Here is a 72,089-nt window from a genome sequence, read left to right as displayed (position 1 = left end):
CAGGAGATTCTAACAAACTTGGACATAAGAGTAATTTCAAATAAAGGAATTAACAAACGTAACTAATAGTACTTTTACTACATAATTGAAAGAGTAAAAGAAAGGTTGCGTCTTTAGTCTCCACATGGTCTTCCAGACTATTCTTCCCTCCACATAACCCTAGCTTTAATCCCAACCGTTCCTTTGATCGATGGTCTTCATTAATCCTTAACTTTCTCTTCTTCGTACGTCTACCAGCAAAACGGCACAAGTGATGCCCCTCTACGATCTGGCTTGTAACATCATGTTCGTAATTTGAATCAACTTTTGACTCAATAACTCAAAAACTCAACTCGTTTGAAATGATTACGGCCTTAAGAGTCCATTTGGATAGTGAGATGAGATAAGATGAATTGAGATGGTTTATGAATAGTAATAAGATTATTAGTTGAAATTAGATGAGATGACCTTTATATCCAAACAGGCCCTAAGAGGTTACCTCTTGTGATTAGAGTTCTACACATTAAGGTTTCGTTTGTTTTCGCAAACGAGATGAGATGAGTTGAAATAAAAATTGAAAATTAAATAAAATATTATTAAAATATTTTTTTTAATATTTTTTTTAAATTTAAAAAAGTTAAATTGTTTATTTTATTTTGTATCAAAATTTAAAAAATTATAATAATTAGACGAAATGAATTAAAAAATTTGATGAAAACAATGGAAGCCTTAAGTGGTTGATACGAAAACGAATCCAATCTGGCCCAGAATCCGCCCTGCAAACTGACTCGACCCGATCCTGACCTGACTCATCCTTTTCAAAAGCACTTGCACCGCCTCCCCCTTCTTCGGAAGTAATCGAAGCTGGCTGCTCGCTTTTCTAAACACGCCGCTTCCTCTCTCGGAAAGTTTCCCCCGGAATCCCTGCGGAACTTTCCTTCCAAACAATCACTCAATGTCTCCTCGCACCTTACATGAATCAGAACAAGAAAATCCGGGGATCTCCGGCAGCGAAGATGACCGCGACGACGAAGACGACGTTTTGGACGAGGACTTACAAGCCCTAAGGCGAGCTTGTATGATCACAGGCATGAACCCTAGAGACCTCCATGATAACATACCCTCCCCCTTCTCCCCCTCTGCCGCCGCCGTAAACCGAGACTACTCCGCTAAATCTGCCGATTCCGAGTCCGATGACGACCTAGAATTGGTCAGAAGCATTCAGAATCGGTTCTCTGTCTCGTCCGATCTATGCGAGCCCCTGTCATTAGAGCCTCTGGCTTCTGTCCCGCAGGACGCGTCGGACGAGGAGGACGATTTCGCGACGCTCCTCGCAATTCAGCGCCGGTTTTCGGGCCACGGTTGTGGTAAGTGCAATATATATGTATATGTCAGTGTACACGCACGTATCTGTGTTTGTATCATGGATACATTTTGTGGTGGACTTCGAGCTGATAATTCCTGATAATGCTGAATAAACTGAGTAGCGCATATCGTAGATGATGTACGGTTGTGGTTTAGTTCGCTGGTGTGCATCAAATTCGATCCCATTTCTTGTTGCAGCTTTTGAATTTCAAATTATCACTTTTTGTGTTATCTATAGATGATTTACATTCTGCCTTTTGAATGGACGTCACAGTTACTCTAACTTGGAGTCGCGTACTGATTACAATGGTGATGTATACAAAACGCTTTGTTGGAAGCATTAGTGCTTTGAATTAAGTGTGGATTAGTTGGGATGCTGTTCCTGAACATCCGGTGCCAATAAAAAAAAATTAAGTGTGGATTTACGTTGCGCACACGAGAATTCCTTATTTAGTAGTTTTGAACATATGTACTCGTGTTAGTGAAGTCATAAGCAATCTTTTTCTGAGCGTTAGCTCAAAATAAGTTTTGTTTTCTTGTTTATGTGTAAGAATGCAGCATTATCTTCTCCTGATTCATGTACATGCGCGTATGACATGTTCTTGCGCTTGATTTGTGAATGCCTATTTTGCAATATTTTTGCGTGGCATGTCTTGCACTGATTGAGATTCATTCCCGTATTCTTTTTCTGTAAGTTTGATCTCATATGTCTCTTTTTTAACACCCTTAAAGAACTCACGTGTTGTTCCTTTTCCAGATACTTTTAAACACGGGATTGGGAGTTTGTTAAAGAAACCTGAGCAGGTTCATGCCTCTAGCCTATCCTTGGAGAAGGAAACAACAGATAATTTGTTTGTTAATAGAACTAATGCCTGTGAAGGATTTACAGATGCTGATGATTTTTGCAACTCCCGTTCATTGGATGACAATGAGGGGGTGCAGCCTTCTGGTCTCATTGAGAGCCATCAATCACGTGCATGTAATTCACCTATGTTGCCACTTAAAAAGTCATGCTTCCCAAAGTCTGCACTCTCGCTTCTCGATGCCATTAAGAAGAATAGATCAAGTCAGAGGTTTCTTCGAAGTAAGTTAATTCAGTTAGAAGCAAGAATTGAGGAAAACAAAAGACTGAAGGAGCGTGTTAAAATCCTTAAAGACTTCCAGGCTTCTTGCAAAAAAAGAACAGGGCGGGCATTATCCCAGAAAAAGGATCCACGTGTCCAGTTAATTTCAGTGAAAAAATCGTGGGCTTCTAAGGATCCAAAGGTTTGTTAGCCAATAAGCACCTTTCCATTTAGCTTTATGGAATGTTTATTCAGTTCCATTTACTGAGATAAATTCCATATATTCTGTTATATACTGTTTAACTGTCTTTACTGGCTTGTAATTTTTTCTACTTGGTGACTATTTGTAAAGTTAAGACTTAGGTGTCATGCCCTAGGTTGAGTATATGAGAGTGGTGAATGAGTTCCCATATTGCCTAAGAGGGAGAAATTCTTACTGCTTACAATGATTCCTCCAATTTCAACTTTAACTAGTCTTTTAGGAGTATAAGGCCCAGTTTGGTTACACAGATGAAACACAAATATGTGAGATGGTTTCGTACGGTCAAACATGTTGTGGTATGATGTATCCAAACGTGTGTTGTTGTGGTATCTCACCCCATCCCATGCGTTCTCACTTTTCTCAATACTATTCATTGAGAAGACCTATCACTGACAATCCAGAAACTGCCCCAAGGCTGAGCTATTCATGGATTCATCCCGCATTGCCCTTCCTCCTCCATTCCATAACGCCGAGAAACCCTTCTCTTCCCTGCCTCCACTTCATGCACACCAGCGCCATGCCCGTACCCTTCCAACGAAATTTCCTCCCTTATTCCGATCTGCCGTCTGCCATTTTCCAACTTTGGAAAACGCTGGCCAAGATCCATCTGAGCGACACACCCATCTGTAGGAACATACACACAGAACCGATTTCTTTTTTTTTCTCTCTCTTTCTACTTCCTTTCTCTACCTTCTTTCCTTACATTTCCTCAGAACTGATTGCAGTTCCACTGGCTTCAATTGAGGCTTCTGTTTCTGGGTTCCTGGGTTTTAATTCTCTGGGCTTGAATTTGGCTTTTCTCTTCATGCTTTTTTTTTTTTTTTTTTTGAAAAACTCTGATTTGTTTCCAGTAAAAGCCTTGAGTTTTGAGCAATTCATTTATTTTTATTGATAATGGATAATTTTGAGAATTATTTTTAATAAAAAAGTTTGAGAAAAAATAAACTTGGAAATTTTCTAAGATATAAATGATAATTGGAATGTTGTATTTTTTATTGTTAATTGAAAATTTTTGGAATTTTAGAATTAAATCAATTTAGGAAAAAATATTTGGGAGTTTTCCAAGCTATAAGCAATAATTATAATGGTGTATTTTATATTGATAATTGATATTTATGGAATTTTAGAATTAAATAAATTTGGGAAAAAATAAACTTGGGAATTTTCCAAGCTATAATCAATAATTAGAATAGTGTATTTTATATTGATAATTGATCATTTTTGGAATTTCTGAATGAAATAAATTTAGGAAAAAATAAACTTGGGAGTTTTCCATTTTAATATGTTTGGGAAATTTCCAATTAATAATTGTTAATGGAAAATATATTCATAAATAATACTCAATCATTACAAACACTTTCTAAAAATTGCTGGGACCCACCACTTTATCAAATCCTGATAAAAAGTTAAAACCATCTCATCTCACCTCTACATCCAAACAAACACACTTTTACAAATCAACTGATCTCATTTTAACTCAAACCATCTCACTGTTATTCACAAATTTATCGTCTCATCTCATCTAACTATCCAAACGAGGCCTAAGTCTAGATGTCGTTTGTACTCTCCTTAGACGTTTCAATTGATATTAGAGCCACTTCATAGTCAGAAGTGTCCAGTTGAGCCAAGCTGTACCACCTTATGAATAGACTGACCTGGATGTCAAAGATTTGAATGGAGAAGATCTCAACACCCCAAGTTAGGCATAGGAAGAATTGTAAATGGGGTCCCACATTACCTGTGAGGTAGATGTTCTTATGGTTTAAAATGGTCCCAAGGAGCTACAATTGCAATCTTAACTAGTCTTTTTGAAGTACTATAAGCAAGTACGACTTGGTCTTTCCTTGGATAATTACATGAGGACTGGGGACGTGAAACTAAATTACTTAAACTAAAATCTAAAAACAAAGCAGCAAATACAACAACTAAACCGACCCAGCTGCTGCCATCTTCTACTTCTCCATTGTGTTTTGGAAGATCCTGACGGTTCAAAGATAAGAGTTTCTCTTTATTCTTCCTTCAGGCAGGTCAATGCTTCTTATTCCCCCTCTAATGCGTATTTGCTTCCAGTTCTGAACACTAAAATAGATATAGTTGAAACTTGTCAGTCTTCCCCCAATAATTTGCAACTTTCTGGAGTCAAGGGGTCCGTATTATCATCTGATGTCGATTGAGGAAAAATTGAAAAGAAGTATGAAAGCCATTAGGAAAATAAGAACAAATTCAAGGAAAGCAACATAAATTTACCATCCGGGTACAACTGGGATAATTTTATCAGTTAGGAAGCAGGAGAGAGAGAGAGAGAGAGGGAGAGAGAGAGAGAGAGAGAGAGAAGGAAGAGTCATGGGGTCTACATTATTACTTGACCATACTACTTGATTGGCCAAAAAAGAAAAGAGTATGTTGGTCTATGATCAATTATTTATGAGGTTGCTCAGAGCAATGCAGAGGATTTTAGCTGTGTTTAAAACCACTTGTCCTTTTTACCTATGAAGACACTTCATTATTCATATGTTGATGTCTCTTCCTTTTTTTTCTGCAGATTGATGATAAACGGCTTTCTGCCATGTATCATGGTCCAGAAGAAAATTCTCATGTTTCTAACTATAGAATGGTGCTTACCAACTTTCCGCTCACCTTAGAACAGAAAAAATGGTCAAAGGCAGAAAGGGAAAATCTTGGAAAGGGGATAAGGCAACAATTCCACCAACTGATGGTGCAAATTTCAGTGGATCGGTTCAGGTATTATATATTGGATTCTGTTTTTAGTGTTCTTTTTTTTTTTTTTTTTTTAATCATGCCTCAAAACATATGGCAGTTAGAATTACTCGTCAGGCCTTGGGCCTCATTCTCACGTTGATACATTCATCTTGTGATATGTTCATCTTCGACATCGGTTTGTCATAGGGTATATCATTACAGTGCTTATAATCCTTTTACTCACTTTTACTGAGAAGCTTCATATATGTTGCCTCTTGTTCTAATTTTTCCTTTCTCTTTTTGACTTTTCATGGTAGGAAGTAGTATCTTTACATGAACTTGCAACTGTTGTTAGTTTATGACTGAAAAGAGATCCTTGAGAACCTTTTGGTTTCTCAAGTTTCAGCCTCTCCAGGAGATGAAGCACTGGATACTTGGAATATTTGACAAGCAGATTATGTCCAACTTCCATTTTTTTACATAATACAACCTATCATTACGGCTTTGGAACAAAGTAAACCTGTGTTTGTCTGGCCTCGTACTTTTTAAATTAGTACCTGTATCTCGTTGGTTGAGGCAATGAAGAATTGGAGTTACATCACCAATGATTTTGTAAACAACTTTTAAGTAGATGTTATCATGTTATTATATTCAAGTATACGATAGGTAAAAAGAATATACAAATTGGAGTTACACGAGTATACGACAGATGCACCTAAAAATTAGAAGAGCTGATGATTCTGTAAATATTCTGTAAACCTGAACATTTTTCTCTTTACCATTTAATCCTGTTTCTTAGTAATACTTTACCTGAAAAGTGTCTATTTGCAGTGGCTCAGACGCATCTTCTGGGGATACTAATGATTTTGATAAGATTCTCATGTCAATTAAAAATCTCGAAGTTACACCAGAGAAGATTAGGGAGTTTCTGCCCAAGGTTAATTGGGAGCAATTAGCTTCCATGTATGTTGTGGGTCGCTCTGGTGCTGAATGTAAAGCAAGGTGTGTACTCTCTTAAGAGTCAAATCAATTATATCTAAAGCTTTATTGTTGTGTTCTCAACAGTCAGATCATCTGGTTACAATTTTGGCAGTTTTTGACTATTGTTTTTCGTGTTTATTGATTTTCTGTGAAGAATATGTATCCAATGAAGCGAGCTTTGCAGACTTCTATGACAATCACCATTACAGACACATATAGCATTGTTGGGTTTGAATAAAACTCCGAGATCATCATAGGTCATATAGGTGGGATCCACTCATATGTTTGCTTTACTCCAAAACAGTGGTGCTAAATGCATCTGTGATGATTGTCATCACAGACGTCTGTGACGCTCTCATTATGAACCACACATTTAGGAATAGATTGCTTTGCTTCCTTCTTTTAGCTAAATATATATATGGAAAATCTATGCAGATGGTTAAATTATGAAGATCCCTTAATCAACAACAATCCATGGACGGCTAAGGAGGATAAGAATCTTTTGTTACTTGTCCAAGAGAAAGGGATCAATAACTGGTTTGATATTGCAGTATCTTTGGGAACAAACAGGACCCCTTTTCACTGTTTGGCACGTTATCAAAGGAGTTTGAATGCTTCCATACTAAAAAGGGAGTGGACTAAGGATGAGGATGCTCAACTACGCTCAGCTGTAGACATTTTTGGTGAGAGGGATTGGCAGTCTGTAGCTTCTACTTTGGAAGGACGGACCGGTAACCAATGCTCTAACAGGTTGTTTTCTATCTTAAATGTTTTTTCTTTATTTTTATTTTCATGAAGCCTTACTTTTTCTGTAGTAAAAGCTTATTTTTCTGATATAGCTTCCCTACTGAAGAAAGAGCAGTGAAATTCTTGCTAGGGGAACTACTAGTTACTGTTTCATATTGTCCTTCTTATATACATGTGTATATATATATATGTTGATTCATATATACTCGCCTTAAGTTCCATATAATGTGCGTCCTTGGTGACCTTAATGATATTTCCTTTCATGGTCTCTCAAGCCTCTTCCTAAAAATGGTCTGCCTTGAATTGAATCAATCAATCTTTTATTATCAAATTTTCCCTTCAACTCATTTATCTGGTTTCCTACTAACCTATGATTATAAACGTTTTTGGGTATACTTATCAAAGATAGATACATACAGACATGCATGCATTTTTTTTATAAGTAAATGATTATATTGATATGAATATAAGTAAATGATTATATTGATATGAATAGGCATCGCCCAAGTACACAAGATGATATACATAAATATGCAAACACACACAGATATATATATATATGCGCTTTTGGTTATATTTGAGAACAGAAATGAAGTTTTTTGTTCTTGTTATGGATGTTTACTGTAAATCAATTGATTCCATTAAGACTTTTGATGACATGCAGGTGGAAAAAATCTCTTCACCCAACTAGGGAAAGAGTGGGGAGGTGGATTGCAGATGAAGACAAACGCCTGAAAGTAGCTGTGATGCTTTTTGGGCCAAAAAATTGGAATAAGATAGCTCAATTTGTGCCTGGTCGAACTCAAGTGCAATGTAGAGAGAGGTACTGTGGAATCATTATAATTCAACCTAGAAGCTATTGCTGTGATGACATCATTAATTCTTTTGATTCTGATGACAGATGGGTCAATAGTTTAGATCCTTCATTGAACTGGGGTGAATGGACTAAAGAGGAGGATTCCAGATTGAAAGCAGCAATTATGGAACATGGATATTGCTGGTCTAAAGTTGCTGCATGTGTGCCTCCACGTACAGATAATCAGTGCCGGAGGTAGGAAGTTTTTGGATATTAATTGATGGACAAATCGCTCTCATTATGTCTGATGTTATGAATCTATTTTTATTCTGTATATAAATTGAGTCTCCTTCAATTGCACGATATCTCTATATAACCAGGAGATGGAAGGTGTTGCTTCCCGATGAAGTGCCTATGCTTCAAGAAGCCAGAAGAATACAGAAAGCTGCTCTTATATCCAACTTTGTAGATCGGGAGTCAGAACGTCCTGCCCTTTATCCAAGTGACTTTCTTCCATTGCCAATTACTTCGATATCAGAACCAGAATATCTAAATCCTTGCAGCATGCCGAAGGGAAGATTAGGGTAGATTATTCAAGCACTTCTAGTTCTTTTCTAATTTTCTTTTACTGCATGCAGTCTGCTGATTTTGATTTGATATGCCTACATGCATAGGGAAACTCCAAGGAAGGACAAGAATGTAGCTTCATCATAAGTTTTTTTGTTTTTTTTTTTGTTTTGTCCAGTTCCTTGCTTGCAACCTTTGAGCTTTTTAGGATTTTTATTTGTTTTGTTGCAGGATCATCTAAACCATTTTAAGTTTGTGTTTTTTTTTTTTCTTTTTGCTATCGATGACTTTGACTTTGCTTTACTCATGCTTGAGTTTTTTTTTTTTTTTTTCATTTGGATGCAGCAATGCTCCGAGGAGGATTAGATCCAAGAAGAGTGAACAACAATCTCAAGCTTGTTCTGCTACTACTCGGAAGAAAACGTATCCTAAATCACATTCAAGGAGCAAGAAATGTACCAAACCAGTTGCAGACAACTTGAGTCCACCGCTACCCGTCCCCCCTGGGATTTCGGAATCAGGGACAATTAATGATGATTGTATAGATCAAAGAGGGGTGTATACTTCCTCTATGCATGGGGGAACTCCAAGATCAAAGGATAAGATTGTAGCTTCATCGTAAGTTTATTTTGTCCCGTTCCTTGCTCTGTTTGCAATAATTGAACCTTTTTAGTATTTTTCTTTGTTTTGTTGGTGGATCACATAAACCTTTTTAAATTTGAGTGTTGTTTTACTTTCCTATCTGTATGACTTTGACTTTGCTTTACTCATGCATGAGATTTTTTGTACATGTGGATGCACAGCAATGCTCCAAGGAGGATTAGATCCAAGAAGGGTGAACCTCATGCTTGTTCTGGTACCACACAGAAAGAAAAGAATCCTAAATCACGTTCAAGGAGAAAGAAATGTACCGAACCCATCGCAGACAATGGTCTGCCGTTACCCCTACCCACTGGAAGTTTGGAATCAGGCACAATTAATGATGGTTGTATAGAGGCTGCTATTGACAAGAGTTATGGAGCAAATGAGTCTGGGAGGAACATATGCTCGACAGATTTGGGGAAAAGCTGGAATTCAACATGGTCTTCTGGAAAGTCAATGTTTGTGAGAAAGAAATATATTGAACCAGTTGCGGACAACTTGAGTCTGCCGTTACCCCTACCCCCTGGAAGTTTGGAATCAGGGACTATTAATGATGTTTGTATAGAGGCTGCTATTGGCAAGAGTTCTGCAGCGAATGAGTCTGGGAGGAACATATGCACTACAGATTTGGGGGAAAACCGGAATTCAACATGGTCTTCGGGAAAGTCTATGTTTTCTGAAATTACTAACAATACTGAACGTCCTCTTGATCATACGTCTTGTGTGGATTTGACACTGTTAACTATATCTAATGGTCAAGTGGTTGATTCACTGGATGGGAATGTTTGTGCAGGGCAGGAGGGGACTTTTAAATTACAACCAGATAGGAAACAATGCATGGATTTGACAGAGGATAGCCACATTTCCTGTTTTCATCCGGTAAGTCTGGATTTCAGGAAGAATGATGGTGAAGGTGTTGGAAGCAGCTTTCTGGATAAGGGAAACAGGGTTCTAAACCTGCTAAAGAGAAGGAAAAGAAGTAACGAACCATCAGGGGAATGCCACAATGTATCTCTGCCTTGCCGACAAGATGGGCCCAAAGTCTCAACTTGTAGAAACATTTCTAAGCAGAATTTAGGGACAGGAGATAGTGACGGCATGACACTTGCTTCCTTTCTTTCCTATAAACCAACGAAGAGAAGGCTCAAAGTTGCCAAAAATGTTCATGAGGCTTGCTCTCCAGGTAGTTTAATAAAGGTTGCCGACTCACATCCCAATGAAGTTGATAAACTTCATGATGGAAACCAAATACTATCTGCTGTACAAGATCTGGAATCTCAGGCATGTTTTCATGCTGGAAATCCTGATAATTTGTTGACTTGCACGTTGCAGTCGGTTAGTGCGGAGGATATGCCTACTGTTGCAGATGGTGACAGTGGACCTGGGAGGCAAGATCTTGTTCAACAGCAGAAGGCGTGTCTCCATGAACCAATGAGCATCGGTCTAGAAGATGATGAAGATGATAGCAATATAACTCTGGCTTGCTTTATGAAAAATAAATGGAAAAGGAGGCGATTCCAATCTGCAAAAACTGCTAAACATCGTGATGGGAATCCATTCATCAAGCAAAAATAGGGATCTCAGATCCTGAAAATCTCACCTTGCTACCTGGGGTTTCATAAGGGCGAGGATATGCGGACTTGGCGGAGCATCAATCTGGAAGGTCATCATAAGGTTAGTAATATGTCATATATAGTGGAAAATATTTTTTCGACAATCGACTTATTTGTGATTCAGGTGGTGGTTGAATAAAAGCAGCTTACAATTGAGCCTTAATTTCTTGTCGAGTTATCACAGTAAGAGGTGCATATTTCGCAATGGGAATTATGCAATTTTGCCGGAGTTACATCTGTACAGCTGAGGTTTTATATTCTTTTGACATTCTTTTCCCAAATGAGAAACCATAAAGTGCATTTTCGTATCTGCTACTAATGGCTGCTTGAGATATTGAAATTTTTCAAAGAGATGGGAATTGTTTGTAATTTTTGGTCATGCGTTTGCAGCTTATAGTATATAGTCATTATTCCTGAGATAAAGTCAATTTGTTAGGTTGTTAGAAGTGAAAGTGTTCTTATATTTTCTTTATTAAAGGGGCTAAATTGTGAACCATTTTCTGTTCGTTTAACCCGAAAACTTGCCCAGGCAATTTAGCCATGAATAATTTTACTTATCATTCTCACACATCACACCTATTTTAATATTTTTTTTCATTTTTCCTAAACAAGTATGTGGTATATGGATGATAAGTAGAACAATTAAATTAGTTTAACAAGAATAAAATAAAATAAAAAATAATTTTAAAATATGTAAAGTGTGTGTTGTGGGATGATGAATAGAAAATAAATGAATACAATATTTAAAAGTGGATCCTTTCCACCGTCAATATGCATAATACATCTTGGTATAGTATTTAATGGTATGCAACCTAAGAGATTAGTCGCAGCCCATTATGTCACTAAGTGCAATTTTGAGATGAGAATTTTTCAAACACTACAATCACTGTATGAGTGTAGATTTTGACAGATGTCATCTACAATTGAAGTGATTTAACATACTGATGAGATATCAGCATTTTTTATTGCAATGATCAAGGAATGGTTTGGATTCAGAGATGAGTTGAGATGAGTTAAAATGGTGTGAATAGTAGAATAAAAGTTGAATTGTCTATTATATTTTGTGTGAGAATTTGGGAATGTTGTTTTGAGATTTGAAAAAATTGAATTGTTTATTATATTTTGTGTGAGAATTTGAGAAAGTTATAATGATAAGATGAGATGAGTTGAAATAAATTGAGGTGATTTTTGAATTTCAAACGAGGCCTTAATGCGCATCGCCCTCCAAAATAAAAGATTTTAGTTGCAGGGAGGTTGCTAGTTGTGTTGCTAGAAGAGTTGTGGAAGCATCAGCAATGACAGGAACTAAGGAGAGGAATTTTGAGGTCCATGTAGTTGGGATCAAACCTTCCGAATTGCGAGTAACTATCGAGGAACTAGAGAATGAGTCTCTAAATGCTGCATCAAATTCAAAAGAAATGCTCCAGTAGTTCGGTGGAGGCAGTGACCAATTAAGTGGAAGAAAGCCTTTTAGAGTTGGAAAAGTGTTGCGACAAATCTCATCTCATCTCATCTTATCTTAACCTTCAAACATCAGTTAAACATAAATATTTTTCAATTTCAAATTTTTTACTTTTTTATCAAATAATTACCTAATCATTATAATTTTCTCAAACTTCCAAACAAAGTATAAAAATAATTCAAATTTTTTAAATCTCAAAACATAAATAATATTTTAATAAAAAGATGGAGTAAAAATTATTCTTCACCATTAACAAAGGACAGTATATATGCATAGGAGGGAGAAAGTTGCTGTCTCACTCGAGTGGGGAGAATATTCCAAATGATTTTCCAAGAAGCAATTCATCTCTATCATGGATTCTCAACTTTCAAACAGGACTTGGGAAATTTTGTAAGAGGATGTTGGATACTTTTGCTTCAAGGTTTTATGTTGTTTTCACATAGATACCATATCATTGAGTCTTGCCTATGATGGTTTTGTTGCTGGAAAGGGGGATTTTTTTTGGATTTCTACTATACTTTCTTGATGGGAGGAGGGGATTTTGGAATATTCCATACCCGGGGAGTTTATGTGATTAGATCCAATACCTTGAGATGAGGGAAGATCTCATCCATTTGTTGGAAAGGTCTTACCTCGTTTGTTTTCACATCTCATCTAATTATTACAATTTTATCAAATTTCTCTACAAATAAAATAAACAATTCAACTTTTCCAAATTACAAAACAAAAATATTATTAAAAAATATATTTTAACAATATTTTATTCAACTTCTAACTTTAATCTTAATTCATTTCATCTCATCTACGAAAACAAACGAGACTAACTAAAAGTTTCCCAAAGTGAGGGATCCAAGGTTTTGACTAAGTATTAATAGATTGACCATTAAAGTTTTGATTAGAATACCTTTCCCGAACCAAGAATGTAATGGTTTAGATTGAACAATCGAAAAACATGAGGAATTGAGATATTTCGATGAGAGGAATGAGTGCCAGATTTTAATGTGTACTTGACTCATTTTCCTACTTGTTTTTGCTAGCAAAGTTATGCTAAGTTGGTCCATTGTCCTTAAACCAAGTCAACTTGAACATTTGGGTTGGAGAATTGACTTCCATGATTTCAGGATTAGGTTATGTTTTCAAACTTTAGAGAGAAACCCTCCCAAGAATTTTTAAATCGATTATTTAATGATTTGCAGGCTGATTTTGGTAGCATGAAGGAAATCATTTGATATGAAGGAACGGTGCTTGCTACTGTTCTGATTAACATGGTTCTTCTAACTTGTGATAGCAATTTGGACTTCCAGCCCTCTAACTTGCTGAAGATTTTTTCCTGCAATTTCTAGTAAATCTCTTTTTTTGACTTTGCTAAATGTAGTTGGAAGTCCAAATATGTCTTGAGCTTTTGCTCAAGCAATCAATCTAGATAACACTTCAGTACACAATATAAAGAGCAATGGTGAAATGTGATCACCTTGTCTAAGGCCATTTTGAGCATAAATGAAACCTCGAGGAGCCCCATTAATAAAAAAAATAGAGAAAAAAGCAGTACAGACACATTCCTTAATCAATTTGATCAAATCATTGTTACTCACCCAAAGCTTTAATTACTAAGAATAGAAAGTCCCACTCAATATAATCAAAAGCTTTTTCTATGTCAAGTTTGATTACTATAAATCCTTTCTTTCTAGATCTTTTCTTGAGATGGTGGGAAATTTCATGAGCTATCATCACTGTATTTTCTTGAACGGTGTGACCAAGGACAAAAGCTATGGGAATAAAAGACTCCATTGCTGATTTACAATTCCTCAATCTAATCTTTTTGTAATAAGAGCACAACCTTGCCTTTTAGTAGTCCATGTGAAAGGACATGTGAAACCTATATCAATTAGGCCATGATTATCCATAAGAGATCTTAAGCCACCAACAGAGCCAAGGACTTGGGAAAGCTTTTTGATAAATTGATTACAGATGTTGCCAAAATTTTTCTTTGAGATACCATGGAGCAAGAGCATAAAGAAAGGTGATTAACCAAGAGTGATGGGGAGGATTAGAATAAACCATAAGAGACATAGAATCGATATTAATACGAACATATTCAACATCAACACCCGAAGGTAATACAAGCTAAAGACTTCCCTTTTCCAGAGGTAGAAAAATGTACATAGTGGTGCAAATCAAGACTATTTACAATAGATAAGGTGCGGGAGTTAGGCACCATGTTTTTCGACAAAAAACATTAGATCTAATTATATTTCGTAATACTGGCCGTTATACTTTTGATTGCCTTGGGTCGGGTAAGGCCCCGACAATTCCACACTAATTTTTTCATGCGGTAGATGGAGATGGAGTAGAGATCACCTCATCAATTTTGTTGGATTTTTCAGATACAGTGGATGAAGATGTTTTATGGTAAGGAACTGAACGGTGTTGCACTCAGGTTTTGTAGCTTTGCCCAAGAAACTGATTGTATTTCAAGGAGCATTGCTGCCAGTATGGTTTCCTCTGTAGGCTGGGCATCCGTGAGGTTCTAAGGATGAAAGGATTGGGCAGCTACTGATGCTAGGGGAGCTAAGGCATACAATTTAATTCCTGCACTGGAAAGTTGATCGTTGCTAGGTGCTATGGAGTTAAATACAGTTGAGTAGAAGTTTTGATCGATGGACTCTTTGCCACGTATGCCAGTGTGTTGGATCGTTGCAGTAGACACTGAGTTCCCGTCTGGTTTTATAGTTGGTTTCAATTTATCTATCTCATCTAAACATTATTCAAACACAACACTTTTTATTTTCAATTTTTCAATTTTTTCATTTAATTATTACATAACGAGAAATTCTATTTACAGTCCTTATTTGAGGACTGCATGTGCAAACATTTCATTAAATGAAAAAAAAAATATCATTTTGACAAGATTATTATTGTAATTTTAAAAAAATTTAAAGATAAAATTGACTACACTTGCAATGCAGTCTTCAAATGAGGATTGTATGTAGCATTACTCTTATATAATCATTATAATTTTTTCAAACTTCCAAACAAAATACAAAATTCAATTCAACTTTTTCGAATTTTAACATAAAATTATATAAAAAAATTATATTCTAACAATATTTTAATTTTATATTATTTTTATTCAATTTTTCTTTCTCATTTTTCAAGATCTTATCAAATATCTTAACTTAAATTGTTTCCCTAATATTCACAAACTATTTCACTTATTTACAGATAGAGAAATGCTTTAGTCACAAATAAATTATACAAAAACAATCTCACAGACAGACGTAACTTTATGTGATTCATCTAATTGTAAAGTTACTTTTATTGTAAAATAAATTTAACAAATCAGATAAAACTACGTCAATTTGTGGTAGGATTGCTTTTCTATAAGGAAAAGTTTTCTTACAAACAAGTTCGTATACCAAATTGTGCCCCGATACTAACATGTGAGACATTTATTTAACGAAACAATACAAATTAAAGACAGAAATGATTTTTATAAGACAGAAGACATTTTCTTTTCTCAAAATTTTTCTTTTTTTGTTTTTCTTTTCAATAAAAAAAACCATGTCAGCATCAATATGCGTTTGATATGCCAAACTGCTTGTACCTAACAAGGCTCTGCATGTAATCCATTTGTAATCTTGTTGTGTAACCAAATGAAGCCTGAATCATTCTCTTATAAAGTGTGCATTCACATCTCCACTAGTCGTGTCAACGGCCTTGACCTTCGGGCATCTACCACTCAGGTCGATATCCAAAACACCCTAACCACCACAGTAGAAGACATCGCCAAGGGCACATATGCAGAAGAAAGTATGAATGTGCTATCAAACCATGCAGCTTAAGGCAAACTTCATTTCCACAATTTTAAATACGAATACAACATCTAACATAAAAACCAAAACAAAAACATCATTAGCCTCAACCCCATGTCAAACATGACCAAATCTTCACCATTGCCAACAAAATCATAAAAGATATTAAAGCTTCTAACATTAAAAAGAGTAACTGGTTTGTTCTTGAAGCCGAAGTTGAATAATTTCTTGAGCTTTACTAGTAACGACCAATTCCCCACACTCTCACAATACCATCTGTATATCCACTGAATAGTGTGCTGCCATCAACACTCCAGTTCAAGCTTGTGCAGTAGATAACCTACCAATTCAATGCAAAAATAAAAAGTAAATTTCAAAGTCTGTTATAAAAATAGGAACATTAACTCTAACTCTCTGAAATTAGATCTAACAAGCAGAAACATAATTTATATCCTTCATAGGAAACTAAAACATCCTCAAGAAAGACAAACCAGCATTGTATTATTAGTCAATTGACCTACAGGATAGATACGCCCTTGCAGCCTAATTTACAGTCATTGCTATAGAATTGTTTCAGCACAACTTACTTTTTCGCATTCATAAGATGGGTTAACCTCTTTCAGTAAATCAAGTTATTCAGTCATACAGACCATTAACGTGCCAGTTCTCAGTTCTCAAATAATATCAGATATCCAGAATATCCTTCCAAACTCTACACACAATCATACAACCTTGATGACATGACATACGAAAACCAACTCTATTGTAGCATTAAAGCAGAATATTATGAAAAAGGAAAAAAGGTCTGGTCTTAAACACATTCAAAAACCATATATACAGTATTCAACAAAACATGGCAACTACAACACAATCTGCAAAAATATGGACGGGCTCCTTTTCAAATTGATTTTTCCAGCTCTAGCATAAATTTGAAATGGGCATAACAAGGAAAAATAATAATACAACTTAATCAACCAGTTTCTTATAAACTTATTATTAACCAGTTAGAAGAATATGAATCACTCACCGAGCACAACAGAGCTAAAAGATACTTGTAATGGTTACTAGTACTAGAAGGGAAAAAGGCTTATCAAGAACCGATGTGGAAACAAAACTTAATCTAGACGCTTCAAGAGGATCTAGACAGGGAAGAGAAGTGATTGCTATACAAGTTCAACCAATTACACTAAACTATATTAGGGGATAACAACTTTAAACGAACAAAAACCACGTTAAATTAAACCACTAGCAGGATGGTCAATGACACAACCATTTTCCTAGTTAATGTTAACATGATAAATTAGTCCATCATGCCACGCAAATGGCTAAATCTCAAAATTTTTTAGAAAAAATTCATCAGAAATGAAACTGCATAGAACTCAATAGATGGAAAAAAATGCGAAGAATATTATAAAAAAAAATAAAAATTGTAAGCAAAACCACAAAGTTAATGGCAAATCTCAATCCCCAGGATATATATTTTAAAAACCATTTTATAACTTAAACAATGGCCTATATCCGATGACAAACACATAGCTATGAATAAAAGATACAAATACAATGCAGTACACACACCCAAATCAACATAACGCACTTAATCAGCAACCAATTCCAATAAAAAAGAACCAAACCCAACAAGCCAAACAAAGGCAAGTTTTTCTCTTTCTGGAGAAGGAAATTTACCTTCTTCTTATTGCTATTAGAAGTGTTGTCATCCGCCTTCTCTGCCTCAGTCTTGAGGTCCACCTTGAGATCCTCAACAATGCTCTTGCTCTCCAAGTCCCAGATCTTGATGCTCTGTTCGGTCGCCGCGCACAGCCAGTACCTATTGGGGCTGAAGCACAGCGCATGGATGATAGACCCAGCGTCAAGCGAGTAGAGCCTCTTCCCCTCGGCCAGGTCCCAAAGCAGGATCACCCCGTCTTTGCCTCCGCTCGCGCACAGAGACCCGTCCGGCGAGACGGCCACCGTGTTGACATACCCGCCGTGACCCGCCAGCGTGTTCCTGAGCTTACAGTTGCTCAAGTTCCAGACCTTCACGGTCCGATCCCACGAAGCCGAGACAATGGTGGGCTGAAGCGTGTTGGGACTGAACCGGACGCAGGAGACCCAATCGGTGTGGGCATCCTGATCCTGAATGGTGTACTTGCACTCACCCAATGTGTTCCAGAGCTTGATCGTGCGGTCGCGGGAGGCGGATACGATCTGACGGTTGTCGATCGAGAAGGCGACGGAGAGTACATCCTTGGTGTGGCCCACAAAGCGACGTGCGGAGACGCCGGCCTGAAGGTCCCAAAGCCGGAGCTCGCCGTCCCATGAACCGGATAGAGCGAACTGGCCGTCGGAGGAGAGCACGACATCCTGGACGAAGTGGGAGTGGCCCGTAAGCCTGCGGCGGGGCACACCGTAGGTCTTCTCATCCTTGGTGAGGTGCCAGACGATGATTGACTTGTCACGGGATGAAGTGACAATCATATCAGAATTGTCAATCGGTGTAGCGATGGCCGTCACCATGTCGGTATGGGCCCTCATGGTACCACGGAGAACAAGTCCTTCCGACATTTTTGCAGCTTCTTGCTCTTCTCAATTCCTCGCTTGTTGCCTCTGCTTCAAAAGGTTTTCGGAGGTGGAGAGCGTGCGTGCGAAGGCAAATGGCCGAACGAAGCGTATTTATATCAGACGATACTGAGGATGCAAAACACCCATTCGACCCTCTAGGGTTTTCTAAACCCTATCCCAAGGCTTGTTTGTAAACTTGTACGGGCCTATTCCCACTCTGGATTTACCTGTCCTTAAATTGTGTTTTTGCTTTTTACGTTTTCTTTTCTAAATTTTCTTAGTGCATTGATCAAACGTGTGAGATGAAAACAAATTTTTTTGCTGTCTATTTTAATTCAATATTTATCATATCCAACATTGCCAGTTGATATAATATAAAGTATTTTCTCCATTAATTGTTAAAATAAAAAAATATTTAAAATAATTAAAAGCCCACATTGATTCCAAAGTTCTAGTAGAAGTATTGGATACTAAAAATTTGGTTAACCCTTTAATCTTAATGATCATAACATTTCATCATACTTTCGAATCCCACGTCCACGCGGCCCACTCTATCTACAATGACTCGATGGCAACTTTTTCTCTTTCAACGGCTTCACCCATCTATCACAACCCAATGACTTGCATCAAACTTATACAAAATATGAAGACGTTTTAATTTAACTTATAGGTGGCCTTCCGTAACTCAAACTTGTGATATGGTCTTTGTTCTTATTATACCAATTGTTAAAGGTCAAAACATTGATCCAAAAATTTTAAAACTGTTGAATACTAGTTTAGTTAAGTTTAACGTTTATGATCATAACAAAAATATATAACATTAATCAATATGATTAGAGATGACTAAGTCACTAATTCATGATGAGAATTCACATTAGGTTTTAATAAAACAATGATTTCTTATTTTGTTAATGACTTACAAATAAAATCATGTGGTTAATAATATTCTTCCCTTGGATGGACTGACTAGGCCATCTAAAATGTAATGTCCTAACCAAAATGGTCTTACGATGATTGAGTATCAATCATTCAACAAGTCACGATAGCAAATACATCATTTATAAAGACGGTTCATTCACAAAAAATTTGCTTTATAAGGCCATTTTACAAAAATAATTGTTTTAATAAAGATTTGTATCTTTTAAAGTTTTTGGCCAAATTCTAAAATTTAAGATTTGTATCATTTAAAGTTTTGGCCAAATTCTAAGATTTAAAATGAGAGAGATAGATAAATAAAAAAAGCTCACTTCATTCTCACACTCTAAGCCTTTACAGTTTGATCAATGCATGTTAACATCGTGTTTCATACGCCTTTAGTACTTAGGTCCAACAACTTGGATCTAGGCCTTCCTACTTGCACAATCAAGCAAACAAAGGGGAATCTATCAGGCTCTATGGGAGTCAAGGAGCCTCTGATGCTTAAGTCAGTTAATCTCCTTAGAGTTTTTGCTAACGAATCAGAGCTTAGAGAGCTTTCTTGAACCTAGGTCGGGATATATATTCGTGGTGGTGTGGTCCTAGGTACCTATCAGCAGTAACGTGTTGGTGCCTCAGACATGGTCTTGGCGGCAGACGATCTCTAGCTTTGTCAAACATGGTGGTGTCACCCGGTACATGGGTCATACTGCTGTCCTCCCAGCTTTTGGTCAGGGAACAGGTAGGCCATGCTGGATCGTGGCCACCCGAACGGGTCCGTGCCCCTTCTTCTTATGGCGTGTTAACTTCGCCTGCCATTAAATGCGGCGTGCCTCTACCCTGACATGTTTTTGGTCATCTGAAGGCGGTAGTGGCTGCTTCTGACATTGGGGGCGGGACTTGTCGGCCATTAATTGTCCGAGGCCTTCACGCTCAGGACTCTCATGCTTTGTGTACATAGCTCCTCCTTGCACCCCATGGGCCTTCGAGGCCATCCCCCAAGCTCAGCCCGTTCCACTCTTCATCTCGGTTCTTCTATCGAGGGTTGGTTTTGCTTGTGGGCTAGGTATTCCAAGGAGGGGCAAGGGGTTCCCTTAGGGAAAGGTCCTTAGGCTGGGTTGGACCTCTTATTGTCCTATCACAAGGCCACCTCGAAAGGGTAGGAAAAATCCCCTTACAATGCCTTCTATATTTTGCACAAAAATCTACCAAAAATTATATACTAATTCACACTATCAAAGAATTGCAATGTACATTATGTATGAAAATTGACACAAAGTGGGTAGTTGACTCACCCTAATTTGCCACCCCTACTTTACATTAGATTAGATTTTTTAGAATTTTTTATTCTAAGTTTTCTACCATTTAGAGATATAGCCATAATATATAAATCTTGCAATATTCAACATTAAATACGGATAACATAATATTAAATTTTAGCGATTGTTTTACCCTTAAGACAAATATCTTGTGCATCTACATGATAATTGTGTGAATTCTATAAATTTAAATTATTGGAAAGTAAAAGCTTGTGAATTGTGGACGATTATTTGACTTTATATTGCAAGGGACCTTAGATTGAAAATCCTCCATAACGGAATTCCTCAATATCGAAACTTTAAAAAATGGTAAAACCCCCATTCGAGGTTCTATCATTGATTAATGCAAGATAATCTCAAAGCCCAGTCTCGTTCGTGCCACCTCCATTGATGAGAACTATGGCGCCCCCAGCCCCAGCTTGGAATTTGACGGAAACTGAAATGCCGGAACATGCAACACCAGGGTTATCTGCCCCTCGTACATGACAGATAAGATGCAATGCAACTAATAATAACTAACAGTATGCAGTATATCCCAGTAGAAAGTCAACTTAAGTCAATTTAGAGGAAACATTAGTCATGATACCAAAAATATAAGATCCCAATACTATTTCATAATTCGTAAGAGACATCATAGTTGTTACGAATTTCTAAAAAACTCCAAAAAACACGGGACCAGGACATTAAACTAAACAGAAAGTCATTTCCCAAAAGTGGAATTCGTCAGAACCAGGGTTCCATCCTCAAGCAAACTTAAGAATATTCCCCTAGACGGTCGTACGTTTATGTCCAAACCCAATTCCGTGACTATTTCCTTAGCCTATACAACATAGTTCTTAGCTTACTCGAGATGTCTTGACACAAGACTCATATCTTACTCAAGTCTTAACGTCTTTTGTGGGTCTAGTGTTGAAAAACAAGCATTGGACTCATTGATCATAGCCACAATCTTTTTGAGTCACTGAGTTGACACCTTAAGCAATTCTAGGGTAGATTGACGACAAGCCTCCACGGTGAACTCATCCTCTATTATTTCACAGATTTCGTCCATACTTAATGGTCTCATGTATATAGCACAACTTCTATCATTTCGAATAGCGAATGATAGTGGGTAAATACAACAGTGAGATTTCGACAAATCTCAATAAGTAAACAAATAACGTGCAACAGATATCATAAGCATATCAAGCAAACTTAACAATGAATGCATGGACAAAAACTTATTCTTATGCACTTGACCTTTTAATAGACATCGTGTAAAATCATGACATATCATAACTTTTGCTTTCGTAAACATTCTTTCTTCATTTTATACTTGTTCATTAACATACTTATGAGCTCATAACCTTTCTTGACTTATAACATACCATTGGATACCTCACGACTCCCATATACACCTTGTGTTCCCCGCTAGTTACCGTATCAATCTTTGGTCACTTTGACCAAGGTGACTATGTCTTGTCTTTCATATACGGCAACTCGCATTTCACCTTTACCATAGGTGCACTCACTAGCTTTAGGTGCGATTCAGATCCAGTGTCCTTTTCTTTTAGAAATCATTAGAGATCTGCCGGCAGTATTTCGTCGACCCAGGGCCTCCCTCCATTTTAAACACTCCTGAGAGGACAAAGGAGATCCACTAAAGCATTCTCTAGTCCCAGCATTTGGGATAGTGATAAAAACTTTACTTTTAAAATGACTTTTTTCCTTTCAAAGGGATTTTCACAATCCAAATGCATGTGACATGACAATAAATCTTACACATGAGATGTTGAAATGCTTCATCATAATCATAAGACATTCATGCATGCAATACATATCGCGTTACGGCTTGAAAATATTAGAACATGCGAACATATTCTAATATTTTCATGAATTCACATGTTCTAATATTTTCATGAACTTAGAATTTTCTAATGTGTTGAGAAAAGTCTTTAATAATGAATCGTCATGAGTGCCAAAACATTTTCTTGTGGTTATGGGTGATGTATTCATGAATTTAGTCCCATACCAAATAGTGAAATGACAAACATTCATGTTCAAACAAACATAGTACAAATCAAAACCCTAGCATGATTTTTCGCTCCATTTTTCATAACATGCACATCTTTCACAAACCATTTTAATCATACTTTTAAAATAATCATATCAAGATATGTTCATAGCACATGGAAGAACAATAATATCATAAATGAACATACAAAAACCGAAACAACCAACAAGTTTACAAGCCATATGCATAAAATATTCAAGTACAAGTCAGAAGTGTACTTACAAAAATTTGAAGTATGTATCTATAGCAAGCAAGCTAAAAAATCACATGTAATACTAGTTAGGATCATTGTTCAAGAAAACCCTAACCCATGTGTTCAACTGTGGTGCTCCTTACACATTTTTCTTTCCAAGAAAAAGACTCCAAGTTTTCGAACCCTTCCCCCTTGAATCCGAAACTCATATTCAACAGAACCCTAGCTTAAAATCACTAGTGTCATGATTCTCTCTTACGTCAAAAACAACCATACTTTAAGGCTTAAAACAAGTAGGGTTACATTTATCTTTCTTTGAAGAAAATCCTAATCTAACCATGTGAGTGTAGGTGTGGATTCATATGGAAAAACCTTTCAAAACACAAACTAACTCCTTCTAGCTCAAGTGTGTGGGTGTTAGAGCATAAGTTCTAGATGAACTATACTTAAACCGAATCTTCACTCTCTTGAAGTCATGCGTGTGTGTGTGTAGAACAAAACAAAAGTTGGCTTCATACCTCCTTTGTTTCTCTTATTGAAAGTATCCTCTCACTTTGCTTATCCTTGAAAGAGTGTTTGAGTGAGAAGAGAATATTGAGGAGAGTGTTTGGTTGGTGAGAAAGTGATGGAAACTTGGAGGAAATAGGTGCTGATCGAAACCCTCAAGAGAAATGCACAAAATCGCCAAAGGTCCTAGGTTTTCGACTCCTTCCCTTTTATAGACACTCAAAAAGTTTCTTGCATGAATCAAGCTCATGCATGGATGCCAAGTGGCGTGTAGCCCTATGACCTCTTCCCATAGCTCATCATTTGATTGTGTTGGAAACCAAAAGCATCCATTTTTACATGTGGCGCCTCCCTCTTCCAAAACCAAACTCACTTCCCCTTTTTGCCCTCCATTTCATGTCTTGGTTCAATATATCTAGTGGCTATAAGGTCTTTTATCAAACTCAAATCCTCCTCAATTTCTTACATGTGTGCACATGAGTGCCATGTGGCATGTGAGGAGTGTGTATGTAAATGCATGGGTTGCCAAACCCTTATCTTCCCTAGGAGATCTTCTTTTCACCATACTTTTGGACAAGCATGTGATTGATCCCTTTTTGCACAAACAATCATGCCCTAGCCGTCCACCTCAAGTGTTCTTACACAAAATATTCTTCTAGAAACCCTAGACATGTAGCCTCCCTCCCAACCTTAATCTTGCTCTTTCCCAAGAAAACTTTTTACCTACCTCTTATGCATGTATGACACATGGCAAAAGGCAACTTCCGTTTGTCCTTGTTGTCGTCCATGGCCTCTTGGCCTTCCCTAGGTTCTACTTTTCTATAACCTAATCATTTCCTTCTAGAATCTCTCTCTCATAGTGACATGTGTCAAAAAGCTTTCTCCCACAAGCAAAGATCTTCATGCATGCATGACACATGGCAAAAAGTGATAAATCTTCTTATAGTAGGCGTGTAAGCCAAACCCTAGCTCCTTCTCACCTCTCTTCCCTTATTTTCATCTAAATTCATCAAGTCTTATACATAGCCTCATTGGATGACAAGTAGCAAACATAATTCTTTAGGTTAGGCGTGAGCCTTAATTTCATTGGGCTTCAAAACCCTGATTTCCTACAAGGGCCAAAACTCCCATGGGCTTATATAAGGAAAAAAAATTATACAAAATCCTAAAAAGTCTTGGTCATCACAAGAACTGTGGAGACCACGCCAGTGCAAGGAGACAAACCACCTTCTAAGGGTAAGTGGAAGGTAGAGAATAGAGTCTTTCCTTGGAAAGGTGAAAGACGAGACAATGTTAACCATGTTAACCTATAGAGTGCAGTTAGTCCAGAGATAGGGCGAGCAACACTATGTAGATGGCCGGGCTAACACGCCTCAGCACAAGGTGAAGCAAGGGATTTGTAACCCAAAATCGGATAAGCAAGAAGAGGCGCCAACTATACAAAGGCGAGAAAGGCTGATGTAGAGGGCGAGTTATGAGCATAAGGCGAGAAACTGTCAAGGACAAGACATATACGAACGTAGGGGCTTTCTAGGATAACACGAAAATGCTCAGAAGGCAACAATGTCATAGGTAGAGGCCCATACTCCACCTGAAAGGTCACATATGGAGTGAGTCTGCGGAAAAAGTATTACGATTCTGTAAGTCATATCATTTGAACCCAGAGGTAATGTCTAGTACCACACAAGAGACCTTTACTCAATGAGGGACTCCGGATTGGGCGCAAGGTAGCCGCAAGAACATGCGTGCTTGTTCCATCAGTTTGTCTCTGTCATCTTGTAGATGGACAGTTAAGACAAAAAGGCTCCAATTCAAGTATGTCTAGAGTTAGAAGTACATCAGAATAACACTTGATGGTCCCACCCTATAAAAGGAATTGGATAAGAGACAAAATCTCACTTTTAAGATCATAAATGTTAAAGTTTCTTTGGAGTCGGAGTCTTTAACGAAAGCAAGTGGCTTAAAAAAGAGCATTGTTAGCAGCAGCGTTAGCACTACCGTAGTATTTTAATATATTGTTTAGGTAGGTTAGCTTCTAAGACTATACTAGGAATGTAGGGTAAACGTTGTATGAATGTCGTAAGATTTAGCTTTGTACATTCCGTAACTTTCCCTTATGGCTTTTGTTTACGCTGTGATTTTGAAATGTTGAGTTTAAATGGTTCAAATTGATAATGTTGTGATTTTAGGTACATGAGTGTTACCATGTGTCAATCATTATGGACAGGCAGAAGAGTCCTTGGGCCATTCCTACAACACATTGCCACGAGTTTCATACAAGTAAGGGTCCTCATGATGATCGGGGTGGAATGCTTTTGTATTAGCATCACTTGATAGACGGGTTGAGAGATTTCTCAACCGTATCAGTGTGGTGTCTTCAAGTCAGTTGATCAAGTAGAAAGTGTCACTGAGTTGATCAAGTATATCTCGGTGTGTGTTGGATGATTTGAAACATGCGAGTTAGCTTGCACGTTTGTCAGGTAGGAGTGAGTCCCTGAGTCGAACGGTGAAATGATTCCATACAAGATTTATATGATAAGATATGATCAAGTTTGTGTACTTTAGAAGAGGGCGGTTTCTTGCCTCGGTGAAATATGTATACTTGAGATTTATATAGAGGGTGATTCACCGCCATGCTTATATACTTGTGTTTTATTGAAATGATGGTTCATCGCCATAACTATGAATGCATGTGTTTTTACCTAAATGGTGATTTCTCGCCAAGCATAAATATATAAGTTCATAGATCTTTTACATGAAATTGTACATTACATGTTCATATGCATTGTCTCTCATTAGTAGTTTTGTCATAGCTATTTAGCCTACTTATGGTTTCGTTTATCGAGATCGTAGATTTTAATCCAAAGGTAGCCCCATGAGAGTTTCTGGAGGAAGAATGATCGACCCCGCCTGAGTGATAGTAACATAGTCATGTTTCCATTAATAGTTGTTTGTATTTTTTGAGATATACTATTTAGTCAAGCGAGAAATCATGTTTGGTCTGTCGTACCTGGAGGTAGGAAATGAACAAATGGTAATGTGTAATATTATTTGGTAATTGAAAGTGACATATGGATATTTGTATTTGGAAAATGCTTGGGATCCTGCTGGAGCTTCCCGTTTCAAATTTTTTTTTTTTAGTTTTTTTTTTTTTTACTTAATGATTAAGAATGTGTTGTTTAATAATATTGTAAATTTTTTTCTTTTTTAAAAAATATTTAAAAGTGTTAAAAAAATAATGTAAAAAAAACTTTAAAAAAAAAAACTTATGTTTTTTCACATCATTTTTTTAACACTTCTAAATATTTTTAAAAAATGAAGAAAATTTACAATATTATTAAACAAAATTTTCTTAATCACTAAGAAAAAAAAACTAAAAAAAAAAGTGGAGCAAGAAGCTCCAGCAGGATCCCTAGCATTGTCCTTTATGTTTTAATAGATGAACCTATTTCCAGTTTTGACCTCTGGTATAAATAACATTTTGTCTTTGACTAAACTTTTACTTATTCTGTTTTGATACACATAGACATGTCTATTCTTCTTACATGTGCACTTCCTTGGAAAAAAATGCACGCCTATTCCCGATCTAAATCCAGGGTATTTTTGATCGACAGGTACCCTTAGCACCACAAATATTCGCCAGGTCTTTTATTGAGAAACGGGGCACCATAACTTGGTATCAAAGCGATTTTACAACTCTGGGTAAATCCATATTATCATGTAGGATAATAACAGAGAAATAGGAATTGATCCTTAGTATCGTAAGCTTGAATTCTTAGTACTGTAGGCTTGATCTGTGATTAGTAAGCAAGAGTTAAGGTAAGAAGTGATAGGCTTAGGATGTGCGGTAGGATTCGAATATGGTACGACTGCGAGTTCCACAAGACAAACGACCTATGGGTAATCGCGAGGGAGATCAATAATGGGATGGGAGAGATAAGTGAATTCGCAAGGGTGCTTAATTGTATCATGCTTGTACTGCATCAGCAACATGAACTCTATCAATGCTAGATGCAACTTCAGCAAGTCAATAACACTAGGGAAGAGCAACAAGGGTGCACATATGAGCAGTTTCTAACCTACCGTTACCTAGGTTCTTCAATAATGATGGACCAATGAACATCGAGAGATGGGTTATGGGTATTGAGAGCACTTTCCAAGTATATGGATGCACAAAACGTCAAAAGGTACTATACTCAAGCTATCTGCTCTAAGGGAAGGCGACAATATGGTGGAATGCCAAGAGGCAACTACTCACCATGGAATTGGGATCCATAGAAATGATTTCTTGGGTAAGGTTCAAGAACGAGTTTGATAACCAATACTTTTCCACCATTATAAGGCAACATAAGTCAAAAGACTCTGCGAATTTGGTCCAGGACAGCACAATGGTAGAGCAATATGCTACTAAATTCATAGAGTTGTGAAAGGTTTGCCTCTCGCCTTATCTCTACGGAGAGTATGTGAATAGAGCGGTTCTAGGATGGACTACATGCGTATAAGGACGCAAGTGGCTCGTTTGGCGATCAAGAAATTCGTTGGCCATTACGATTGGCCAAAAGCAAAGGACGTTCACTAGCGAGGGAAACGACTCAGGTTCCCCTCAGAAGTTTGTGACAAGGGCCGGAGTACTCCAACCAACTACTCTCGAAGTATGTATGGGAGGTAGAACACTGGTGTATGGTTATTGTCATAGGTCTTATAAGGGAGACTGGAGAGTGTCAACAAGCCACAATCTCACGCCATAGATGTGGACGGATGAGACATTTCATTAAGGATTGCCATAAGGCAATGCAAGTGCAGCGAACCAGCCTTAGTGGAGGACAGGGAGACCAACGACAAGCGACACAAGCGACAATGTATTCCTTCACTCCAGAGACTCAAGAGGCAAGTGTCGTCACAGGGTTTGTTAGAGTGTTTCTGTATTGTGCAAGTACCTTATTTGACCCCAAGTCCATCTTAGTCATTCGTAGCCATTACGTTTGCCAGAATAAGCAGTCTTTAGGCATAACCAATGCAGCAGAAGGTTTCCATAACGCTACCAAACGGAGAAGCGGTATTCTATATCAAGACGGTTGTAAATTTTCCCTCAGAAATAGGCAGAGTCATCATGAAGGCAAACCTAATAGTGTCCAACTTATTGGGTTTCGATGTTATTCTGGGTATGAATTAGTTGTTTAGGCATTTTGCATGTATTGACTGCCAACAATGGATGGTAATATTCCAAGTACCTAGAATGGAAACAAACTATTTCGAGGCAATAAGTTAAGATCAATGCCTTGGGCCCATGAATAATAATCATATTGCATGCTAAGAGGGAGTTGGTGAGTAAAGCCGAAACATATTTAATGCATTTGATACTTAAGGAGAAGGATCCTAAAAAGGTGCAAAGAATACCAATAGTGGATGAGTTCCAAAAGTAGTCGGAGAACTGCCAGGATTACTCTCTCATAGGGAAATTGAATTTTTGGTTAAACTAAAACCTAAAATAGTTCCAGTACATAAGGCAACTTATAGGATGGCCTCAACGAATCTAAAAGAACTAAAAGGCCAATTGTAGGAATTATTGACGAAGGGATTTATTAGGCTGAGTCTATCACCTTGGGGAGCGTCAGTACTATTTGTTAGGAAGAAAGATGGGACCCTCGAAATATGCATCGACTACCAAGAGTTGAATAAGGTGACTATAAAGAATAGATATCTCTTACTAAGGATAGATGATTTGTTTGACTAGTTTCAGGGAGTTGTAATATTTTCTAAAATTGATCTTAGGTTCGATTATCTCCAATTAAGGATTAAGGAATGCGAACTGAAAACTGCGTTTTAAATGAGGTATGGTCATTTTTGAGTTTACTGTGATGCATTTTGGGTTAGTTTATGCCCCAGCAGTTGTGATACCCCCAACCTCCACTTAGGATGGAATATAGACTTAGAGTATCGGGACATGTAACACAAGGTTACAGACCCCCGTACATGACAGTTTATATGCAATACAATCTTAATATGCAACTAGTAGTATGCAATAATCCCATCAGAAATAAAAGGTGTAAGTATAAAATACGCCAAAATAACTAAAAACATCCCAACTTCATTAAAAATCATTAAGTTCAAAATACCAACGTAGCATAGACATAGTATAACTAAGTATTAAAGTCAAATCATTCTCTTCATGCGATCTAAAGCATGAACGATTTGGGCTATAAACATCAGGATTAAATCCAGTCTCCTCTCAAGGTCCAGCTCTTCCTCAATTAGCTGGATCCAGTGCTCCATATAGCTCAATCTCCTCAAGACCTGGTACAACTTCTATCTATCATTCCAAGTGGAATGATAGTGGTTCCACAAAAGGTGAAATTTACACGAAATTTCAGTAAGTTGAAAAACCAACTTGCACAAAGATAAAATTAAACATAAAGCATGATAAATATATAATGCATGAGATACAGAGAAATCAGTATGCATGTCTCCCATCCAGATTTCTCAACATTTCAAAAAAATAGAGACAGGTTTTCCTTCAATAAACATTTTTGCCATCATTTTTAAAAACATAACTTCATTATAGACTTTCATCATAAACTTTCATCATTATTAGCAATTCATAATTAACATTATAATGTGTGGTAACGTCACAGTTCCTCATATACACTGTGAGTTCCTGCCGGTGACCGTAGTACAATTCACGTTGAAACTACGTTGTCTATAGACTCAATCTCAATGCATTGGTAAATATAACATAACATCATATCGTGTACACCCACCAGCATAGGTGTCATAACATATTGACTTCACTCCAGCATTCTTTAAAAATAATTCATTCAAAGCCTGTTGACTATTTTTCGTCAACCCAAGGGTTACCACTCCATTCTTAAACACTCTAGAAGTGGACAGAGGAATTCCATTAGGATAATTCCCCATCTTAATCTTTGAGATCGTGAAAAAATTTATTTTCATACTATGCTTGAAAAAATGTTTTTATGACATGTGCATATGTAGCAAGCTTTCATGCAACAATGATATTTATAAATGTAATATGTAAAAATGGTGAAAAATATCACATGTCATGTAAGTATGCACTCAATGTATTATATAACATGATATTTTATGCTCAAAATGGCAATTGATGTATGAATAAAACATTTATCAATAATTCATAAATAATCTATCAAGCTTTAAGTTAGAAGCCAATTTACAAACTTTCTGAGTAATTTGAAAAAATATCATGACTGCTAAAATCAAGTGCCTACTAAGTTAGGATTAATACTTCTATGGATAAGGTTAGAATTAATACTTCTATGGATAAGGTTCATAAACAACGCTTCAAAAATTAGGTATTTACAAAAATACCCCTAAACTTTCAAAAATTGTCATTTAGGCTCTAAATTTTCACTAAATGCAAACGAATTCCAAATTTAACCACACTTCATGGATTTCATATTTTTGGCATTTTAAAACCATCTATGCCCTTGGATTTTCAAAAATCAAAGTGAAACTTGCTCAAACAGTCTCAACTCGTGGCATGCACTCTGGTTGATATCTAAATGTGTTTTCAACTATTGATCCCTATAAATGTATACATATGAGATTTTCTTTAATAAAAAATATCACTAACATCTTTAATGACATAATGAAGGCTAATTCTTGGATAATCAAGTTCATCCCAACACTTAATCATGGCTAAGAAATCCTTAATCACCAATATGTTCAAAACTGATACATGCTTATGATCAAAATAAGATAGATTCAAAACCTACCATAGCATGCTTCTAACTACAATTTAAACCTTCCATAATCATTTTAAGATAATGATAAATCATATCAAATAAAGCTTAAGACATGTCATAGCTAAATTCTCACTTTAAATCATTTAATCATTCAAACCATCTCTTAATTGACCCAGTTTTGAACAAAGCATGATAACCTTCTTAAAACGCAACCAAATTTCGTACCAACACTTGGAAACAAAGCTTGAAATGTAAACTAAGATCAAAAGTAAGAAAAATTACAAATTTCGTGACCTTCCAAGCACTCAAGATAGCCTTACACAAGAAAACTCAAGAACTCACTTGGTTTTACTCTTTTGATCTCTAAGAGGGAGAAGTGCTTTCAAGGCTCAAGAGGAAGCTTGGAGCTGAGGTGTGGAGGATATGAGGAGGTGATTGGGTGAAGTGGGAGTTGCACAAGTCTGAAAATTTTTCAAATTGCTTCCATGGGCTTATGTCACCTTGTGCAGGGGGAATAATGGCCTGAAACCACCATGATTTCCTCTCCACAATAGCTGCAACGGTCCTGTAGAGATGTCCAATTCGTGGGACATCATTTGGGTAGTAGAAAATCCCTCAAACCACCCTTGGAAACCAGTGGATGGAGGTGGTTTTGAGGTGGCAGAAATTCAGTTCGGTTTTGGATAGTTTTGGCAGCAAAACTGAGTCAAAATCCTTCATGATGGTCAGGGGACCTTTTGGGGATTGGGTGGTGAAGGAGGTGGCGTGGGGTGGTGGTGCAAACCATGGCAGAAGGATGGTTCAAAAGCAAACTAGACCTAGGTAGTTTAGTTCTTTGAGTTGGTTAGTGCAACTAAATTCGTCCAATGATTAAAATGGATTTGGGAGGATCTCATGAGGTCTTTAAGGACCATATTACCCTTGAGGAAAAACTACAAAAATGTTGGGCTCAAGGGCAAAACAATCCAAGCATTACAAAGGATAATGCATAAAACTGATTTATGCAAGGTTTGAGTTTGTTATGTGATTTTTTCTTAATAACATGTGGTAGGGGTGCTATCCACCCCCTACGAGGCGGGGCCACCCCTACCACACCCCTGCCTATGCTGGGGCCGGGTACCCCATCCACTTGCTGGGGTGCGGGGGTGGACCCTCATTCCTCTAACTCCCTGCCCCACCCCCTACTGGGCCTTTGACCCAGCTCAATTTTCTAGGCCCTAAATTAGGGGTGCTACTCGCCCTTACGGGGCGGGGCCACCCTTAGCCCACTCCTTCATGGGTGGGGGTGGGGAATCGTTCTCCGTATCCCGCCCCCGCCCATGCAAGGGCTGGATACCCCTTCTGCTTGCCTAGGTGAGGGGGTGGACCCCCATCCATCCGCCCCCTACTGAGCCTTCGGCCCAGCTCAATTTTATGGGCCCTAAATGGCCCAGAATCTACTTTTGGGTCACTTTGGGCCCCTAATTTAACTAAAAAAGTAAATATATTTAATAATTGAAAAAAAAATATTTATATAGATAGAACTATTAACTATATACTAAATTTAAACTATTAACTAATTAAGAAATAACCATCACTAAGGTACTAAGTTATTACAAATTACAATTATACAAATTAAGACTCTAAGAGAACTAATAAACTATTACAATATTACAAATTCCTCCAAAAATATTAAATATTACAAATCTTACTATTAATTATTGTAGCAACATTACACTTAATTATAAATTAACAATTATAACTCATAACTTTTCAATTTGATCAATTTGGGGTGGCGTTGTGGCAGTGAGTTCACTAAGTAGTGAGTTGTATCGACTGCTGTGAGACTGAAAATCAAGATCATAAAAGTTAATAAATTATAAAACCTGAAATATTAATAAGTTAAAAATAAAACAAATTAGAATTATAAAGTTATAAAATGAAACAAAAATTAAAAAAATTAAAATACAAAATATTAAAAGTACTAACCAAGATGAGATTGAGATTGAGATATTGGAATTTGAGATGAAGATGAGGCAGATGAGCATAGATCGGTCATTATGATTCGACATATGTATATTGAGAATATAAAAGCTAAAAAACATACAAGCAAAATAATTAGATACTAAAATATGATATAAAATTATAAATGCAAAAAATAAATAAGGAAAAATTGTGCAAACCATGGCAATAGTGGGTCCGTTACAAAGTCAAACTGTATCGGAGGTAGTCGTAAACACCGTCTCATGTATCACTATAACAATTAAACTTGAAATGAATTTAATGAATTCCAATTAAATGAAAATAAATTAATTAATAAGAAATTAGAAAATAAAATTAAAATAAATATCAGATCCAGGCTTATCACCACCCTCCTCCTCGACGTCGGCCTCCTAATACTCAAGAACATTAGGAACATGAATTGGAGTTCCCTTGATCCAATTCTAAGTGCAAATCAAAGCCTCCATAGTGATAGGAGCTAATGAACTCCGAAATGAATCTAATACACGCCCTCTGATGTTAAAAGCCGACTCTGAGGCTACGATGCTAACAAGGATGGCCAAAAGACTGCGGATTATCTCTCCAAGGATGGGATACTTCACGACATTCACCTTTCACCAACTTAATATATCAAAGTCTCGTGAAAATGGTAGAAGCTCCGCTACTAAGTATCTGTATATCTCTTACTGAGCCTCTATAGAACTCCGATGAAGGGGATCTGCGCAAACCTCTCACCCCAGTCCAATCTACGTCTTTTCCCAACCTCGACTTCTTGAACCGATGGGGGGTAGGTGTAGGTGCCACAATATTACCACCCCGTAGGTCGGTAAACTTATCAAATAATCTACTAAGGATTTCCTGAACCCTTGCTGCAATAAGCTCCGCCCATGCTTGCCTGTACACAAGACCCAATCCAAATACTATGCCATCCACCTTAGACCTCGGGTCAAGGAAAACAGCTACATATAACAAAATATTAGCCCTAGTAAAATCTCCCCAATACTTGTCGTACTTTGACCTCATAACCAATGCCATCTCCCGCAGCCTAATGTGACCCGCGACCATGTCATCTAATTCTTCTTTTACCTTACAAATTTGTTGACATAATTGATGGGAGGTAGGGTACAAAGTTCCAGATATCTTTGTGGTGACCTCATAAAAAGCCTAAAAAACTTTACAAAAATAGATATAATTTTCCAATCATCATCTACAGGTTTTTTCAATCCCCCGTAATCATCAAAATATTTAACATATTGATTGTCTTCATCACCCAATAATACAAATGACAGCTTATATTCTTGGGTCGCCTCCAACATAAAAAATGTTGAGTTCCATCGTGAAGGCATATCAGTACAAATGCCCTTCTTAGATATTAGACCAGTAGATCTCGTAGAAACCTTAAATTTCTCCAACCTCGAATGAGAACATTTCACCCATCTCACAGTAGTCCTGACTCTAGCAATTGATTCATGAAGATCCTTCAAACCATCAGTGACAATAAGATTCAGAATATGTGCCGCACATCTCACATGCAGACACTCACCACCCAAGATTGTCTTATTTGCTTCTCTAAGATAGGTCTTCAGATGTCCCAATGCGACATCGTTAGATGAGGTATTATCAACTGTGACTGTAACAACTCGGGTTAACCCCCACTCCTTTATTGCGATCTCCAAGGCCTTCCCAATTGTCTCACCCTTATGATCAGTGATTTGACAAAATTTTAAAATTTTCTTATGCAATGTTCAATTACAATCAACAAAATGCACAGTTAAAGACATATAATTAAAATTTTTGACTGGTGTCTAAGTATTAGTGGTAAGGCAAACAAATTGACCCGCCAATTCACCCCTCAACTTCTCTTTTTCAGACCAAAAATATTTTTTTACATCATTTGCCACCGTGTGGCGAGAAAGAACATTAAACCCTGGTTCCAAGTAGCGAGAATACGCTTGGAACCATTTCCCATCAACAAGTTGAAAAGGTAGCTCATCCATGATGACCATATGAGTTAGGTGTCTTCTACATTCATCAGGATCATACTTAGTATATCCCTTCAAAGTTGCCCCCACTAGTCCTATCTGCCATTTTTTGAAGTCTAATTTCTAGCCTAAATTGGCTCTTATCTTGTAATGATCTTAATATTGAACTTTTTTACATTACTATTCTAAGTGCACCTTTAATTGTGAGGTGCCATGTTTCCTATAGTGGCATCTATAAATTTTGTTCACAATGGTTACACTTGGCTTGAGGGTTATTGGGGTCACCACCCTCTAGTTTGGTGAAATGAGCTCAAACTATGGAAGCATATTTCTTGCTGGGCTTGGGGGCAGGGCAAGGTGCCATAGGGGTAGGTGTTGGGCTAGGAGTACGGGTAGGAGTAGAAGTAGGAGTAAAAGTAAGGGTGGGTGTAGGGGTAGGGGTAGGGGTGCCCTGGACATGGAAAGGAGAACTCGCACTAGAATCTGCTGACATATCCATGAACTCAAATCTAAAAATTATAAAAAACATAGCAACATGCCAAACAATTAACATCCAAGCATTAACATATATATTAGAAGTTAGAAGATCAAACATCAATGATCAAACATCAAACATCAAACATAAAAAAATGAAATACCCAAATTAAAAATATCAAACATAAAAAAAAAATGAAATACCCAAATTAAAAACATCAAACATAAAAAAATTAAATACCCAAATTAAAAATATCAATTTTACATAAGCTATAAGATTTGCAAACTTTAAAACAATTTTCATTGTGGTTAATTTAGAGATAAGAGTTTTGGTGTTTTTTCGGGCTTTAAGCCCTTAGGGGGAGTTCATTATGTTGCTTGCAGTGTTGCCTAATCTCTTTTGGGGTAGTTGGTATATGTGGGATAGGACCTGTTGGTTTTAGGGCTTAGTTTGGTGGTTTTGTTTTTTACCTCTTTAATTCGGTGGTTTTCTTGTATACTTGGGTAGATTTCATCCTTTCAACAAGGTTTTGCATGACTATATGCCCATGATTACAAAAGGAAAAGATAGCCATTAGCATGATTTTCCAATCATGGACTATTTATCCACATTGCACATTACAACTACAGTTCAAGAAACTATAACTGGTTTAAAACAATTTCGCCACATGCATAGGAACTGGAACAGACGCTTAGCATGTTTTCAGGGTACATTAAAATTAAGACACACACACATAGCCACATGTCATTAGAAGACATGTCATACAATTAATTAATTAAATTAAATACCTAAATTATTTCGAAACTCCCTAAAATAATTTAGCGGAGGCAGGGCCCCGCTGCCCACCCCTAACATGTGGGGTGGTTTAGTTAAGGTATTAACATGGTCTAATCATGATTTAATGGAGTATTAATTCAAGAAAATTTGCATTAAAAGGTTTAAGAAAAGAGTAAACACAATTAAGGCTCAACGCATGGCTTAAAGTTCACTAACCTCAAGTATGTTGGTTAATGGTCTTAACTAATTTTCTCAACTTAATTTGGGTACTTAGGGTATGATTTGGGCTTAAGAAAAACAATGGTATGGTGTATTTAGCTTTTGGTCTTGAATGGTGAAATAAACTCAAACATAGTTTTGGGCCTTGTGGGCTTGAAAATGACCAAGTGTGTGGGTTCATGGCTTATAAGCTCTTGGGCTTGAATGAGAAGGGCCTCATTTCCAGATTTTTGGGGTTAAAAGCAAACCTCACGATCCACTAAAATGGGCTTGAAAAGATTTTACTTGGCCTAATTGGGCCATGGGTCCATTCTATACCAAATTTGGCCCAAATGCCTTATCCTTTCCTTATGCTTGGGCCAAAACTAGTCTTGATTTCATAAGGTCTTGGTTCAAGTCTTCTTGGGCTAGGCCCATGAATACTCTAAGGTCCTAAAAAGCCTCTCACTAAGATCACTATTGGGCTTGCCTCTCAAATCCTTAACTTAATGACACTAAGCACCAAGATTAAGGCTAACCTCACTATTAAACTTAATATAAGTAACTAACCCATAATTAAAAACATAATCTAGAGTGCTTAAGGGTTAATCTAAAAGTTAATTAGGCGGGATGTTACAGCAGTATTTATGGATATCATGAATAGGGTGTTGAAATCATTCTTGGATATGTTTGTGGTGGTTTTCATAGATGATATCCTAGTGTACTCCAAGAATGTTGGGGATCACGACAATCACCTAAGGCTGGTACTAGGAAAGCTTAAGGAACATCAGTTGTTCGCCATGCTCAACAAGTGCAAGATTAGTTAGAGGAAGTTAAGTTCCTTCATCGTGTTATATCCAGGGAAGGAGTTACAATAAACACGAGAAAAACCGAGACAGTCATGGATTGGCAGCGTCCTACCACGGTACATGAGGTTAAGAGCTTCTTAGGTTTAGATGGTTATTACAAGAGATTTATGGAAGGATTATCCAAATTATCAACTTCTCTTACCATGTTGACTAGAAGTGTGAGCGGACTTTTAAAGAACTAAAGAGAAGGTTAAACACAGCCCTTGTGTTAGCATTACTAGAGACCCACAAACCATTTGTAGTATATAGTGACACATCGAAATATGGACTAGGATGTGTCATAATGAAGAAGGAATGGTAGTGGCTTATGCATCTAGGCAATTGAAGGACCATGAGAAGAACTACCCCACTCGCGATATGGAGATAGCAGCCATGGTGTGTGAAGTGTACACGGATCATAAGAGCTTGCAGCATCTATTCATCCAGAAGAACCTCAACATGAGACAATAGAGATCGTTGGAGACTATAAGCGACTATTGGTGCAAGATTAAGTACCACCCAGAAAAAGCTAATTTAGTCACCGATATGTTGAATCATAAGTCTAGGTCAAAGGACGTAGGTGGTTCTACAGGTGTGGATTCACTACTTGAAGGAGCGAGGCATTCACTAGTGAAGGACTCACCATATGAGGAAATTCTCACTACAATGCAGGAATTAAGAGTGAGTGACTTCGATGAACTAAAAAACCAGCAAAGCAAGGATCCAAAGCTACTAAAGATCTAGCAAAAAGTTCAAAGAGGAAAATGACCCTTGCATTTTAGTTTGGGTGAGAATGGAACTTTATATATTGAGGGTAAAGAGTAGTCCTAGCTAATTCAAAAATTTTTGGAAAGAATATTAGCCAAAGCTCATTACTCGCCATATTTGGCACATCCTGGAGGCACAAAGATGTATCGAGATCTTAAGAAGGGTTTTTGGTGGGAATGAAATGAAATGAAATATCGCCCACTTCATCGAGAAGTGTGTGATGTGTAGGAAATTAAAAGTCGAGCATTAAACACTGATCGGGAATTTACAGCTCTTACCCATTCTAGAGTGGAAGTGGGAGGATGTAGCTATGGTCTTTATGGTCGGATTGCCCTGAACCCCAAGTGGTAAGGATGCAATTTGGGTAATCATGGATAGACTGACCAAGAGTGCCCACTTTCTATCAGTTACAACCTTGAACACCCTGAGTAAGCTTACTCGATTGTATATAAAGGAAATAGTTAAGACTTCCCAGAGTGCCCAAGACCATAGTATCGGATCGAGACGTGAGACTTACGTCTCATTTTTGGAGAAGTTGCAAGCAGCAATGGGCACTAAGCTAAGGTTCAATGGTGCATACCATCCACAGACCAACGGACAATAGAAAAGGACAATCCAGACTTTGGAGGACATGTTGTGTAACACCTCGTTCTCCAATAAAGTCATTTTTAGAAATTTTAGGGAAGCAATGTGCTACTAAACTTGACTTAATTTTTCTTCTTAACGAAGCACTTGATACAAAATATTTCATAAATAAATAAATTCAATCTTTATTAAATACTTAAAATCCAAAAAAGAGTCTGTGAAAGCATTTATTAAAATCAATCATGTCTCATGTGTTTAATCAATTAACTTATTAAAACAGAAAATCATAAAACTAAGCATGTCATAAACTGTCTAGGCCTCAGCCTCGCCTTCTTGGGCCAAGTCCTGTCTTGCAACTCCTGCCTCATAAAGAACCTCACCTAGGGGACAAAAAATACCGGCGGTCCACATGGTGGCCACTGACACCCCCACCGAGCTACGATGCGACTAGGCCAAGGTAACCTGAATCACAGGCGGCCTCATTCACGTGTCATGGAGTGGAGCCTCTGTCGGGGGGTGGTGGTCACGAATCATCTTCGTGGCGATAGACGAAGCCAGCGGTACGTTTGGTGACCACTGGCGCAGCCCCTGGTTGCACCACGGTGGGGTCGTGGCCTACAGGGTGCATTTTTCATGTGCCTTCATGCGTGGCTCAGACGGGGAGGACGGCCCACGGGTAGGGATTATTAGCACTGGACAGAAATCGTCGGTGATCCATGTGGTGTTCGCTGGAGGGTCAACGAGCTCCTCACGGCAAGGGGGTGGGGAGCTTCCCAGGTGCACAAAGAAGTGCACCCGTATGCACTATGCATGGCACTATGCGGGCCATGCATAGTTTGAACGTGCATGGCACTATGCACTTAAGTGCCGAGAAGTTTGGTTTCCAGCATGGCCCGCACAACGAAGTGCACCCGTATGCACTATGCATGGCACTGTGCGGACCATGCATAGTTTGAACGTGCATGGCACTGTGCACTTAAGTGCCGGGAAGTTTGGTTCCCAGCTTTTCAAGCTAAATATATAAAAAGTGCAGCGCACTTTTAATTGCCCCTTTCTTGCAGTAGTGTTTTTCATAAAAATAAAAGTAGAAAGACTGAAGATACTTATCTGAAAGAGTTTCGTTTGCTCCTTTGGAGATAATTTAGCGCACTGAAAAATTATCCTTCTTTCGCTTCCGATATAAAAAATATCGATCTCACAGACAGCACCAACTATTAACATCATAAAACGTACACAGTCCAAAAAGGAAGAGAGATTCATTCCCGGGACGCACTGAGAGGTGCTGGGCCTCGATCGGTACTGTATGGAGCCCCCGACAATGATCCGGTGAGGCTGTATGGTGTCGATTCGTACATCCATGGCGATGAATAATATTTACATGCACAAAATAAATAGATATGAACACACAGATTTACGTGGTTCTGCACTAAGCCTACGTCCACGGGGGTTTGGAGAAGGAAGATTCCACCATAATAAGATTGTTTACAGTCTGTCATAACCTTACATTTCTCTCTATACAAAGAAAGTTGTAGATCTGTTCACTGGGGAAGAAGTTTTCTGTTTTGCTTTTAGGTTGAAGAAGAAGTCTCAAAGTCGGAAGAAATCGAAGTCTTCCCTAAAAGAGAGCCTCCCCATCCTTAGGTTCCAATTGTCTTTTATCACCTGCCCTCCACTTGCTTTAAGTCACTTCCCTATTTTTTTTTTCTCCTAACACCTTGATTTTCCTTATTTTATGTCAAATCTCTCATTTTCCTCTCCTGACATTACTTTCTCATGCCTCCTGACACTTTGATGGAAGCCTCACTTGCTCTCAAATGTTTACGGTTGTGTTGGATGGATGGATCAAGGGCAATCTCGAGGCAACACCAAGATTCAAATGGTTGGAAGATGAAAATCAAGACTCGGGCTAGCACTCAATTCTCGAAAATTAGGGTGACAAAGCATGAGCTTTACTTTTATTGAAAATAGCATAATCCTCAATTACAATGCAAAACCGAAATAAATAGTACCAGGGTTTGGCTAGTCCTCCCCAATTATTCTCTCTAACAACTTCTTTTGAAATCACAATCCCAAAAAAAATCAAACTTCTAAAATTAAGGAAACAATCCCAACAACTCCTAAAATAAATGAAACAATTTAACTAAATAACAAATTGATAAACTTACTAATTTGAAGAAGTACAACTCGATCATCATCCTTCAAATCGTCCAATCCCCTAAAATCAAGGGATTTGCCTCATCCCCTAAATTTAAGGGATTTGCCAACAACTCGATCAACTTCTAGGTGGCAAGCATTTGGTCCTCCGTGGCCTTGCCTTGTGTGCCCAAAGCCTCACCCTCTGAGCCATGCAAGCACCTTAAAGCCACGCTTCTAACCTCGGCACACTTAACCCTCCTAGTAGCATTGCGAATATCCCTTCTTGCATTTCCATCACACCTTCATGTCTCTAGTCCCTTCTAGTCCCTCGTTCTTCTCTAATATTCTATTTTCTAGTGAGTTCCCTCCCCATTGGCTGGGTCTAGAAAATTCTATCGGCCAAGAAAAAATCCCCTCACACATACTTTTTTGTCTTATCATATCATAGATTTCAACAGAAATCGTACTTTATCATGTCATAGATTTCAAATGAAATCATAATCTTTCATAAAATGTCGCAATACATGTTTTCTCACATAATGCAATGAGTGGAGGATGTGAGGACCACACTAGCGCAATGGGACAGACCACCTTCTAAAAACAAATGGAAGACAAAGAAAAGAGTCTTTCCTTGGAAATGTGAAATATGAGGCAGCAGTGCCATGCAAAGTGCAACTAGTCTAGAGATAAGGCGAGCAACCCTATGTAGAAGGTCGGGCTAACATGCCTCAACACAGGGTGAAACAAAGGATTTGTCACCTAGAATCGATCAAGTAAAAAGAGGTGCCAACCGTACAATAGCGAGAAAGGCAATGTAGAGGGCGAGTTACGAGTGTAAGACGAGCAATGGTAAAGGACAAAACCCATATAGACATAGGGGCTTTTTGGGATAACACAAAAATGCTCAGAAGGCAGCAGTGTCGTACGCAGAGGACCATACTCCACCTAAAAAGTCACATATGGATTGAGTTTGCAGAAAAAAGGTTATGACTCTACAGACCATATCATCTAAACCCAAAGTTATGGTCCAGCGCCACGTGGGAGACCATTATTCAGGAAAGGATTGTAGATTGGGAGCAAGGCAAGCTGCAGGAACGTACGTGTCTTGTTCCGTCAGTTTGTCTGTCATCTTGCAGATGAGCTGAGACTAAGGGCTTGTTTGAAAATAGATTTCATCCCAAAATTCTCATCTCATCTCATCTTATTCCCAAACATAATTCAACTACAAAATTTTCAAACTAATCATTATGATTTTTCTGAAATTTAAAACAAAAAATAAAAAAACAATTCAACTTTCAAATCCTCAAACAAAAATAATATTATAAAACTATATTCTAACAATACTTTAACTTATAATATTTTTAATTCAATTTTTTCTCTTTCTTTTTCCAAAATCTAAAAAATACGCAACTCAAACTATCTCACTACTATTTACAAATTATCTTACTACTATTTACAAATTATCTTACTACTATTTACAAAATTCTCATATCATCTTACTCCTCAAACGAGCCTTTAAAAGACTCATATTCAAGTATGTCTGGAGTTAAAAGTACGTCAAAAGAACACTTGATGGTCCCACCCTATGAGGATTGGACAATGGACAAAATCTCACTTTTGAGATCGTAAGTGTTAAAGTTTCTTTGGAGTTAGAGTTTTTGAAAAAAGCAAGTAGCTTCAAAGAGAGCAATGGAGGGAGCAGCATCGGCACTACCGTAGTATTTTAAAATACTGTTGAGATAGGTTAGCTTCTAAGACTATATTGAGAATGTAGGATAAATGTCATGGGTATGTTGTAAGATTTAGTCTTGCATATTCGGTAACTTTCCCATTTCTTTTCATTAAAATAGCATGCATCTTCTGCAATCTTTACAGTGTAATTTTGAGATGTTGAGTTTGAATGGTTTGATGACGTTGTGATTTCGGGTGCACGAGTCTTAGAGCATTGGCATTGGGTTCATCAAAAGTTTAGTCAAAGGTAAAACATGATGAATTTCATTAAAAGAGAGCTACATTAGCCAAAGAGATAAGTGTAAAACTTTGAGTTACAGTAAATGGATATGTTTTTTCAAATTTGAAGGACTATTGTTCACTTATCAAATCTATTTTTTATTCAATTTTAATCTCCAATGGTCTTTTTTATTCACATTTAATCTTCAACCGTCTTATAATAATAATGTAAGAATCAAATTAAATTATTAATTAACATATGATTAGTGTACTTATAAAATATGAAAAATAAATAAATATTATTATTAAAAAATAATATTATATTATTATTTTGATGAATTCAATAGCTAATCCAATGTGGAGTTATATATAAGGAAGTTTTAGATATATGAAAAATATGTACTTTTCATCAAAATTTGAAGATAAATTTGATGAGTCCAATGCTAATGCTCTTAGTATGTATCAATCGTCATGGAGGGGTAAAGGAGTCCCCGTATCATTCCTACGACACGTTACCACAAGTTTCATATAGGAAGGCATCCTTTTTTACATTCGTTTGTCTTTTAAAATTATGCATGTATTAGAGCATTAGCATTGGTCTATGCATATGCATATGTAAAATTACCTCTTTTGCATATCCACTTTGTCATTCAAGCAAAATTTTCACATTGGCTTATGCATATTTGAGACAAAATAATAATAAAATATTATTATTTATTATTATTAATTTTTTGCTAAAATCAATTTTTTTATATATTTTTTGCAATTAGCATCCACTTTTGACATTAATAATACAAATGCAATAATAAAAAATGTAATTTATTTATATATTATATTAAAATATAATAAAATGAAAATATATATATAATATATTATAATAATAAAATGAATGTGCAAGTGAAGGTTTGTTGTGTTGTTGAAGAAGGAAGAAAAGAAAAGAATTGTGAGAGAGAGAGTGGGAGGAAAGAGAAATAATGATTAAAATATGATTTGTAGGGTGAATAGTGGTTATCCAAATTTGCATAAGCACTGTTCATAGGTAGTTAAATATTTGGATATGCATAAGTCAATGTGGGGGATTTTAGAGTCATATTATACAAATATGACTTTGCATATACATATACATAGACCAACACTAATGCTCTTAGATAAGGAAATAAAGTAACAGATGGTCTAGCTAATTTGGGAAACATGTATTAATGGTTCCTTTTCTAGTCTATCTCAACTTCTAGCTCATATAGTTTTTTTTTTTTTTTTTTTTTTTTTTTTTTTGAACTAGCTCGTATAGTTGGAGTATGTGCTTAAGACAGAATGATGTTGCCTTGCTTCGTGTTATAGTTCGAAAATATTAATGTTGTAGATTTTTATTTTCTTTTTCCTTTCTGTATAAGTTTGTATAGATGGGCAAAATAAATTTTGCAAAAACCTTCATTTTGAGATTTATGTGATCCGCATGGTTTTTCCCAAAAATGTATTACGTATTCCTCCACCAAAAAATATGGGTTGTTAATAAAATTGAGATATCATCCTTTCAAAAAATTATGGAATTAGATCAATTATTTGATATTATTTCTCATTTTCTTTATTATTGCATTGTATTTTTTACTTTGGGATGATTATCCAGGAACTCCACCCCAATCTGATATATTTATCTTTCAAGATAATTAGTAATGAAATTATCTTACTAAGAAAAGGTGATAAATCTCATTTACATATACCTATTACCTAGTTTACATGATATTTCTTAATAGAATTGTTAGTTCACTGATAAATTTCATAAAAAAAAATTCATAAATTGAAATGGTAGGATTTGTTATGATAGATTAGATTATTAAACTCTTTTTATCTCTAAAATAATTTTATTTGAAAGTTGTTACCCCATTTACTATTTATGTGACATGATTTGATTTGTTCATCACATACTGTTAAGCACTGTTCACGAATTGTTCACATCAGGTTGTTCACTATTAGTTGCACACTATTTATTTCAATAGATGTTTTCCAAACTTAAAGATGAAATATAATATTTAGATAGGCAAAACTCTGAAACCGTACAACGTAGATGAGATTCAAATGAGATGCTTTGCCTATCTAAACCGTGTCAATTTTTTCAAATTTTTATATAAAATAAAATAAATAATTTAACTTTTTCAACTCTCAAAATAATAATAATATTAAAAAGTAATATTCTAATAATATTTTATTTAATTTTTCAAATTTTTATCTTTACTCACATTCAAACCTGCCCTAATTCACCCCCAATTTGTCAACTTTTAACATTTCTATTCTGGACAGAAGCAGAGCATCATCACATCCTCCATATTCGGTAGCCCATTAAATATAATTTTCCACGAGGTTAGTAGTTGTAGAGAGCTAGTGCTGCAACAATGGCGAACCACGATAGCAACGGGGAAATTTTAATGATCGAGGCTCCGCCGCAGCCCTCGGCTCCCACTTGGCCGGGATCATCGAGCGCCGAACTCATCGACGCCTTGCCGTACATCGACGGCGACTACGGCAACGCCAGAGTCAAGGAAGAGGTGGACCGTTTGGTCGAGGAAGAGATGCGTCGGAGCTCGAAGAAGCCCGCTGACTTTCTCAAAGACCTACCTCCTCTGCCCAAGTTCAATTTCGAGGTAACCCTTGGCTTCTCTGATACAAGGTCTTTTTTTTTTTTTTTCCTTATGAGTGTTTGGGTGCCAAGAAAATTGATGACGAAGAAGAAATAAATGAAGATAAATTTTTTAGTGATACCCTAGAAGGAATAACATCATGAAAGTTAAATTCTATGTTCTATTTAATGAGAAATTTTCAATTCTTTCATCGTTTGGCTGCTGGGGTAACTAGAGAAAAGGAGAGAAATTCTCGGTGTAATGTTAAAATATGAGTTTTAGAAAACTGGGAAAGTTCATTGGACTCTTGGAGTGTGAGTCGGTTATACTTGTTTGGTTTGTTGAGAGAATTGAGGAAGCGAAAGCAAAGTCAAACCAAATAACCAAAATAACTATTTACAGAGATATTTGTAATCAAAACATAAAGTTTAGGGTTTTTCATTTCTTTTTTATTTTTGAGGTGTTTCTTGAGTGAACTAATGGAGCATTTGGTCTTTTATTCTTCTATTTTTTATCCAATTGTAATCAGTGGGCGCATTTAGATTTAGTTTGTTATTGGTTTGTAGGAAATCATATGGCCCTTGTTCATGATTCCTAGAAATCGTATTGTTATTATTATAATCATTTTCAAACGCTATTATATGAGACTACGTAGTATAAGCATCGGTGTTAATGTACAAAAGAGGCAGCAGTGCTTTTTCCTCTTTACCTTTCAACTCAAGCCTTTGGCTTCACACATTATTGTTTCTTTTCGCATTTTAACTTCTGTTATCTGTTTCCTGTCAATTTTTATGGTTCGATGTTTTATTTTTCCCACTTTTGTTTCGTATAACGATTATAGATGAATCCAAATGGCCACTTAAAAAAATGATGTGAGGAATGTAAAGTAGTATGCCTGATTGCGGAGTTTTGAACCTCAGAATAACCCAATGATTGCTAGAGAGTATGAGCGCGTGAGAGCTGGAAAGCCACCCGTGCCTCTTGACAGGTCAAGGTATAATTTAGAACCACCACCTATGAATAAAAGGAATGATGAAACAGCTTGGAAGCAGACACTTCAGAGAGCTCAATGCTTGCTACAGTACCAAATGATCAGGTGTAGTAGTTATTGCAATTCTTGATAAATTTTTGACAACTCTATATGGAATTTTTATTTTTGTTTGGAGTATAAATAATTGCTGTTTTGTTCCCATGAGAGATGATGTTGTCATGGGGACAAGGAAGAGTGCAAGCACATATTTTGAGAAAAGAAGCTTTGTAATACATAAGTGGTGAAATGATTCGCTGAAGGTAACTAAAATGCTTGATGTATATACCCACAGTACATACTGTGGTGAGTGTAAGTGAAATTTCCTATGGTTGCTTCAAGCTCAACTAGTTGGAATAGGGTTTTGCTTTTTGTCTAAGTAATTTTTTTTATCGATAAACAATATTTTAATCATAAAAATAGGCATAAGCCCAAGTATACAAGACATGTACAAGAGCATCACCTGAGCGTGCTACGCTTTTTGTCAAAGTAATTAATAATGCCTGGCTCCTTGTGACTGTTTTTCTATGATACTTTTAATTCTAGGAACTTAATGAGGAGTTTAGGTTCCTTTTTGACATTTTGTTCATCTTCTTCCTAACCTACCAGAGTCTTATATATCATTAACTTCTTTATTAAGACCATAATTTAGGTTATTTTACTTAATATTAATAAAATGGTTTCTTTGCAGTCTAGAAAATTTGGACCTGATGGTCAAATATGGTCCAGATCTCTGGAAGCAGTTCATTCAACGATTGGAAGTATTCCTGTCAAGGTTTGTTTGGAAGATTCCATGTGCAGTGTAATAATCATTTGCTTCCATTGTAGAAATTGGCTCTTTCTGCTTCAGTGACCCGTGTTTCATTGATTATGTTAATTTGTTCACTCACTCTCAAATATCATGCAACTCAAAAGCTTGGTATTTTGAGCCAGGATACTAAAATTCTATAGTTTTGCAACGGGAGTATTTTTAAATGTATTTGACACTCCCGCTGGTATCTTGCTTAGGTCAGGCTTGTGGTAGTTTCTTCTTCATCTGACATATTGCTCCTTTAGTTAACTGTGTGCTTCGGCTGAACTTAGACACTTTCAGCCCAAATCTTTCCTTTGGATTATATCGTGAGCTCCTTGGTGTATTTTTCCAATGTTTTCGAGTGTGCTTAATCTCTGACCTAAGGACTTTGGGGAACTGAAGCTGATTGTAGTGCCCCAATTCATCTCAACCTGTACATCTTTAACTAATAGTTTGCATCAATTGTGATGATGCAGCTTAAGTTGATTAGCTATAATTCTGACTTTCATGGCATAAATAAACTTGTACTTGGGACTGAAATCTTTTTTTCTCTTAATTCATGTGAATATCAAATATGCTTAATGCAATGGTGCCTTGTTTCAATGAACAAGGTAAAGTTTGATGTTATAGTGCAGGTGTTGTCAACTTTATGTTGGCTTAATATGATAGTACTTGATGTCCTTCCCTTCTCAATTCATGTCTTACTCATTTTCTTATTTTTACTTGCATCATCATTTTCCAGAACGCAAAAATTAGCTCAGGAACAAAATGAAAAGATTGAAACAGTGAACCGTGAAAGAAAATATCATCAGGTGATTCAACTGTCTTTGGCCCATCTAATTTTTTTTCTCAATTCTTTGCTGCATTTAAATATGATAAATAAGCTTCCTTCTTTGAATCATCAGCAAAATACTGCGTATGAGCTTAGTGCTTTGTCCATACAATGGAAGGAGCTTTGTCAGAAAAATATTCAAATTCAAACTGCATGTACTACGATTGAAAATCATATAGAAGAACTGAGGAAAGAAGCATCGGAGAGGTTATATCAATATGCATACTTTTTATGTGTTTCCTTCTCTCTTATGTTAGTTTCAAAACTTATTCATGTTTTTCCTTTCAGAGGCTGGAACCTGGAAGCTGATTTACAGAATGGTTCTGTGTTGCATTCATAATGATCGGGTATGCTCTCTTTCCTGATATCATATTTTTCTTAGCTTTGGTGCTATGACCTCTATTTTTTGTTCCCAAGATTTCAGATATGTTAATTATTTTGTTTTCCTCGATTGTTCTCTATAATTGTTGTCTGGAATAATGATTAGGGGACCATCTGTCGCAATGAGAAAAATGAATACCAGATGAAGACTCCAAGTGACATCAGAACATTGCTTTGAGATGGCATCCTTGATCTATTATAAGTATTAGTTTTGCTACTTTAGTACTTAAGAATTTGATATATGAATTGTTTCTAGTATTATCAATGCATTGATCTATTTTCAGTGGTTTCAACCAGATTAGTGTTTAGACACTCATTTTTATTGACCCGATAAAGAAGCAATTTATAACAGTCGTCAAGATACCTATAACCTGTCCCTATTGTCTTACTAGTGGGTTGAACTAGGAGTTTATGAATAGGATTGCTTGCTGAGCCAAGCCGAGCACCTGCCTGCTCGAGCTAAAGTGCAATTAAAAAGAACAAAAAAATAGAGGGGCTATCGCTCTAAACTCAAGCCATTAAACATTGGTTCATGCTTGGCTCAGGAGACGAGTTTAACAGCATCCATGCTTAGCGTCCCAAATTGGAGCTACTTTCTAGTTTGGGTGGAATATTACTTCCAAAAAAAGGTTGGGTGGCAATATTAGGTTTGTGTGAAACTTGACTCATTATTGGGAAATTATGGAAAAATTCTAGTAAAAGATGTGTAAATATGGAGAATTATACTTTTTTTTATAAGAATATGGAGAATTATACTTTACACCCCCAAACTACCTCTTTTTTGCATTATCATTCCAAACTGCCAACTATTTTGTCTTGTGCACTCTAAACCACTAAATTTGACCCATTGTATCCTCGAGATATTGAAAAGTTGTAATGTATATCCTCTGATCTTGATGGAGGATATACATTAATGTAGTTAAATGATCGGTAAGGTTTAGCTTTGGTCCAGACGTGGTATAGAAACCTTGTTTTATATCCACCAATACGAAAACTGACAACTTAGCTTCCCATTGATTTCTCATAAAAGTGTGATGCAGCAAATCACTCACATGAGGACTCCATACAAATACCAAGAAGATCGAGGAAATGAAGTATCTCTTAACTTGTTCTGATATCATCTTAAAATGTAAAATATCATGCAAAATGAAGAGACAATTGAGGCAAAAATAATATTTAACAAACCCCAAAAGGCTGGCCCAAGTGGTGAAAGCCTTTGTCTTAGAATATCATTCCCTTCAAGGTCCAAGGTTTAACACATTATGGGTGTAAACAATCATTTGGAACCACATCTCCTAATGAAAAGTCTTGAGGACCACATCCATTTATAGCAACGAATCCATCCGCCGCCTCCATTCCATAATAAGTAGGATGAATTTGTAAATGGAACGCAATGGCGAATCTCTCATTCTAATGTACCATGTCAAACTTGAAATCGAGTTTTGATGGAGTGGCATGATTGTATTGGTTGGTTTAAGATGAATTGTGAAATAGTTATAAAAAAGTTATAGATGTGTAGTTATCACGACAAAAGATGGTTTTCAGAGGAAACAAGACTGACATACTCTCTTTCTTGGCAAGGTAATATTAATAACTTCTTCGATTATATACACAATATTTTTCAAAGGATCCTTGCAATATCAATGAAAAATTCATAAAATTTTGATGATGGTAGATATCTATGGTGAATCAGCAGCAAGGTTGGATGTTCAATGTCTGCAATGATAGCTTTAATTGCTAAGATGCAGCGTTTACTAGATCATTGAATCGGTTTCTTTCGTCAAAATTCCGATCAAGACTCCTGAGAGAAACCAAACAATGACAATTGTGTTGTATCTTTGCGATCTTCGGATTAAGATATTGAAAATCTCGATACAAATCAAGGAAATTATCACACCAGTGGATTGTTTGAACTATGAAATTAGTTTAGTACATTAAAAGGGTGGATCCGGTTCATGTAAACGAGGAGGGGTACTTGGGGGTGTAACAGTTTTCCATTTTGGATAAATTTTAGAATCAAATCAAAATACATCAATTTTAAAAAATTAAAAATTGATGTTGAACCGATTAATTACTGAAACCGAAACTTCAGAACTTCTAGTTTTTTCAGTTTCGGTCCAATCAGATCCGGTTTTCAAATTGATAACTTAATATTAATGTTCATGTTTAAGCTTAAGATTTCATGTTATATTAATTTTATGTTGCAAAATTAAAATTTATATGTTATGTCAAAGTTTAAATGTTACATTAAAAATTATAAGATTAATTTATGTTATATCATAATTAAATGTTATATTAAAATTTATAAGATTAATTTTATATTATATCAAATATTATATTAATTTTATGTTATTAATAGACATGAATAATAAGATTAAAATTTCATGTTATATTAATTAACAATTAATCGTATAATATATATAATACAATATGAAAAATTATATATAATATAAGAATCATATAAAAATATTTTATTTATAAAATTAAAAATTAAAAGTATATATCTACCTGTAGGGGTGGGCAGCGGTGCTTCACCACCCCACCCCTGCCTGGGCGACGTGGGCAACTCCGCCCGCTCATGCGAGGTTTCGCCGCCTGCCCCTGCCTGAGTGGCCTGGGCAATCCTGTCCACTCATGGTGGGGCGAGGTCTCCCACCTCGCAAGGGAAAGTTCCCTCCTCCCTCACTCTCTTCCCAGGTGCCCCCTAGCCCCCTCCCCCCGAGTGGCTCTCAACTTGACCAAGGCCAGCAATGCCATCTCTCTCTCGGTCCTATTCGCGATGCTGTCTCTCCCTCACTCTCAGTTCTAAGATCGATCTCTCTCTCTCTCTCTCTCTCTCTCTCTCTCTGTGTGATAGTTTCTTGCAAGTGATTGAGGAATTGTTGTGGATTTTGTATTGTGTATCAGTGTAATTTTGTGTTGATTTTGTGCACAATGGCAACGGCCGTGGGCAGTGGACGTGGATTTTTGTATTGTGTATCAGTGGAAGGGAGGGCAGGGCAGGGCTATCCCGTCCCGTAGGGTGCGGGTAGCACCCCTATCTAACAGAACTAGACCGATTTCTATCCCATTTTGATTATTATAACTAATGCATTTGACAAATCCATCAATTGGATTTTAAAACCACTATTGTAGTGGTCCCTCCTTGGCTTGCCAATGAACAAGGAACATGGTTCAGTTTATTGGTCTTATTACTTGTTTATTCTTATTTTGTGTTTATATGTAAAGTAATTTTGTAATATGGTTTTTGTCGAGATTCTCGCCCTAATATCTTTTTTTTTTTCTTTTTTATTTCAATGCAAATTAGATTGGGAAAAAAAAAAGATGAATGATGTTAGTGTGGTATAATTTTGTTACATTTTTCGAGTGTTACTAGAGTTTTTAGTATGAGTAAATATTCTGACCGGTTGGTCTATTATCTTCTAAATAACAGCCCTCCAATAAGAGAGTGCCAACTAAGCTCTCCATCTTTAACTTACATGTGACTGCACATCAGGAGATCTGAAATTATTTCCCCCCTCCCCCCTCGCATGGAAACAAGAAAATTCATCCCCTCTCTCGCATGGCCCTCTGCAGCTCTGCTCCCTTTGCAATCTTCAACCTGGGCTTGTTGAAGGCTTACCATTTCTCCTTAGAACAACACAACTTTTATCATGGTAGATCATGCCGAGATGAGGAGAAACTGCAATGGGTGGTTGAGAAACTTGTGCCGATAAAGGGCAATGGTTCGCAACTTCGTGGAGGTTGTCCATCCATAAGGGTATCGATAAAGACAAAGTTGATTAAAAATAAAATGACAAGAAATAGAATTAGAGGCTATTTAGGATCAAGGAACAACAAAAAGCAAAAATCCAGTAGTATGTCTTTAACAATAAACCACACAATGATATGATTGGTCAGAACTTAGAGAGGAAAAAAAAATTAAAAGAAATGAAGAACGAGGAAAAAAAAAAGTAAAAGAAATGAAGAACGACGAGGAAGAAGACGAGATTGAGATGAGGAAGAAGACATGATCGTATTCATGGGGATTGGTTTAGTTGGGGCGACAAGATGGTGTTTCTACATAAATTTTAACTATTCAATGTGATGACCCTTATGTGATTTGTGTAGAATCGTTGATGTGGCAAACTACTATTGGAGGCTATTGAAATGAATGAACCGGTGCAAAGCGGAACTCTTTTACTATTATTATGAACGTATGTAGGTTCTAAGATGCATCCTTTTGTGAAACAATCTTATACTCAGCCACCCATGTCATCCTTTACTATTATTTTTTTTTTATTTGAAACAGTTAAATTATTTATTTTATTTTATATTAAAATTTAAAAAAATTATAATAATTAAATAATATAAAATGAATTAAGAGAAGTTATAAAAACAAACCGCCCGAGACCTAAGCTATAGTGATTAAATAGGATGACAAATTGGTAAATTAAATAGTCCGTAAATAATAGTAATATGATTTAAATTATAATTTTGAGAAGATAAAAAATAAATAAATAAAAATATTATAAAATTAAATTATTATTATAATTTAATATTATTTTTAATTTGAGATACGAAAATTTTAATTATTTTTTTTTATTTTGTTGAAATTTAAAAAAATTTATAATGATAAGATAAAAAAAAAAAATATTTTTATTTGTAATTGATAGAATGTTGAGAAGAGATTATCTTGCAATCCGTGACCTTTATATATTTATCAACCCCACATTTAAATATTCTTGTTTTTTGTTTTTTAAACTTTATAATTCCCAATTCTTAATTTATTCTATAATTTTTATTCTCTCGAGCTATGCAGCACAAAATCTCATTAATCTATGCACCTTTCGTCATATAAATAAAATTGTTTTGTTTCTATTTTTCATTCAAATCCACCCAAGTTTTTTTTCTTCATTTTAATTTTTAGAGAAGGTAATAATCAAAGGATAATTAAAATGGCTTTCTTTCCTCGTCAAAGAGCCAATGAAGAGAGTTCTTTTTACGTATTTTGAGATAGCCTAGGGCACTAGCCAAAGTACCTTAAGAGTTCTTTTTCTCATTGCATTGCAAAGGTAACACTTGCTATTGCTCATTTATTAACATTCAACACACCAACTACACTTGCTATTATTCAATCACTCATCATGTTCTTCAGACTTTCATTATACGGAATGATCATTATCTTGTTGCATTCAAAGCTAAACCAAGAAAGCGTGACCATATTTTATCTTGAAATAAACGCAGGCAGCTTCGAGATCAAGAGCTAATCGAGAAAGATAATGAATTCTCAGCAACCCAGAAAAGATAAAATTAGGAGATGAAGAAGTATGTATTTAATACTTTAATATTACACTTATTAATACCATCATTTATGATCAGAGCTACACATTTTCTAATTTTTTCAAGATTTTGGACAATGCCACAGCAGAATGGAACTATTTTATAGCTTTTCTTTTTCTAGGACTCAGTAGACTCAGGAGTCAGGAGGCCATAACCGCGCTAAACCTTGCAAGCAGAAACTATTAAGAAATAACCTACTAGTGATCAAGTCTTAAACATGTTTATAAAGAATTAAACAATCCTCTTATAAAATCAATTTTATTAGATAAATTAACCTGTGAATTTCTTCATAATACACAGAACTAATGAAAATCCACACTACTTACCAAGAAAAAAATAAAATACTAACCTACCCATGAATTAAAGTATTGAGAAATCATATCGCATTGTTTTTCTATAAAATATTAAACATATTTATAAGAAATAAACAATTCTTTTTTATTAAACTGATTTTATAAAATAACTTAGACTAAAAATATATTTAAATATTAAAATGAATTGAGTTAAATTAATATAATAAAATATTATTATTATTTTAAAATTTAAAAAAATTAAATTATTTATTATATTTTATGTTAAAATTTAAAAAAATTATAATAATAAATTAAGATAAATTGAGAGAAGTTGAAGATCTAGGGTTTCTTCATAAACACAGCCATCAAATCTTTTAGAGTTTTTAAAGGTTTCAGCAATTCAAGAATAAAAAATACAGGTTTTATGATCAGAATGCTAGTAGTTATGAACTGAAAATCATCTATATATATGCCATAAAAATAAATAAATAAAAAAGTGCAAAAATATAGTGAAGAGTAGACTAAGAAACGCGTGAATATACCAAAATCCGACATCAATATGTAACTAAAACGACACAAAAAATCAATCACGCAAAAGAAATTACATGAAAATACAATGCATTTGAAAAAAAACTGAATTCATGTAATCCTTTTTTAAACATACAAAAGGAACAAAGGTGGTTCACATATTAATATCATGACTACAAGAAAAAATGAACTTTTGCATTTTACTGAAATTAACTGATCACAAAAGTCCAATTTTTTTTGTAATACGTACAATCAATTCTAAATATTATCAGCTATTACTATATACGTAAAATACCCAAGAGTGTACATGAACTCTCGATCAAAAGTAGGCTCTGCCCTTGAAGGATTTCATCTGCATAAACAAATACTTCAGCAAAATCATGATAAATAATTCAGAAATACAGAAAAGTCTTCCCCTTGAAGAGTGGCGCCAATGACTTTTTGTGATTGGGATATTTACAGTCGATCAATGCTAGGTTAATCATCAGTACTAACAATTTATAAAAAGTATATACATACAAAAGGTAAATCAATGAACTTAAGTTGATAGATCTTGAAAAGGGTACAACAGGTGTAGAGCTCCCTTCAATCCAAACAAGGATCTGACTTTAGGTAACGAAGCTCCCGAGATATGCAAGCCACAAGCCTATCAAAATAGCCTCAAATGAAAGGGATAGGGCTGTGGAATCCATAACTCGGCAGCTCAATCCACCCAGCAAGACCCTCCATTGGACTTCAAGGAGCTCTGCTCCTTCAAACCTTACTGCACTTAACTTGCTTTAACTCATTTTTTCCATCCAAAACCCTAGCCACAGCACTTCATACCCAGAAAATGGAAATAAATATTCTTCTTTAACTCTGTCTAGAGAGAGACTCAAAAGCCAAATGAAATAAAACACAGAGAGCAGAAATTTTTACATATATCAGATAAATTATTGTCTAAATATTAAAACCTATAAAGATTTTCTCCTGTACTCATCCATCCATAACCCCTGCAAATGATCCGCGGCCATCAAGCAACAAATTCTCTCACGATCCAAACAAATAATGAGAAAAAAATAAACAAACATGACAAGAAATCTTAGTACCACCATCTACCCGCTCTCCTCAAAATTACATAGTAAAACAACGAGCAAAAGACTCATCCATGATCAGTTCATCCAACTCCAAAGTTCTTTACAAAATCAGAGCATCCAAAAGAACTACAAGTTACCGATCTTATGAATACAAGGACAAGTGCTATGACACTGGCCTCTAAAACTTATATGGGACTAGCCCAAAACCACACATGAATCATGGAGCCACCTTGAAAACCCTAACCACCTCGGAAACCCTATCCAAACTGGACCATCAAACCTAGAACTTTTTTAGGGTATTGAAAGCTACACAACCACAACTACAATCTCAACCACCCATTTAAGCTTCTCAAAACCCACCAAGCTAACTAGGGACCTTTGGCGTAAAGATGAGGTCGATATGAGGGTACTTTTATAGTGATAAATAATAGTGGGGGGTCGGTAGCGGCTGTTTTCTTTTTTCCTTTCACGAAAAGTCTTGGGAACCGGTAATTGTTTGTAAGATTCGTAGCTGTATATGATAATCACGTGCCTTGTCTGCCACACGATAAATACTAAGAATTTATCGTTGTTTTTTAACTGGCTATACAGTGCTGCTTCACGAACCCAGAGAAAAATAGTAACATTTCTCTGTCCAACGGTATAGAATGAAGAAAAAGGGCATCTGCGGGGAACATTTCCACATCTCTACAATCTCCTGTCCAAAGCATAAGTTTTACTTATTTTTATTATGATTTAAGTCTACAAAAAGAAAACGACGTCACAGTGCACGCGAAGGAAAGTTACCTAAAATAATAATAATAACAATAAAATAATAATAATAATGAGGATGGCTATGACTAGGGGTGGGCTCCGACTCCGACGGAGTCGGAGTTGTCATTTCCGACCTCCGACTCAAGTCGGAGGTGGATTTTCCCTCTGACTCCGACTCCGAAGGTAGTCGAAGTCCGATTCCGATCGGAGGTCGGAGCTCCGAACTCCGATCGGAACTCCGAACGGAGGTCGGAGCCCCGAACTCCGATCGGAACTCCGAACGGAGGTCGGAGCTTCGACTCCGAACATAATTTCCGAACTCCTCACAAAATTTTATTTTTTTTTATTATTATTTAAATTTTATTGTTCAATTTCGTTTCAGATAGTGAGCAACATATATATTTTTTTTTAAAGTGAAACGATCTACAAATATTTGGTTTATTCAAGAGTTTTCAATAATTTAAATATTCGTTCTGATTTTGTTACTGAATTTTGATTATATCTTTAATTTGTTTTATGTCCGCCTGAAATTTAGCATTAAAAGTGCTCATGACTCATGAGTTGAAAATTACATAAATTTAAAATTTTATAAAAAAAAATGATGGTATGAATTTCTATAATTCGATTAATTTCAGTTGGATAATAAATTCTAAACGTTTGAGAGATGATGAATAAGTACTAATAGAAATTATAGAATAAAGAGTACTTATCTCACGTCTTTGCTCGGGATATGACTACATAAATATAACTATATAAATAGTTTAAAAAGTAAATAACATGTATGATGTAGCCATAAGTTATAACAGTCTCATTATTAACGTAATAACAATATGACTATAATTTGAAATATAACTACAATTCGATTAAACACGGATTTCAGTCAAATAATTTTTGTTCCATTGGTCATGCCTGAAATGAAGATAGAAAGTAGCAATCAATAGATGAAAAAAAATTGATAATAAAAAATTGAATACGGTAAAAGAATAATTTGATTCTTACCAAGAAAGGAGGTTCTCCCAACTCCATCCCAACTCTCAAGTAGCGTCCGTTCCAGACTCTCAATCATCGGTAATTATGTTAGGGTTCACAATTAGATCTATAAAATCATAAAAATTAGAAGTTAGAAACATTAAAAATAATTAAATCATCATTTAAAAGCATATAAACTTACCCGATTCAAGCCTATAGCTCTCGGCATCAACGCCAAAGGTATCTAGTCCAATAGGCGTTTCACTTATCCAATTCTGTGTGCAAACGAGGGCCTCCACGGTTGACGGTGACAATGAACTCCGATAAGCATCCAACACGTGACCTCCAGTGCTAAATGCCGACTCTGAGGCAACTGTAGTGACAGGAATGGCTAGCACATCTCGGGCCACACAGGAAAGGACTGGATACTTGGTGGAATTAATTTTCCACTAAGTTAGTAACTGAAATACATCACTAGGTGCCTCAACAGCTTCCATAAAATATCGTTCAACCTCAGATATACAATGCATAATATTCCTTGTTGACATGAGTTGATGATACTGCTGTATAATACGATTGCCTCTAACCCCTACAGATGGGTCAGTATCACCTGAGGAAACTGTCAATCCTGTCGGCCTCGAATGTGAGGAGCTACCAACTGCGGATGAAGGCTGAGCACTAGTACTGTAGTGATGATATAAGTCATCAACATCACTTTTTAGCAATTTAATAAACTCTGCAGCCTTCACTGCCCCGAGGACGGAATTTATCCAAAATTCTAGAACGGCCAACTTAACTCGGGGGTCAAGGATCACAGCTACAAATAGCAATCTATTTATCTTCTCAATATTCCCCCAATATTTATCATATTTGATCTTCATCCTCGTAGCCATAGCAGATAATAATCCAGCAGAGTTAGTACAACTATTTTCCAACTGGAAGTGAAGCTCCGAGAGCTCGTTGAAAAATGAGTTCGCAGTCGTATATTTGGATCCAGATAGCCGCATGGTTATCTCATAAAAAGTTCTTAAAAATTCAACAAAATAACTCACACTGGTCCAATCATGTGCGTCCGGCGCACCGAGCCCCTGTCCTGCTGGCTCCAACAAAGCATACCTCAGGCCCCCATCCTCGACCTCCATCCGCTCGAATGCTTTTTGGTATTTCTGTGCCACATCCAACATCATGTATGTAGAATTCCATCGAGTCGGAACGTCCAAGCACAGCATACTAGAACATTCAATCTTCAGATCTTCTGCTATTGCCTTAAACTTGGCAAGCCTTTGAGGGGAACCCCTCACATATCGTACAATGTTGCGGACTCGGGTTATGGAATCATGAACCTCTTTTAATCCCTCAACAACTATGAGGTTAATGATATGAGCACAACATCGAACGTGAATAAACTCGTGGGCCCGAATGACATCATCTCTCACCGTCGTGTTCCGCTTAAACCAATCAATTGCTGTTTCATTCGCACTGGCATTGTCAACTGTAATACACAGCACTTTTCGAATTCCCCAGTCCTTTAAACAATCATCCATCTTCGCCCCAATGGATGCACCTTTATGATCCACAATTTCTTTAAAACCAATAATTTTTTTATGCAAAATCCACTCACTGTCAATGTAGTGTGCTGTGATACACATGTAGCAGACGTTCTGTATGGAAGTCCATGTGTCAGTCGTAAAAGACACTCTCTGGCAAGTGGTAATAAACATCTTCCTCATCTCCTCCTTGTCCTTCGCATGCCTCTTCATACAATCTCGCATTACTGTATACCGTGATGGAATGGGAAATCGTGGCTCAACAAAATTTAGAAACTTTCGAAAGCCTCTTTTCTCGACTGTGGTAAATGGCATCTCATCAGTAATTATTATCTCTGCAAGCATGTCCCTCAACATCTTCTCACTGTATTGAGGGATGACCAATTTCTTAGTCTGTGTACCATCAGTGGCTGTAGAAGTTTGGTAACTGAGGTTGGTCTGATCAGTGGCTTGCAATCCCTTCGCTATCTTATATCGTTGACAACCATTTAGATGTGCTATTAACACACTGGTACCTTGCTTCTTCGAATGGCATCCACAAAGTGATCCACAGTAATGGCATCTTGCTACTGGGTTCGCAATTTCACCAGGAATTTTGGTGAAATGCTCCCATGTCCACGACCTCTTTTTAGAAGATCGTGGTGGTTGATCTTGCTCAATGGGCATCTCCTCCTCTTCGTTGAACATATCCTCATCCTCTATATCAACTGGGAGTGGGAGTCGACTACTCGCACAAGATGTAGCTGATCTAGATGTAGCTGCTCTAGATGTAGCTGCCCTAGATGTGGCTCTAGGGGTGGAAGTACCCACCGGTGTAGGAGTTGTAGCATTGGCATCCGCCACATTCCTTTGTGGACGATCATCTCCACTATGTCTACGATCCATATCACAATCAATGAAGCTGAAAAAAATAAATTAGAAGCAAAAAATTAGTTTAAAAATAAACTAGGCTATTGTATTATACAATAGGACATGTATTATTGTATCATAATATATTATTGTATCGATGTATTATTACATCGAGGTTCGGTTGACTTGCGCTCGACTCAGCGGAACCCATCCAGAGAGGTTCGCTAGACGTGCGCTCGACGTTCGCTCCAGCGGAACCCATCCAGAGAGATCCGCTCGACGTGCGCTCGACTTGCGCTCGACGTGGCGCTCGAGCAGAACCCATCCAGAGAGGTTCGCTCGACTTGCGCTCGACGTGGCGCTCGAGCCAATGTTCAATACAACGTGCGCTCGACTTGCGCTCGACACCTCGCTCGAGCGCAAGTCTGCAATACAATGTAAAATTCAAAGTTTTGAGCGCCGTGTTGGGACTATATTGAATATTCAATACAACCAATTCACAAGAATCACAACTACTGGCTCCAATTCATAAGAGACGTGCTTGAATTAAATTTAGGGCTCATAAATTTAGGGCTCACCGTAGGTGGAAGCTGAATAGAGGAGCAATGACGAACGGCGGCACGGAGGAGCAACGACGAAAGGCGGCACGCTGGCACTAGGACGGAAGACGCGAGAGAGAAGGGATGGTTCAGTCACTGGGACGGGAGACGCGAGAGAGAAGGGAGAAGGAAGAAGAAGAAGAAGAACTGGAGAAGGAAGAAGAAGGGGGGGAAGGGGAACGTATGAGGCTCATGAGGCTTCCTTAGGAAGACATATGAAACGACGCCGTTCCATATTAAGTGGAACGGTGTCGTTCAATAATTTTTTTTTAAACCCAGTTGTAAAACGACGTCGTTTTACAGCTGGGTTTAAAAAAAAATTCAGAGTCGAAGTCGGAGCTACATGGAGCTCCGACTCCGACTCCGCTTCCGAATCACTAGTCGGAGTAGTTCTGAATTCCGACTCCGAATTCCAACAACTCCGACTCCGTCGGAGTCGGCGTCGGAGCGGAGGTAGGATGGAGTCGGAATTCTCAGAATTTTGCACACCCCTAGCTATGACCACATCCTCCTCTCATTCCCTTACTATTATGTAATATATGATCTATTTATTATTATCAAATGATCTATTAATTTTTTAAAGAATAAATATAAAAATTAACAGGCCATGTCACCTTATCATAATAAGAAGAAAATAATATGACAGTATCGTATATAGAATTTTTCAATAATAATAAATACAGTTTTAAGTTGTTCAAATTGCAAATCTCATGTGCTCTTTTTATAAAAAAATTAAAATTTACTATTAAAAAAATTATTTTTTCAAATAAATTTTAGATTTATCAATTTTTCAAAAGAACAGCATATAACTTATAGAACTTAAAATTGCAAATATATTTCTCGAAAAAGAATTAACAATGACTACAAACTAAAGTGTTCCCAAGTGTGATAACTCTTAGCATGAACTGAAGTGTTCCCAATAATTAACAATGGCCCGAGGCTCCTTTAGCATTAATCATTTATTTTTTTACAGATGACAGCTTTCTTTTTTGCAAAACTAACTCTCTAGAATAGAGCAAGCTCTACAAGCTCCTTGACATTTATGAACAGGCATCGGCTTAGAGGCTGAATAGGGATAAAAACTCTATTTTCTTCAGCTACAACACCAAACCAAAAGTGGAGGACATAATCTTGGCTACTACAGGTGTGAAGGCTTCAAAGTCGTATGAGAACTACTTGGGGTTACCCTCTTATGTGGGCAAACATAAGTCAAAGGCTTTTAATTCCATTTGGATAAGATTAGAGGCAAGGTGAGCAACTGGAAAATGAAATTCCTATCACAAGTAGAAAAAGAAATCCTACTCAAGTCTGTCATCCAAGCAATTCTCACTTACAACATGAGATTATTTAAAGTTCCAAAGGTATTAGTGAAGGAGATCAACAATGTAATGCAGAAATTTTGGTGGGGACTTAGAGATGACAGATTAAAGATTCATTGGCTTAAGTTAGCAATTGGGGAAAGCTAAGAATGCAGGTGGGCTGGGCTTTAGGGATTTTGAAAACTTCAATCTGGCTTTACTAGCTAAGTAGGCATGGAGATTAATTCAGCACCCACAGTCCTTGGCAACAAGGGTTCTGAAGGCCAAATATTTCCCTCACTCTGATTACCTCAATGCTAAAGTTGGTTATAATGGATCCTTTTTGTGGAAAAGTATCTTGGCAGCAAAACAACTACTAAAGGAGGCCTGTTCTGGTAAATAGGCAATGGTCAAACAATCAAAATTTGGAAACACAAATGGATTCACAAGCCATCTTCATTCAAAATCCAAACTCCAATGAGGATATTAGAAGAAGATGCTCTTGTTAGAGAACTGATTGACAATGATTCACAGCATTGGAACATCCATTTATTAAAGCAACTTTTTTCTGAGTCTGACTATGAGATCATTAGTAGACTGCCTCTTAGTCTAATTAAAAATTCAGATAAGCTAGCATGGAAATGCACTGCTGATGGCAAATTTTCAGTTAGAAGCGCCTATCACCTTCAAGTGGATCTTATGGAAAGCACTAAGGGCCAAGTCCAACCCTCGAGCAATATTGCCCCATATGACTTCTAGTCAAAAGTATGGAAGCTTAAGGTCCCCAATGATGTTAAAGTATTCCTCTCGAGAGCTTGTCATAAGGCTCTTCCACCAAACTGAACTTATTTAGACGAAAAGTAGTGGAGTTTTCTAGCAACCCTATTTGTTGCGTGGAGCCAGAATCTGTTGCTCATATCCTATGGAATTGCATGTAAGCTCAAGATGTATGAGGTTCATGCTCGAGAACACTACAAAAATGATCTGTTGAGGAAATATCCTTCTTGGAACTCTTGAGGAAACTTTCTTCATCCTTGCAAATTGAGGATTTAGAAGAAATTGAAATTATAGCCCACCATCTGTGGAAGAGAAGAAACAAATATGTCTTTGAAGAGGTTTTTATACCTCCCCTCACTCTTGCCTCACAAGCTCACCAAGCACTTGCAGAATTCAAATCCTCTCATTAGCTGGTCAAAGGTCTGCCAAGGAATGGTCTTAGCGTTGCTCACCAGTGGACAACCCCTCCACAGGATACATACAAGATTAATTGGGATGCTACCATCGACAAAATCCATTACAAGGTTGGAATAGGAGTTATAGTCAAAAACTGGGAAGGCATAATAATTGCTACACTAAGATTAGCGCATGAGTTTTTTCCAGATCCTCAGTTGGGTGAAACACTTGCTATCCTTAAAGCCACAATGTTGTGTATTGAACTGGATTGGAAAAAGTGCAATTTGAAGAGAATGCTTTATCAATGGTCAATGCAATTAAAAGCAATAAGGAAAAGTGGACTTCAGTTGGGTTGCTGATCAGAGATGTAAAACAACTACTAAGAAAGGTGCCTCATTGGTTAATTATGCATGTTCCTAGGAGTTTAAACAATGTAGCTCGTGTATTAGCTAAAAATGCTCTACTCCTCACTGAGGATATCATTCAACTGGAGGTTGTTCTTCCATGTATTCTCTCTTTGTTACTTTGAAAGTAATGAGATTAGTTTTTTATATAAAAAGAAAAGAAAAAAAAAAAGTATGATAGTTTCAAAAAAACAAATTGATGCCAAAATGCTTGTGTATTGATGCAGCATGTCCTCGAATACTTTTAAGATATACAATTTCCCTTGTTTCCTTTTAAAAATTGTTATTGATCCCCCAAAAAGTTTAAAATAGCCCACTTAATTAACTACCTCAAAATCTATAATTATCATTTTCTAAGTTCATACGTTTAGGTTATTTCAGAATTATAACCTGAATCTTTTAAAATAATTGATTATTTATTTATAACTTAGAAATTTGACCACAAAAACAAAAGTAACACGACAAAACAAATAACATATAACAAAGGAATTCAAAACAATTTGATTATTTTTTTAAAAGATGATGGATAAATTTTGTTATAACAAAATGCATGTTTTTTTTTTATAACAGTAACATTTTCAACAATAAAATTATTTGTGTCATTCCATTATTAATAATAATTTTGGATGCATATCATTGCTAAAATCACGTTTGACAACAAAATTAATTTTTTATTGCAAATAGGGTTATAATCGAGCCGAGCAGAGCCGATCTCTGACTTGTCGAATCCGAGTCCGAGATTTTTATTTAATCTTTGTTCGAGCTCGACTCAGTAAGCTAAACTCCCAACTCAAGCTAGAGCTCGTCTAAAAAATGAGCTCGAGCTCGAGTTGTTTTTTTATTTAGCTTTTTAAATAAGATTTAATAATTAATAAATTAGATAAATAAAAAATAAAAATCTAATATTGAGATTGTACAACTAACAAGTAGAACCTCTATTGAATTATAGGATTTTAAGAATTTATAAATAATTAATATCTAATTAGTTGATATTTATCCATAATAATAATATATTATGTCTAAATAAATTATTAATACATACACATAATATGATAGCAAATATTTATTTCATATATGGTTCCCACATACTAGTATATGGAATTATTAAATCTTATAGACTAATTATTATACAAATTATAAAATATAGCTATGAAGTATATTTAATATATAGGCATAAGTAATTAGGTTACATATTATATATTTAATTATAAAAGTGTCATGCTTATATTATTAGCTAATACATATGTGTATATATATATATAGGTGTATGTATATATTTATCAATATATAAATGAGTTTTAATCAAGTCAAGCTAACGAGTCAATTCGGGTATAAATGAGGGGATCTTAACGAGCCTTAGCCAACTCAAGCTGAGTTTTGTCGGGTATATGTCATTTGCTAATCGAGGGTATATGCTTTCACTGGCGAGATTTTTTTTTTTTTTTCACGAGTCGAGTTCGATTCAAGTTTAGCTGGACAAGTACTGAGCAAGCTATCGAACAAACTAATTCATTTACAGTCCTAGTTGCAAATAATGAATTGTCTTACAAATTCCGCAAGACATGAGTCGTTGCAAAAGGTCACTCTTTGCATGCTAGGAAATGACTACAAACCCCTCTCTAGAAAATTTCCTGATCTTCCCTCTCTAGAAAGCTAAAATCCTCACCTTTTTTTTTCCTTGCTCCCAAGGGAAGGAAGAGTTGCGCTCTATAGTCATCTTCTTTTCTCTCATCTCCTCGTCCTAGTACTCCTCCAAGTGTATTGCTAATATCATGGGCTTTTATGTGCTTTTATTTAGCTCCAAGTAGGTGCACCACCCCCATCGCATTCTTTTTACAAAAAAGGCTAAGAAATGCCCTTTTCTGACTAGTGTGTGAGCCTCATGCATCGCGCTTAAGATCCACATGTATTTGCATGTTCAATAGCTACAACCACGACATCAGCAGATTCTTTAGCCTTAAATCTTCAAAGTACATCACACCCCATTCAAGATCCATGCATTGTTACAATCGCTAGATTTCTTTAGTTGCTTTCAAAGAACTTAATTCTTCTTTCTAGCTCTAGCTATCTCGTTATCCTAATGTTTTTTTTTTTTTTTGAATGAGAACATGGAGGAAGTGGATGTGTAGTTCTCCTACGAAATACATTAAATCAGATGATTGAGGGGTCCTACTACCAGGCGTAACTTCAAGCCACATCCATTACCTACTTGCTGGATCAAACCAAACTGTTTTCGGTAGTTAATCTCCTTGACTGAGTCAAGAAACATGGATCAAGACGTATGATTCTTTTGTCATTGTTAAAGCCTAAAAATAGCAAAACATGCCGAAATAGGAGAAAGAGTCATGCTTAGCTTGCTAAGCCTATTCGAGCCTTGATCGGTGTACATGGTGTGGACTGTGGAGCCTCCGGCGGTGGTTTGGTGCTGCTGTACAATGTTTGCACATACATCTATGGTGGTAAGCAGTAAATACTTGTAGAAAAAATAAAGAGATGGGGGCACATAGATTTACTGGTTCGGCATAATGTCTACGTCCACGAGGGCTTAGAGATCATAGGAGAATCCACTACAATATGATTATTTTACAGTCTCTCATGGTCTCTTATTCTCATTGTATAATGGACATTAGAGTTCTATCTTCTGGTAGAGATCTCATTGCTAGAGTCCTTGTCGTGAGGTTGAAGAAAGCTCTCGGAGGAGTCGAAGTTGGTTCTTCCTAAAAGTAAACTGAAAGCCCCCCTTTATCCTCTGACACTCCTCGATCCCTTGCTTTATGTCTCGCCTTCTCTTCTTTAGGTCACATCTCCACTTTTCTTCCTAACATTATTTTCTTTCCTCAGCCTTATGTCTCCTCCTTCCTTCTCTCTCTCTTTCTTCTTGAAAAGACCATCTCTCTTGAGCTGGGCCTAAAACCCATCATAGGCCTATGATATTTTATCCCCTCCAATCATTTTCATTTATTTTTATCTTGTTTCCCTCATAGCACTGTAATCAATATAATGTAGTTTTTGTATGGGACAAACTAGACCATCATCTATTCTAGACCATTGATCTACCATCAACCGCCAACATTTCATCATCGCCCACCGTACTAGGGGTGCTCCACCTCTTCGATGGCACTCAAAACATTTGAAGGCACATGCCCTTACCCAAAGACGAGGGAGGGAATGGAGAGCCATCTCTAAACTTTCTAGCTCTCAATCCCATTACAATAGATAATTAGACTACACATTATTCTACAGTCTTAGAAATAGGGGTGTGACTAGTTCGGTTCGGTCTGATTTTAGACATATTTTATAACCGAATTGGTATATATCAGTTTTAAGATTTGAATAACTGATACCTCACTGATTACACTCCTAAACCGGTACTTTCGGTCCGATTTTTCCGGTATATATAATATAGTGTATATATACATTATAGTATATAATAATATAGTTATAATATATTGTAGTATATTATAATATATATTATAATTGTATTATAGAGTTAGACTATATTGATATATTATAATATATAATATAGGTATATATTATAGTATATTATAATATATAGTGATATAGTACTATTAGTATAACTACTAATACAATAGACTATAATGATAATATATAGTTATTTATATAGGATTTTAAAATTTAATATTATATTAATTAGTAATTTATCATATAATACAAAATTACTTTATATACAATTATATATAATATACAAATATTTTACACAATATAAAAAATTAAAACATATATATATAAATCGGTCCAATTTGATGTTATAAAAGGAAAATCGAAATCGGGTCGATTTCGACTGATTTTGAGAAAAATGGAACTGGTATCGAACAGGACAAGATTCGGTAACGGACCAAATGGGTTTGGTCCAGTATGATTTACCGTTTCGCATATTTTTTTTCCACCCCTACCTGGAAACCTATTTTCCATGGAGATCACATTTTTTTTATTAGAAACAAGAGAAGTGTTATAAATATAGAAATTTCAGAAAAATAAAGATAAAGATAATTTTAAAATCTCACTAATCACATCAATCTATATTAATTTATATGTTTATTTTTAATGTAATATTTTAGTTTCTAAAGTTCTTTTTAAAGAAAAAAAAGAAATAACGAAATGGAGGCTCCGTTAGAGCATCCGTATCGGTTTCTTTAAAGTGTATTTCATCTTCAAATTTAAATAATTTTATAAAAAGTTGATCCACATTGAATTAGTCAAGTCCTTTTCAAATAAATTTTGATCTACAGTATTTTCATCTTTCTTTCCAAAGATGAAAAGAATTGTTTCAAGTCTAAAAGAATTATTTATTGTTTTCGGCTCCCTCTCCCGCGATTTCTTTCTTTCTTCTTCTTCCCTCTTTCTCTCCCGTGTCTCTTCTTTCTTCTCTTCTTCCCTCTATCTCTTGCTTCTCTGCCTTCTTCCTCCCTCTCTCTCCTGTGATTTCTTTCTCTCTCTTTTTCTCTCCTTTCTCTTCTTTTCCCTCTCTCGCGTCTCTGTCTTCTTCTTCCCTCTTTCTCTCCCGCGATTTTTCTTTTCTCTTCTTTCTCTTCTTCTTCCCTCTCTTGCGTCTCTGCCTTCCTCTTCCTTCTTTCTCTTCTTCTAGGTTTTTTTTTCTCTTCTTTCTCTTCTTCTTCCCTTTTCTATCCCGCGGCTAAAAAAGCTTGCATCTTGTCTCCAGCATGGCACCGCAGCAACTTCTCTCCAACACGACAAGTAAGTCGGTAAAATTCGAAACCCTAGTCTTGATTTTATTGTTTGGGTTTGATTTTGTTGATGTTGTTTGGGTTTGATTTTTTTTTCTGCAAGAGTTTTTCAATTTCTAGTTTTGATTTGAACACGATAGGGCTCAATTTCATTTCTGTTTTCTAGTTATGCTGCTTGTTTTCATCAACTTCTGTAAACTACTATGAGTGTTGGTTTGAGCTCGTGTGTTAGTGTTTTGATAAAAAAGAAAAGAAAAAAGTCTGGGCATTTTGTATGTAGTAGCAGATTAGCAGTGGTATAAACTTATAGGGTGTTGGCATGTTATATATCTGCTTCAAGAGCTTTGTGAGATTCTCTGAAACAAGATCTTTTGGACTGTTTCTGCCACATTTGTCTTTCTTTTTATTCCTTGAGTAAAAGATGGAACAAAGGGAGAAAGAATTACAAAAAGACTCGCTTTTTGGGGTGGTTTTGTTTTGGAATGGAATATTGGGGAGGAGAGATTAGATGACGATTAGATGAAGATGAGAGTGGTTTTCCCAGTAGCTCATGATGATGAATTTCCCAAAGTTCAATGCTACAATTGTAGAGGATATATTCTATATTACTCTTCTGCAAAATGGCTCATATAAATCTGTCTATATTCGAAGTTCTTATTTTTATTCAAAACTCATGTAAATCTGTCTTTATTTATTTCCCTCATCATTTGACTTGACAAGCATTTGGAAGGGAAAAAAATAATATATATGACATAGCATTTTCTATGGCTGCTGTTTGTATGTGGCTATTGTTTCAATAGCATTGTCTCAGTAGCTTTGACTTGACAAGTATTTGTATGTTTCATTTGTTAGGTTATCTTAGATATTGCATATTTGTATGTGGCTGCTGTTTCAGTAGCATTGTTTTTGCCTGAGATTGTGTCTTATATGCATGCTTTACTGTTGAGTTATCACATTTGATGTTGCATATTTGTATGTGGCTACTGTTCGAGGCTTCTATTGTAGGTTCTTAATTTGACTTGAGATTGTGGCTGCTGTTTCAGTAGCACTGTATTTCTGTTTCATTTTGCATTAGTTGTTATCAAAGCCTTGTATAGTCTTCAAATGATGGCAGCCAAGCATTTGGCAAAAACTATTTGTGAGCATCCTGTTTGTGAGATTTGCTTGCAACCTGTTTGTGAGCATAATCTTCTTTACATTGAGTGATGATGTTTGTGAGATTTAGCTTGGTTGCATTGAAGATCGATGAAATTATTTTGATAATATTGATATCATGTGATGAAATTTTATTTATTAATTTGTGAAATGAAAATGAATATAATTGTTAGAGATTATAAGAAGTTATGAAAATATAATTAATTAAAAAATAAAAATTAATTATAAAAATATAAAAGTAAAAAATAATAATATTTTATTATTATAAAGAATATTGACTAATCTAATATAAATTTTAAATTTTAAATAATTAATTAAAAATAAAAAAATTATATATTAATTAAAATTTAAAAAATAAAATAACCAATCCCACACCGTTAGTATTAAGAGCATCTTCTTTTCCTGGATTACATTGCCCGTCATCCCACACGAAGTCCCCAATCGGAAAACGAGATTTGAGGAGAAACCACTTTATACGATAAAATCAAACTACAGAAAAACCTGAGAAAGACAACTTACAGACACGTGTCGGTGAGAGTTGAAGAGCGGGATGAGAGCGATGAATGAAAGGTAGTTGTTGAAGAGTGACTGATATGACAATTCAGGACAGGCCCAGGCTGGTGGGGCCCCCTCTGCCCTGCCTTCACGTTATCACTGACTATCCTCTCTTATCTCTCTCCTAGATGCTAGTAGAGTACTTTAAAGTTGCCCACAATTTCACGATCATGCATTTTAATTTTTTAATTAATTTATTTTTATTTAATAATTAAAATAATATCTATTAATAAAATTGTATATATATTTTTTATTTTTTTTAATACTTAAGAATCTTAAAAAAATATTTAAGACAAAATTAAAAAAGGCCAAGGGAGCCCAACCCCTTTTTTTGGTACGATTGAGCTTTTTATTTTTTATTTTTTATTTTTTTAACTTAATAATTAAGAAAATATTATTTAATAATATTATAATTTTTTTAATTTTTTAAAAATATTTAAAAATATTAAAAAAATAAAAAATGATGTAAATTTTTTTTACATTATTTTTTTAAAAAGATTAAAAATAAAAATAAAATGCCCAATCGGAAAAAAAAAAACGAAGAGCCAAGTCGGTTCCTAGCATTTTTATTAAAATATATATATATATATATATATATATATATAACTAGCGGGCCCCGCTAGCATGATCCGTCCTGAAATATACAGTTATTATGGTATAGTATTACCCCTACTGGGTTTACTTCCTGTACAATTCGCTCACACTCCTATATGCATAGTCACGGTTTACTTGTTCTTTTAAATAATGCTAAGTGGAAAGCGTAAATATTATACAATTATTTTTAAAAATAATAGGATTTTTTATTAAATTTTCTTACGTAAATTTAGGATGAGTTTGGATGTTGAAGTGAATTGAGTTGAATTGAGTTGAGATGATAAAATATTATTTTTTAATATTATTATTATTTTAAAATTTGAAAAAGTTGAATTGTTTATTATATTTTATATTAATATTTAAAAAAATTATAATGATGAATTGAGATAAGTTGAAAGTAATTTATGTTTCAAACGCATCCTTAGTATTTATATACTCTATTATTATAAATATTATTTTTATTCTTTCAAAAGTGATTCTATTATTAAAAATAAATTTTTATATAAAATAAAATAAAAAATTTAATTTTTTAAAATTTTAAAAAAATATTATAAAAAAATATTATTTAATTTTTATCTTTTACCTCAATTTAAAAACAGACTAAAAAATAAAAAATTTAATTTTTTAAAATTTTAAAAAAATATTATAAAAAAATATTATTTAATTTTTATCTTTTACCTCAATTTAAAGACAGACTAAGTTCTCTATAGAAAAAATCTCAAAATCTTATAAAAAAATAGAAAAATAAAAGAGACATCAAAATCCAAGGCACTGGTAATGGGTTGTAGTTTAAGCTATGGTGGGGGGTTATGTAGAGGGTTGGAAATCCCAAAATCTAGGGCTAGATCTCAAATTGGTACGGGGGGTGACAAAGTTACCTTTCTTGTGCTTTGGAATTCTTTCGTCCTGTCCTCCGTTGTCGCCACGTTGCCTACGGCATCCAGACTTGTAAATAGTTTAGGCCACGTGGTGGGTGATCATCTTCTTTCTCCTTTTCCTTTCTTTTTAGGTTATAGCTGGTAAAGATACCTAATTGGCTAGCTGTAACAAGCTGCCACTGTCGGCCTTTCCCTTCTCATTTCTTTAATGCTACCCTTGTATCTCTTGCTATTTTTTATTTTTTAGTTTTATAATTGGATTAAAAATTTTAAAATATGATGTTTTCATATAATTTAACAGAAAATAAATTTAATTAATTAATATAATCATATAATTTAATTATACAGAAAGATCATATTCTAGATTTTAATTTAAATTCAAAAAATAAATAAAAAATAACTGAATAATAAAAACAATAATAAAAAAAAGGTATGAAGGTATCATTACCTCTTTTTTAATTCTTAATTTGTTAGAATCTCTTGCCCTCCATTTTTTTTCTATCTAAGTTTGAGTTGCTAATTTAATTTTTCCAGATGTGAGCAAATTACAAAGTTTTAGTAGTTGGAAATGTGAATTTAAATAATGGCAAGAGAAATAATTTATTTAAAAATTATGTAAAAGTAAATTTATAAAATAACGTAATTTGATATAATATATCATATTATAAAATTATTTTTATTATAAAATAGATCTAAATTCTATTATATCACGTGAAGAAAAATAAGTCTTTAAATTTATTTTTATATAATCATTTTGTATCTATAACACTTCTTTAAGGATAATTGTAA

The 72,089-nt window shown here is 35.9% G+C and overlaps 3 protein-coding genes across 5 annotated transcripts; 2 read left to right on the top strand and 1 right to left on the bottom strand.

Moving 5' to 3' along the window:
* Positions 1-803: 803 nt before the first annotated feature.
* Positions 804-12,181, top strand: LOC121242789. Of its 3 annotated transcripts, XR_005935976.1 has the most exons (11): positions 804-1,346; positions 2,102-2,610; positions 5,213-5,412; positions 6,202-6,372; positions 6,787-7,101; positions 7,763-7,921; positions 8,000-8,149; positions 8,275-8,478; positions 8,807-9,079; positions 9,265-10,777; positions 11,966-12,181. XR_005935976.1 is itself a non-coding variant. In XM_041140732.1 (10 exons), the coding sequence occupies exons 1-10, from the start codon at positions 935-937 to the stop codon at positions 10,676-10,678; spliced, it is 3,807 nt and encodes a 1,268-aa protein (XP_040996666.1). In that variant the 5' UTR covers positions 804-934; the 3' UTR covers positions 10,679-11,067. The 3 variants fall into 3 exon arrangements, 2 of the variants coding, with proteins under 2 accessions (XP_040996666.1, XP_040996667.1); XM_041140732.1 differs by lacking the exon at positions 11,966-12,181 and having other exon boundaries at positions 9,265-11,067; XM_041140733.1 differs by lacking the exons at positions 804-1,346; positions 11,966-12,181 and having other exon boundaries at positions 2,103-2,148; positions 2,234-2,610; positions 9,265-11,067.
* A 3,829-nt stretch (positions 12,182-16,010) lies between these two features.
* LOC121242675 (guanine nucleotide-binding protein subunit beta-like protein) lies at positions 16,011-18,810 on the bottom strand. The gene is made up of 2 exons (XM_041140597.1): positions 17,674-18,810; positions 16,011-16,330 (listed from the first exon to the last, which is right to left on the bottom strand). The coding sequence occupies exons 1-2, from the start codon at positions 18,550-18,552 to the stop codon at positions 16,229-16,231; spliced, it is 981 nt and encodes a 326-aa protein (XP_040996531.1). The 5' UTR covers positions 18,553-18,810; the 3' UTR covers positions 16,011-16,228.
* Positions 18,811-45,199: 26,389 nt separating this feature from the next.
* Positions 45,200-48,897, top strand: LOC121243520 (pre-mRNA-splicing factor SPF27 homolog). The gene is made up of 7 exons (XM_041141646.1): positions 45,200-45,592; positions 46,489-46,664; positions 47,287-47,370; positions 48,131-48,200; positions 48,294-48,427; positions 48,509-48,567; positions 48,708-48,897. Exons 1-6 carry the CDS (start codon positions 45,344-45,346, stop codon positions 48,558-48,560), a joined length of 765 nt encoding a protein of 254 aa, XP_040997580.1. The 5' UTR covers positions 45,200-45,343; the 3' UTR covers positions 48,561-48,567; positions 48,708-48,897.
* Positions 48,898-72,089: the final 23,192 nt, after the last annotated feature.

Source organism: Juglans microcarpa x Juglans regia, chromosome 8D (assembly GCF_004785595.1).
Source record: "Juglans microcarpa x Juglans regia isolate MS1-56 chromosome 8D, Jm3101_v1.0, whole genome shotgun sequence".
Lineage (NCBI taxonomy): Eukaryota > Viridiplantae > Streptophyta > Magnoliopsida > Fagales > Juglandaceae > Juglans > Juglans microcarpa x Juglans regia.
This window is presented reverse-complemented; position numbering and strand designations above follow the sequence as displayed.

What these genes read in the sequence shown, in the direction of transcription:
- LOC121242789 (XM_041140732.1), top strand. Translation starts at nt 935, where the DNA reads ATGTCTCCTCGCACCTTACATGAATCAGAACAAGAAAATCCGGGGATC. An exon ending in ATGCCGAAGGGAAGATTAGG is followed by an intron (nt 8,479 to 8,806) that starts GTAGATTATTCA and finishes ATTTGGATGCAG; the next exon opens with CAATGCTCCGAGGAGGATTA. An exon ending in GATAAGATTGTAGCTTCATC is followed by an intron (nt 9,080 to 9,264) that starts GTAAGTTTATTT and finishes GTGGATGCACAG; the next exon opens with CAATGCTCCAAGGAGGATTA.
- LOC121242675 (XM_041140597.1), bottom strand. Translation starts at nt 18,552, where the DNA reads ATGTCGGAAGGACTTGTTCTCCGTGGTACCATGAGGGCCCATACCGAC. An exon ending in CTAATAGCAATAAGAAGAAG is followed by an intron (nt 16,331 to 17,673) that starts GTAAATTTCCTT and finishes TTGAATTGGTAG; the next exon opens with GTTATCTACTGCACAAGCTT.
- LOC121243520 (XM_041141646.1), top strand. Translation starts at nt 45,344, where the DNA reads ATGGCGAACCACGATAGCAACGGGGAAATTTTAATGATCGAGGCTCCG. An exon ending in CTACAGTACCAAATGATCAG is followed by an intron (nt 46,665 to 47,286) that starts GTGTAGTAGTTA and finishes GTTTCTTTGCAG; the next exon opens with TCTAGAAAATTTGGACCTGA. An exon ending in TTGGAAGTATTCCTGTCAAG is followed by an intron (nt 47,371 to 48,130) that starts GTTTGTTTGGAA and finishes ATCATTTTCCAG; the next exon opens with AACGCAAAAATTAGCTCAGG.